Raw genomic sequence first — 61,086 nt, 5'->3', positions numbered from 1 at the left:
GTGCATTCCCTGAGGCAGCAAAGCAGCCCAAACCATGATGCTCCCCCACACACAACACTGTGGAGAAAAAAGGCACAGCACACCAACATCAAAACGTCATCCCAACTGTAAAGTATTTACAGTTGGGATGACGTTTTGATGTTGGTGTGCTGTGCCTTTTTTCTCCACAGTGTTGTGTGTTCCTTCCAAACAACTCAACTGTAGTTTCATCTGTCCACAAAATATTTTGCCAGTAGCGCTGTGGATCGTCCTGGTGTACTTTTGTAAACTTCAGATGTGCATGAATTCTTTTTTTTTGGACAGCTGTGGCTGCTTCCATGGTTCCTTCCATGAACACCATTCTTGTTTAGTGTTTTACGTATCGTTGACCCGTCAGGGATGTTAGCATGTTCCAGAGATTTCTATAAGTCTTTAGCTGAAACTAGGATTCTTCTTAACCTCATTGAGCATTCTGCGCTGTGCTATTGCAGTCATCTTTGCAGGACGGCCACCCCTAAGGAGAGTAGCAACAGTGCTGAACTTTCACCATTTATAGACAATTTGTCTTACCGTGGACTGATGAACGTCAAGGCTTTTAGAGATACTTTTGTAACCCTTTCCAGCTTTATGCAAGTCAACAATTCTTAATCTTAGGTCTTCTGAGATCTTTTTTATTATTATATTTTTTTTACTACAACTACTAGGGCTTTTTCTCAATGGTCCTAATGGAAGGTACCACTCCACCATGATCAACGAGGGTCCTGACGGAAGGCACCACCCCACCATGATCAACGCGGGTCCTGATGGAAGGCACCACTCCACCATGATAAACGCGGGTCCTGATGGAAGGCACTGAGATCTCTTTTGTTCGAGATCACTTCTGAGATCTCTTGTTTGAGGCATGGTTCACATCAGGCAATGCTTCTTGTGAATAGCAAACTTTGTGAGTGTTTTTTTTTATAGGGCAAGGCAGCTCTAACCAACATCTCCAATCTCGTCTCATTGATTGGGCTCCAGGTTAGCTGACTCCTGACTGCAATAGCTTTTTGAGAAGTCATTAGCCTAGGGGTTCATATTTTTTCCAACTTACACTGTGAATGTTTAAATGATGTATTCAATATAGACAAGAAAATACAATCATTTGTGTGTTATTAGTTTAAGCACACAGTTTGTCTATTATTAAGATCAGATCAAATTTGATTACTAATTTATGCCGAAATCCAAGTAATTCCAAATGGTTCACATACTTTTTCTTGCCACTGTATGTTGTTGACTGTAAGTGTTTTGCTCTACATTCATAAATTGTCAAGTCTGCACTAGATCAGTGAATAAAAATGAGATTTGTGAATAAAATTTAAATGCTCCTTATTCTAGAAACAATGTAAATGCTCCATTTCCTTCTAAACATGAGGACCAAGGCACACTTCATAAAGTTAAAATGTTTAAATTACGGTGGCATGTTCAATAGAACAAAATCGTAAAAACTTCTGACGTGTTTTGGCACAAGTTTTGTCAGGTACCGTAGTTTTTAAGATTTTCTATTGAACATGCTCTGTATGAGGGCCTTGGTCCTCCTTGTTCTTTATGTCAAATTAACCCCTTAACCAAAGAGCGCCTTCAACGTACAAAGATCTAGTAATGCTCCTTCTTGATGTAGTGATGCATTAAAGCAAAACTAGCATTGGCAACACGGTGGCACTCTTTCTACTGTTGAAATTACTGTTTGCTACAGTATTTGTATTTTTATGGATCCCATTAGCGCAGCTACTCTTCCTGGGCTCCAGCAAAATTAAGGCAGTTCATAGAATTTTAAAAGCAAAACAATGCATTCACAGATTTCACAACACACTGTGCGCCCTTAAGCCCCTACTCCACCACTACCACCCCACACTTGTGCATATTTTTGAGTCTGTTGTATGTCTTGGCATTGCGATTATTTCAACCCGCATGACATTTTGAGTCTGTTCACAATGGTTCTATGAAATTGATGTGTAAACTGCTGACAACTCTTACTGTAAGTCCAACACCATGACTGACAGGGTCTGTGCAGTAGTGCTTTGCTGTAGAAAGAGAAAGAGGAGTTTACTGCCCTAGAAAAACAGGGAGTAGTTACGCTGGGTGAATAGGGAATATTTAATTGATACTGGAGCTGGGAGTTGTAGTAAGCAACAAGAGCCATATTTTACAGCCTTGTCATGTTCGCTGGCTTATTGTTTTTGATTAAAAACTGTTTAGCACTCGCTCTAGCTGGCATTCAAAAATTCTTAGGAATTAGGAAAACACACGTCGCATCTAAGACTGGATCTGAGCAGTATGTTGTGTATTCTAGCCCAAAGTTATAGTTTAAACTTCCGCCTAAACTAACCCTTAAGCCAGTTTTTTACTGATTAGTTTGTATTGTTATGGAGGGAAATGAATAACCCTAGAACGGAAAAAGAAATAGACCTAGCATTCTCTTCCATCTTCTGTTTTTAGTGATCGATTAGTTATTCAGAGAAGGGAATAACCCTGGAATGGAAAATAAATAGGCCTTAGCATTCTTCTCTTCTATAATTAGATTAAAATAGTTGAGGTAATCCTCTCACAGGCTACGTCCCAAATGACACCCTTGTCCATACATAGTGTTTTACTTTTGATCAGAGCCTTATGGGCCCTGGTTGAAAGTAGTGCACTATATAAGGAATAGAGTACCATTTGGGACACAGAACAATGTGACTGCTAAGGGATGCTGAAAGAGCTCTTGGAACTTTCAAGGCTGTGATGTGATTGGGAGATCTGTGTGCCTGCTGAGAATTCTGGGTTTTCTGTGTGGTTTGCAAAGCTTGAGCGTTGACTGGAAAGTGGAAAGAAAAGAAATCAAGGCATAGTCTCCTATTTCACATGTTTATTTTAGTACAATTTGGGGGTTTGTGGCAGTCCGTGTTTTATTTTAATAAAAGTTGCTTATTTGATGGGCTACTTTTTGTTCAACACCCCACACAGTAGGCCTACTTGCATTATAATTTATCGCACCTAGGCCATTTATGCACCTGTTTAATTAAAACGTAAAAGCCTACATGGCATATAATTCTAAAAATGCATCGTTGTTGGCGTTTTCTTTTACCTGTATGGTATGTTTCATGGTCAGAGGACAATATTTGGAGACAAGTGTATGAAAACCTCATGTAGGCTACTTGCTCAACTCAACACGGCAAGTTTCACCAACCTAATGCACCTGTCTCGAGAGCTGTCATCATACCTCTCTACCTGCTGGTCGCGTTCACACGACTAAGATCCCGCCACTTCACTCTTCCTCAAACACGATTGGCCAGTGGGCTGAGTGAGTGATGCCATTGTGGAGCACCTGGAAATCAGTCATCGGCTGGGCTCTAGCCTACTGTAGAGCGCTAACCAAACGTTAGCAATGCGGACGGCGAAACGGGAAATAATATACTTTTTTTTTTTTTTTTTAAATACATTTTATAACCTGATGTGTTGGGGGCTTCTGTAGGGCTTTAAGACCGCGCGCGCCTTCATTTTATGACAATTATTTTGGTCTGGAATCGAGAGAAACGGGATATATCCTGAGCTGGGGCCCATAGTGTCAGGATAGTTCCTGAGAAAACGCTTACCCACATCCGTGTGCCTCAGCCCCAGTGTTATGAAATAGGATAAATAAAATAATGAATGCTTGATTTGAAGCTTATTTCGCCACCAACTATTTTTCTAGGTCTCTATCCCCCTCCCATTATCACGGCCTGTCTGCGGACTTGCTATGGTGGACTCCAACGCGACGAGGAAGACTTTTGTAGTCCCGGACATAAAACCTTTGGATCTGTATGATTGTACCAGGGCAAAAATATGCGCAAGTGTGGGATGGCTCTTGGCTATATCTTACGGCAATGCAGGTATGTGGCCTAGGCTATTGTAGCCAAACGTTTATAATGTGTTGTTCTATGTTTTTCCTACATCCCCTCCCTCCTATGTAATCCAGCATTGTTCCCTGACTGTCAGTGTAATGAAAAGCGTGTGCGTGAAGGTGAACTGACTGCGCGCTGTGTAAACTCAGCGATTTTGGCCACACAAAGAGTAATAGCCTATAGTACATGAGGTGGGACAGCGCGTGTGTGGTATGTAGTCCTATTCAGCACCCCATTTAACCCGAATAGCGGTCCTTCCTCAGATTCCCATGTGTTATACCTGAATATTGTATAACTTCGAAAATATATCCTTACAACATCCTAAAAACAGACGCACTGTTTTGTTTGGATCACAGCAGCCTATTTGATCTACAGTAGTTGATGCCGATTTAAGATCCAGCTCGCTGCTTGCCAAATTCGACTGGTGCATTGAGGCCCCCGCTAGCGAATGGTGATGAGGCATCGGTTTTGACAGCTTGCCTAATTTCAATCACAAATAATGTATCGAACCAATTTCATTTTGGCTGGCGAACAACTCAGGGACTGGGCTGTAAAATATCCTGACCTGAACCGAGTGTTCACCACTGACAAACGCATAGGCTATTGTCAGGTCAACTGCTGAACAAATAACGTGAGATTTTAATAATGTATCTAAATATAATATAACAGGAGGTATAGAGGAGGGTCTATTTCTCTATAATAATGGTAGTAGACTGGGAGCGTGGAGGCTGAAACCACCCGTGCGATTTCGATGACGCGCATACACACCCACTTAAAGACAATCCTTTTGTTGGATTTACGCCTACTACACAATTTAAACGAAACCCGTTTTAGTTTCATTATGTTTTATATAAACCCTCCCCTGAACAAAAATATAAACGCAACAATTTCAACGATTACAGTTACAGTTCATATAAGGAAATCAGTCAATTGAAATAAATTCATTAGGCCCTAATATATGGATTTCACATGACTGGGCAGGGGCGTGGGCCTGGGAGGGCATATGGAGTACTCTCTCTTACTATACATAAGCTCTCTTATTGGTCAAACCTAGCCACAGCCCAGGACACTTGATTAATGCATAAGGCATAGTCCTGCTACACAAGACATTTTACTACACATAGTAAACCGTGAAGAACCAGGCCCATCTTGGTCAAAAATGTGTCATGTTCTGCAATCTGTGGCCTTGGGTACAAGGTTGAGGCTCCTGCTGCACTGTTCTGTTTGTCTTTGTGCCTCCTCTTCATGCATCAACAGCCAGCCTGCTCAACCAACCAGCCACGCCCTCCCACCCTCTGGTCAAAGTCACACACACGCACTCTTGGGTGTTCCCCAATGCTGGAAGGGGAGCCTGAGTGAAACAGTTTGGGAACCCCTGATTTAACCTGCTGATTGGTAGAAAGGCTCCTCTGGCTCACTTTTCACGCAATGGCTGCTCAAGTTTGTATATGTGTGTGTCTGCAAGCAGCTGAGGTTTGACGAGTTCATAATCCCCGACGTACCCTGACTGAATTAATGCCAATAAGCGCACACACACACTAAGATGTCTCTAGTTTTGTCGGACATCAAGCAAACTATTGATATCTGTTCTCTCTGTAAAAATCGAATAATAGCTAAATTAGTTTGTGTACAGAGGGGTCATATCATACGAGAGAGAGAGCAACTCACTGGAATGGGTGAACAGATAGAGTATGGGGTTTTGTCTTTCAAATCTATGTCAAACTCAATGTGACTTCCCTGGTTAAATATGGAATGAATGAAAAATATTGATTAGCCTACTTCTGCTTTCCTCTCTCTCTCAGAATTCCTAAGATAAAACAGAGATCCCAGTGAACAAAGGTTATAAAAACATATCTTGTTTGTTCAGTGCGCTTGAAACCTGTCGCTGCTTTATAGCTCTGTAATTCTGCCTTACTAGAGCTGGGGCCTGTTCATAATTATGACTCATGTTCTTCTCCTCATCACTGTGTCTTGGGTTGGGTGTGAGACTGAGTCAATAGGTGTGGAGGATCTAGCGCTGCATCCTGACTCTCTACCCTTCTGCCCTAAGTGTGCACTTGCCTCTAGCTAGCACATGCTTACACCATGTAAATGCAGGGTTGTGTTCAGTGAGGTTGAAAATGTTTTCAAACACAATAAAACAAAGTGCTACTACCTGAACTTGGCCAAACAGACCGATTTTCATTTTTCGTTGCAAAACATTTTGCTACGGTGTGCCCTACTGAACCTAACCTTGGTCTATGATGGGAAGGGTATTCATGTTAAAGCTTAGGATGTCATTATGCTGTGGCTCTGTGGGCACTTATAGGTCAGTAGGTGATCCCTGTTGTGCTCTGTTCTGGGATGGCCCCTGGTCCACCATAGTCCCTCTCTCTTTCTGTCTCTGTCTGAGGTAACTGTTGCACACAGATGGTAGAATCAGGACCACCTACCTACCTGTTTTACAGATCCTTCATGAGCTATACAAAATCAGGTTATAGCATTTATCTAAAGCGACTTACTGAACTACTGACATTCACACTATACAGTGCATTCGGAAAGTATTCAGACACTTTGACTTTTTCCACACTTTGTTACAGCCTTCTTCTAAAATGGCCTAGAAAAATGTTTTCTTCTCAATCTACACACAATACTCCATAATGACAAAGCAAATAATGGTTTTTATAAATTTGCAAATTTATAAAAAATAAACTATCACATTTCCATAAGTATTCAGACCCTTTACTCAGTACTTTGTTGAAGCACCCTTGGCAGCAATTACAGACTCGAGTCTTATTTGGTATGACCCTACAAGCTTGGCACACCTGTATTTGGGGAGTTTCTCTCATTCTTCTCTGCAGATCCTCTCAAGCTCTGTCAGGTTGGAAGGGGACCATCACTGCACAACTATTTTCAAGTCTCTCCAGAGATGTTCGATTGGGTTCAAGTCCGGGCTCTGGCTGAGGTACTCAAGGACATTGAGAGACTTGTCCAGAAGCCATTCCTGCGTTGTCTTGGCTGTGTGTTTAGGGTCATTGTCCTGTTGGAAGGTGAACCTTCGCCCCAGTCTGAGGTCCTGATCATCAAAGATCTCTCTGTACTTTGCTCTGTTCATCTTTGCCTCCATCCTCACTAGTCTCTCAGTCCCTGTCGTTGAAAAACATCCCCACAGCATGATGGCACATGATGGCACCTTAGGGTGAAAAAGCAGGCTGTCATGTGCCTTTTACTGAGGAGTGGCTTCCGTCTGGCCACTCTACCATAAAGGCCTGATTGGTGGAGTGCTGAAGACATGGTTGTCCTTCTGGAAGGCTCTCCAATCTCCACAGAGGAACTCTGGAGCTCTGTTAGAGTGACCATCGGGTTCTTGGTCAACTCCCTGATCAATGCCCTTCTCACCCGATTGCTCAGTTTGGCCAGGCGGCCAAGAGTCTTGCTAGTTCCAAACTTCTTCCATTTTAAGAGTGATGGAAGCTACTGTGTTCTTGGGGACCTTCAATGCTGAATACTTTTTTTGGGTACCTTTCCCCAGATCTGTGCCTCGACACAATCCTGTCTCGAACCTCATTGCTTGATTATTGCTCTGACATGCACTGTCAACTGTAGAACCTTATATAGATGGGTGTGTGCCTTTCCAAATCATGTCCAATCAATTGAATTTACCACAGGTGGACGCCAATCAAGTTGTAGAAACATCCCAAGGATGATCAATGCAACTGAGCTCAGTTTTGAGTCTCATAGCAAAGGGTCTGAATACTTATGTAAGTAAGGCATTTCTGAATGCACTGTATGTGTGTCTCATAACTGATGCTTTCAAAGCTTGGTGGATGTATATCAAAATTGTTATATTCAAACCCCAAATGTAAAATTTCCTTCCCAGTGATAGTCTTTGAATGTAACATTTTTATTTAAATGTATTCCTTAACCAGGGATGTCACATTGAGCTTGACGTAGAGCATGGCGCCTGCAATGCCAGGATAGTGGGTTTGATTCCCGGGACCACCTGTGCATAAAATAACTAAACTCATGACTGTAAGTCCCTTTGGATAAAAGCGTCTGTTAAATGGCATATTATCTTTTTCAGTACGCCGTAGTTTTAACAATTGACAAGAATGCTGTTTACCCATGATGTCGGAAGTGTGTTTAGTTAACCACAACCTGTAGACATCAAGGCCCTGAGGCCTGGAATTATTTCGAAGGGTGTTTCAGGCGATCAACCTGAACCAGAGAGGGGTCATGTGGAACATTAGCCTAGGCCACAGGATAACAACATGTTCACCATTAGTCTTAAAACAAGGCTTGTCTTTGTCCTAAAAACAGAGCATTTAATCAGCCTGCTAGGTCTCTCCCACTGTATGATGAAGGTTTTGATATCCCTCCATAGCATGTTCACAGGAATATCACCACAACAACGGATCAACAATTGTCGACAACAACATGTTGATTCATGTTATATAAATTATTTTGATATGTTCAAGGATAATCGTTGTAAGTACATCTTACGAATTTGGAAGTTTTCACTTAAAGCAGACATCTTACCATGTGCTTCCTCCCTCCATCCCTCTCAGTGCTTACCTTGCACAGTTGAGCATATAAGAGTTCTTTCTGAAACACGTGTTCCTGAGGGTTCTTCGCAAGCCAGCCTGAGTACACCGGGCCCTGACCCTAATCAGAAAATGTATTGGCCTCTCTGTTTCTGGCAGCTGCTTCGCTCAGCCTTTAATTAAAATAAAGTGGTCTTAATGTGTAACGCTGGGTATGGATATCAATGTCCTGGTGACATTGTTATCCTCCATTTACTACTGACTCATTACCCTATTCCTGCTTTCCACTCGCTCTTTTTTTGTCTCTCATATTCAATTTCCTTTCTGTGTCCTAAGCATTTTTTTCTAACAAAGTGTGAATGGTTGTGTTGTGTTACTTGAAAGAGAGCAGGTGTGCTGCAGACCTTTTTAAAACTGCGGTTCCCAATACCTGAAATCCCATTTGCAAAATGTCTATTACTAGCCATTGCTGCTGATGTGTGTGACACAGACTGGCCATTCATTTTTCTGGACCGTCCCACAGGGAAATTATGCTTGTATCGACGGCATCCATCTTGCTTTGCATCCTACTTTGCATTATGCTTTTTTTTCCCTTCCACGTCCTATAGTGACTGCTTTGTGGAACTGCATGGAAAAGCCTCAACATTATTATTCCTTGTGCGGTGTCTGAAAATTCCTTGTGTGTTCCATGCGGTATCTTATGTTGCATTTCAATAGTCTAGCAACTTGGCGGGTCAATGTGTTTCCTTCCATCAGTCCAGTTATTTTGATTCAGAGTGGATGAGAGAAAGGAGATGAGAAGGTCAACTGCTTTAGACTATTGAGATGCTCCCGTAGTTTAACCTCCCTCACTTGGTCAGTCAGTTTGCCTGAAATGTTTAAACACAATGGAACATTCACACACCCCAATGTAATCTTTCTCTGTTTGACACACTAGTATTCTACACCAGGGTTGTGTTCAGTTGGGAGAAAACCTTTTGAGAAACAGAGTGGTACTTCATGACTTGTCCCATAAGAGCGCAGATCGTTTTGTTTTCTGTTGCAAAACATTAGTTGTGAAGTCAGTGAAAGTACAGAAAGCTGGAGAGAGGTATATGGAATGTTGTTTTTGGGAAAAGTATCCCATGCTATTGTGTGCCCTAAATATAACCATTAACTTAATTCAAGGAACCGTAATGATAAAACGACAACATGGTCGGGTGACTCCCTTTATCCTTCAATCTTCTCTGATCTTCTCATGAGTCGGAGTTCACCACTGAGAGAGCCATGTGATGTCCCTTTAAGTCTCCTTTCAGATACTAACCTAACTGTTCCTTTTTAATTGGTTTCAGCCGTCCAACTGTTTACTGTGGTGTTTGAAAATGGGTCTGTGTGTAGGCTACGTTTACTGTCCACGAATAGGCCTAATGGGCCATGTGGGTCTCATCTAGGGCTGTGGCAGTCATGACATTTTGTCAGCCGATGATTGTCAAGGAAATAACTGCTGGTAATTGACCGTTAATTAACAAACACATTTTAGAATTTCCTGGCTTCCACACACAGCCTACAAGCCACTAATGCACACATTTGGAACATCTACATTTAAACAGTTTAATAAATCCATATAATATAGCCTACACCATCACAATGAATCCATTAATTTTAGACCTGTGTAAAGAAACATGATATGAAGAAAATGTAGTCTATTTCAGAAGAACAGAATAGCATACGCTGAGTTGTCCTTATGTTAGGCCTTGATCTTGCTATGCCATATGGCTGTTAATTAACACTAGTTCATTTAGCAGTCAAGATTTTCTTTGAATACCGTGCTATTAATTTATATAATTTATTTCATATAAGAAAAAATGAAGAATACAATTGAACATAGCTTAAGAAAATAGAAAGGATTTTTTCTCCAAACTATTTGAGGGAGTGCGCACATGTGGCTATTCTGTGTTGAGCAGTTAACAAAGAAACAGACCTATGCTTAATTTAGAGTTATTTATGTAACTTTAGTTGTGATCCAAAGGTTGGGCTATATGTTTTGATTTTTAATACCTTCTAAGTCTGCATGATGCGACTCTAATGATGATTTGCATGAAAAAGTTGCATGAAAGTCATGAGCTCTGCTTTATTTGCGCAGGCTGTACACACTTCATCAGTCTCTCATTCACAATTTCACAAGTACTTGATTATGCCTCGAATTTCCCAGCTGCATCCCCTTTGTGTGGCTGTAATACCCCCTAAAAAAATCCTGCATATGTCCTTATCCAATTCCGAGGCATACATTTAAGATATTGGAAGAACTGTCCACATTTACTTTTCGTCAGCCAACAAGATGAGTAGGCCTAACAAACAGCAAAAACACTAGCCTATCAACTTTTGTACTATGGGGGATAGTAGATTGACATAGCAGCGTATGTCAATCTACTATCCACCATGGTACAAAAGTTGACCTATTCTGTGCGAGAAAGTAATATTCCAAACATATTCTGGGACAGTTGTGGGATGCGATAGATCCCAAATTAATACTACCACTAGCATCCCAAAAACGTTTACAACTTTTTTAAGCAATTAGGCTGATGCAACAGATCAGAATGTTTAGCTTAAAATGTTGATACACTATTAGGCTATTTCTTCACATAAGCGCAGCAATGCGCACACGGCAGTAGGCTATAAGGGTGAATGTTCCATAATGCAATCAATTAGCAGGAAAACACCCTTCTCAAAAGGTACCGCAAATGTGATTATGCATGTTATGCTTTTATTCTAAAGGTGCATTTTTATGGTGAAAATTATTTTCCCCAAACTTGAAACCATGCCAGTTAAGCTCTACACCTGTTGTAAAGCAGATGAATGTGCTTAATTTTAAGAAGTTATTTGGCCACTTTTTAGTTGTGATACAAACCTTAATAAAACATATAGGCCAATGGGCTAGGCTACATGAGGTGTGCGACTATGATTTGAAAAAGGTGCAAAAAAATAGGCATTGTGCTGTTTCTTGCCTCGCTGGGCATCATTCATAAGTGATAATATATCATTCACAAGTGATAGGCTAATGTTGTCACCAATCAGACTGTTCCTGATTTAATCTTGTCTTTACATATATTATTTAGTATATGTGAAATTTGTTTTGATTTAGAATGGACCATTATCATGCACCTGTCTCGAAACAGGCAGGGGGAAGAAAATACATGACATCTATGCACTTAAATAGCGAATGGAGGACGCTTTTCCCGTGATTCATTTTCATGCCAGCCAGGCTTTACTCCTGTTGTAAAGAGAAGCAATGTGCTTAATATTAGGAAAGATAAGAAATAAATATAGTAGGCCTAGCCTATAGAAACCTGATGGGGATCCTCCTATTTTTAATAGAGGCCATCACTCTATTTTCTCTCGCAATTGCGTAGCTTATAGAAATGTTGCGCAACATGAGCTCATGGGCTATCATGAAGTGTTTGATTAGATTTTCGATTACATTTGCATTGATGTCAAAATGATTAGAGGGATAATAGAGTGCTGAGTACCAGGCAGTTAGCAAGTTCAGTAGGCTACGCATGACCATCAGCAGCATCAGACCTTGGAGAAGCCTAATTATCGTGATTTAAACGGTCTCGTGGAATTTGACTACAGTCATGACTCGTGACCGCCGGTGTGGCGGTAATAGGGTCACCGTAACAGCCCTAGTCTTTAAAAAAAAATTGCTAGTTACAGTCTTGTCATATGGCTGCAAATCCCATACGGACTTGGGAGAGGCAAAGGTCGAGAGCCGTGCGTCCTCCGAAACACAACCCAACCAATCCGCTCTGCTTCTTGACACAATGCCCGCTTAGCCCGGAAGCCAGCCGCACCAATGTGTCAGAGGAAACACCGTACACCTGGCGTTTGTGTCAGCGTGCATCGCGCCTAACCCGGATGAGGCTGGGCCAATTGTGCGCCGCCCCATAGGTCTCCCGGTCGCGGCCGGCAGCGACAGAGCCTGGACTCGAACCAGGATCTCTAGCTAGCACTGCGGTGCAGTGCCTTAGACCACTGCGCCCCTCGGGAGGCAGAACTAGTCTCATCCACTCTGAATACCACTAAACCAGTTTGTTAAGAAGGTGTGTCGGACGTAGGTTTTCAGATTCGTGTGTGTGTGTGTGTGTGTGTGTGTGTGTGTGTGTGTGTGTGGGTGGTCCGGCCGTGTTTACTGAAAACCAGTCCAAGCGCTTTCTCTCCAAGTAGTGTTTACTTTGTGCTCTTCAACATCTTCCTGGACTGTGCTTCACATTATGTGCTTTGCGAAAAGGACTTGTTTCCTACATGGTGCTGTGTGCTCCATTGAGGTGGAAACCGTGTGTCTGCCCTAAATGGCACCCTATTCTCCTTATAATGCCCTACTTTTGACCAGAGCTAGTCAAAAGTAGTGCATTATAAAGGGAATATGGTGCCATTTGGGATGTAGCCAGTGTTTTGGTTTGCCCCTTCACAAGGTTCAGGTTACTTTCTTGTCTTAGCTGCTCTGGAAGAAATGTGCCACAAAGCATAGGTTTCCATCAACTCTGTCCAGAAGTCGCCTTAAAGATAATTTCCCACAGACTACCTTCAGCTAAAAATAAAACACCGGGGTCGTGTTTATCGGGGCACACAATGGAAAATGAAATTGAGCTTCTCTTAATTGATAGGCCAAGGTAGTCCGTTTTCTGCCATTGATGCCTAATGAACACAACCCTGGTTATCTATCAATACCAGAGGGCTCTGTCTGGTAATTGTCATATGTTAACCGCTAAGGCTAACCTCTAGGCATGGATGTTGTGTAATTTCACTCCTCTTGACACAGACTGATAATGTGGTTCCATACTGTCCGCATCCAAAATGGCCCAGGTGGTGCACTATATAGGGAATAGGGTGCCATTGGGGACGTAACCACGGACGGACTGACTGACATGTGGGGTTTGAAATGGAATGCACCACAGTATCGTTCCCGTGGGGGGAGAATGACACTGTCACCATGAGACCTGAACTGCCGAAAGAACATTTAGACAGGGAAATGGAGGGAGGAGTTGATACTAGCCCCCAGAAAATGTCAAATTGTAACCAGTGTATCGTGCCTATATCTGTAACCTTATGACTCCTGCAGGCCCTATGATTGGCTGGATTTGCTGTGAAAAACACAACACCGAGACGCACGCCACACGCACACACAAATGCACGACAAGCGCACACAAACGCACATACATGTACCCTGCTCAGCTCATTCACTCAGATGATTGTAGTTGCTTAGGCAGATGCCTAGCATTGCCTATCCATATCTAACTATGCCCATAGTACTATCAAGGTAACCAAACGCTATACCTTCACTATACACTGCATGTACAAAACATTAGGAACACCTTCTTAATATTGAGTTTCACCTCCCTTTGCCCTCAGAACAGCCTCAATTTGTCAGGGCGTGGACTCTACAAGGTGTCGAAAGCATTCCACAGGGATGATGGCCCATGTTGACTTCAATGCTTTCCAAAGTTGTGTCAAGTTGGCTGGATGTCCTTTGGGTTTGGACCATTTTTGATACGCACAGGAAAAATCCCAGCAGCGTCGGAGTTCTAGACACACTCAAACTGGTGCGCTTGGCACCTACTAACATACCTCGTTCAAAGGCACTTAATGGCACACATACACAATCCATGTCTCTTGGCTTAAAAATGCTGTGACATCAGTAAAGGATCATAGACTGACCAGGTGAATCCAGGTGACAGCTATGTCATAGAAAGAGCTAGTGTTCCTAATGTTTTGTATAATTGATGAGGAAACACCTACTTCTTTGTTTCTATTAGATACCTAGAGATTAACAGAATGTGTGTTTATTTGACAATAGGACTTTAAACTGTGTTTTGTCAATGATCTTGTTAGGACTTTGAACGGCGGGTTTCGTTGATGTTTTGTGTAACCTATATCCACAATACCCTGCTGAGAGATTGTGGTTGCATCTGAAATGGCACACTATTCCTTTTAAAGTGCTCTGGTATTAACCTCTCTTGGGTAAACCTCTCTCTTTCATCTCCGGATGAAAAGCATGCCCAAAGTAAACTGCCTGTTACTCAGGCCCAGATGCTAGGATATGCATATAATTGGTATATTTGGATAGAAAACACTCTAAAGTTTCTAAAACTGTTAAAAGAATGTCTGTGAGTATAATAGAACTGATATGGCAGGCGAAACCCAGAGGACAAACCATCCAGGGGAGAAAAGAGATTGAGGTCATAGGATTTTCCATTTGTTTTCTATGGGATACCCTTATTATTAGGAACCTGGTTGCAGTTCCTATGGCTTCCACTAGCTGTCAACAGTCTTTAGAAATTGTTCCATGTTTTTCTTTTGAGAAATGAAGAAGTAGTGCTATTCATTGTAAGTATCACTCCAGGTGGACTCGACTGTTTTGATAGGCGTGAACTATAGGGCGCTTCACGTTGTCATTATCCGGTATTGGAAACAGATTATTCCGTCTTAAATTTGATAGATTATTTACGTTTTAGGGTACCTGAGGTTGGATTAGGAACGTTGTTTGAAATGTTTGGACCAAGTTTACAGGTAATTTATTAGATACTTTGTAGGCATGTTGGGCGAGTTCAAACTGGCATATTTCTCAATCAAACGCGCCAAATAAATGGACATTTTTGGGACATAAGGACATTATTGAACAAAAGGACCATTTGTGATGTTTCTGGGACATTTTGGAGTGCCAACAGAAGAAGATCTTCAAAGGTAAGGCATGAATTATATCGCTATTTCTGACTTTTGTGGCACACCTGCCTGGTTGAAATATTATTTTCATGTGTTTGTATGCGGGGCGCTGTCCTCCAGATAATCTCATGGTTTGCTTTCGCCGTAAAGCCTTTTTGAAATCTGACACAGCGTTCTGGATTAACAAGAAGTTAAGCTTTATTTTGATGTATAACACACACACACACACACACACACATATATATATATATATATATATATATATATATATATATATATATATATTACTGCTCAAAAAAATAAAGGGAACACTTAAACAACACAATGTAACTCCAAGTCAATCACACTTCTGTGAAATCAAACTGTCCACTTAGGAAGCAACAATGATTGACAAAAAATGTCACATGCTGTTGTGCAAATGGAATAGACAACAGGTGGAAATTATAGGCAATTAGCAAGACACCCCCAATAAAGGAGTGGTTTGGCAGGTGGTGACCACAGACCACTTCTCAGTTCTTATGCTTCCTGGCTGATGTTTTGGTCACTTTTAAATGCTGGCGGTGCTTTCACTCTAGTGGTAGCATGAGACGGAGTCTACTACCCACACAAGTGGCTCAGGTAGTGCAGCTCATCCAGGATGGCACATCAATGCGAGCTGTGGCAAGAAGGTTTGCTGTGTCTGTCAGCGTAGTGTCCAGAGCATGGAGGCGCTGCCAGGAGACAGGCCAGTACATCAGGAGACGTGGAGGAGGCCGTAGGAGGGCAACAACCCAGCAGCAGGACCGCTACCTCCGCCTTTGTGCAAGGAGGAGCACTGCCAGAGCCCTGCAAAATGACCTCCAGCAGGCCACAAATGTGCATGTGTCTGCTCAAACGGTCAGAAACAGACTCCATGAGGGTGGTATGAGGGCCCGACGTCCGCAGGTGGGGGTTGTGCTTACAGCCCAACACCGTGCAGGACGTTTGGCATTTGCCAGAGAACACCAAGATTGGCAAATTCGCCACTGGCGCCCTGTCTTTTCACAGATGAAGCAGGTTCACACTGAGCACATGTGACAGAGCCTGGAGACTCCGTGGAGAACGTTCTGCTGCCCGCAACATCCTCCAGCATGACCGGTTTGGCGGTGGGTCAGTCATGGTGTGGGGTGGCATTTCTTTGGGGGGCCGCACAGCCCTCCATGTGCTCGCCAGAGGTAGCCTGACTGCCATTAGGTACCGAGATGAGATCCTCAGACCCCTTGTGAGACCATATGCTGGTGGGGTTGGCCCTGGGTTCCTCCTAATGCAAATAATGCTAGACCTCATGTGGCTGTAGTGTGTCAGCAGTTCCTGCAAGAGGAAGGCATTGATGCTATGGACTGGCCCGCCCGTTCCCCAGACCTGAATCCAATTGAGCACATCTGGGACATCATGTCTCGCTCCATCCACCAACGCCACGTTGCACCACAGACTGTCCAGGAGTTGGCGGATGCTTTAGTTCAGGTCTGGGAGGAGATCCCTCAGGAGACCATCCGCCACCTCATCAGGAGCATGCCCAGGCATTGTAGGGAGGTCATACAGGCCCGTGGAGGCCACACACACTACTGAGCCTCATTTTGACTTGTTTTCCGAGGTGGAATTGAGGTACTGTAATGGTGGTACAGGTGCGATGCTTAACCATCTGAAAGCGACGCAACGTGAAACCCAAAACGTTGCATGCAGCAGCACAGCTGCATTGTGAATTCACATGTATATTGGATGCAGTCTGGGTAACTTTTTTGTATTTTCATCCTCAGTGGAAACACGTTCTATTGATGCGCTTGTTTTGCCTATTAATAGTGTACTCGTCTCCCACAACATGATTATTTCACTCACTGTTTTTGTCCCTCTTCTCCGTCCGTAGAGCATGTTCCAGTGGAGTTGCGGGAGCCCTTCTACTGTGACCAGTATGAACAGGAGCACCTGAAGCCCCCCGTCACACGCCTCCTGCTCTCCTCTGAACTCTACTGCCGCACCTACGGTCTGCTGCAGGGGGACCAGGGGGGGTCAGGGGCCCCAAAAGACAACGCCAACCTGCTGCAGCTCCTCGCCAACAGGGGCATGGCCCCCAAAGATCAAGACGTCCCCGTGTCTGATGTGGACCTCCGGCATATACCAATCAAAATGGTAAGAGGTGGGTGTGGCATATGGGGCATATGGCGTGTTGACATGGTTTAGTCCATTGTGATTTTGGGTAATCTTGGCGCCCAGAACCAAGTCTCGTGTTATGTTTTGTCTGACATGTGAGACTATGGTTCGAGTTATGGAAATATGTAAAAGGAGGAGGATTTCTGTTTTACTGTTGGCCACCAGTCTCCCAGTATTAGTAATGCCCCTGGGATGGGATTGGGCTGACTGCCACAACACACAGGTTCAATTGAGGGAAGATCGAAGCTGCACTGGAAACTGCCACTGGATCGGTCCTGGTGTCACAATAATCCATCCAGCAGTGATCGATCTGGGCATACGGTCTGCCTCATAGGGACACACACAGGCATTGTCTGGTCACCCTCAGCCATGACTGCTGGCCATGGGGGAGTGGGGATGTTAAAGCTGTGGAGGTGATTGGGGTGTGGGACTTGTTTATGCTTTGATTCCACGGATTAGACGACATTAAAAAATACCCCCTTTCTGGAACCATTCCCTGGTCCTTCCCAACCCCCCCACCTTCACCCAAGCCGATCTCCTGAAGATGAGTGGATCCAGCTGTGAGGACCAGGGGGACGTCAGAGCAACTCCAGGGGGGATTCAGTCTTAATTCTGGGGGTAGCATGGTAGGGGTGGGACTGGGAGGGAGGGCTTGGAGGCCTGGAGAAGGTAGTGTTTACTAGACAATCAGTGGCTTTGACTAGACCTTAGATTAGTTCAAAAGGCAAACTGCGCAGCACCAGTGAAACCAGAGCTCCCTGTAGCTGGCTGTCAATGCAGCTTCTGAAGCAAGAGGAACTGGTTTGTCATCTCTAGCCATTCACAATAAATCTTTCGTTCTCATTCACTCACCACGTTTCTGTCCACTGTATTTATGCCAGTAAAGTCATACCGAATAAATAAAAAAAATTCACGACAGCTGTGATGGAAACAGGAATCTTCGGTACAATTTTATAAATGCCAACCGATACTTTGTTCATTTGACATGGTGGGATTTGTTTGTGTCAATAAAATGTGTTATGTGAGAAACAGCGGTGGAAACACCTTTATGTGCAAATAGTGATATAATTTTACGTTTACATTTTAGTCATTTAGCAGACGCTCTTATCCAGAACGACTTACAGTAGTGAATACATACATTTCATACATTTTTTTTCTCCGTACTGGTCCCCCGTGGGAAATGAACCCACAACCCTGGTTTGGCAAACACCATGCTCTACCAACATCATATCGAAGTAAACATGGAGTCACACTGATATGGTGTGTGGTCCTCCCACTACGACTCGGGAAACCATGCAGTTTATTAGACTACAGATGCAATACAGAGCCTTCAGAAAGTGTTTACACACCATGATTTTTCCACATTTTGTTGTGTTACAGCCTGAATTTAAAATAGATTAATATGAGATTTTGTGTCACTGGCCTACACACAATACTCCATAATGTCGAAGTGGAAATATGTTTTTAGATATTAAATGTTTTTTACAAGTTAATTACTAAAGCTGAATTGTCTTGAGTAAATAACGGGGTGGCAAGTAGCATAGTGGTTAGAGCGTTGGACTAGTAACCGGATCGAATCCCCGAGCTGACAAGGTAAAAATCTGTTGTTCTGCCCCTGGTCAAGGCAGTTAACCCACTGTTCCTAGGCCGTCATCGAAAATAAGAATTTGTTCTTAAAACTGACTTGCCTAGTTAAATAAAGATTAAGAAAATGTATAAGTATTCATTCTCTCGTTGACACAGGTGTGAGTGTCGACAAGGACAAGGCTGGAGATCACTCTGTCATGCTGATTGAGTTCGAATAACAGACTGGAAGCTTTAAAAGGAGGGTGGTGCTTGGAATCATTGTTATTCCTCTGTCAACCATGGTTACCTGCAAGGAAACACGTGCCGTCATCATTGCTTTGCACAAAAAGGGCTTCACAGGCAAGGATATTGCTGCCAGGAAGATTGTACCCAAATCAACCATTTATCGGATCATCAAGAACTTCAAGGAGAGCGGTTCAATTGTTGTGAAAAAGGCTTCAGGGCGGCCAAGAAAGTCCAAGCGCCAGGACCGTCTCCTAAAGTTGATTCAGCTGCGGGATCGGGGCACCACATTTTACATTACATTTTAGTCATTTAGCAGACGCTCTTATCCAGAGCGACTTACAGTAGTGAATACATACATTTCATTTTCATTTCATGCATTTTTTTTTTGTACTGGCGACCCGTGGGAATCGAACCCACAACCCTGGCGTTGCACACACCATGCTCTACCAACTGAGCCACAGGGAAGGCTTTACAGAGCTTGCTCAGGAATGGCAGAAGGCAGGTGTGAGTGCAAGACTTTTGGAGGATGGCCTGGTGTCAAGAAGGGCAGCAAAGAAGCTGCTTCTCTCCAGGAAAAACATCAGGGACAGACTGATATTCTGCAAAGGGGACAGGGATTGGACTGCTGAGGACTGGGGTAAAGTCATTTTCTCTGATGAATCCCCTTTCCGATTGTTTGGGGCATCCGGAAAAAAGCTTGTCCAGAGAAGACAAGGTGAGCGCTACCATCTGTCCTGTGTCATGCCAACAGTAAAGCATCCTGAGACCATTCATGTGTGGGGTTGCTTCTCAGCCAAGGGAGTGGGCTCACTCACAATTTTGCCTAAGAACACAGCCATGAATAAAGAATGGTACCAACACATTCTCCGAGAGCAACTTCTCCCAACCATCCAGGAACAGTTTGGTGACGAACAATGCCTTTTCCAGCATGATGGAGCACCTTGCCATAAGGCAAAAGTGATAACTAAGTGGCTCAGGGAACAAAACATCGATATTTTGGGTCCATGGCCAGGAAACTCCCCAGACCTTAATCTCATTAAGAACTTGTGGTCAATCAAGAGGCAGGTGGACAAACAAAAACCCACAAATTCTGACAAACTCCAAGCATTGATTATGCAATAATGGGCTGCCAACAGTCAGGATGTGGCCCAGAAGTTAATTGACAGCATGCCAGGGCGGATTGCAGAGGTCTTGAAAAAGAAGGGTCAACACTGCAAATATTGACTCTTTGCATCAACTTCATGTAATTGTCAATAAAAGCCTTTGACACTTATGAAATGCTTGTAATTATACTTCAGTAACATAGTAACATCTGACAAAATTATCTTAAGACACTGAAGCAGCAAACTTTGTGAATTAATATTTGTCATTCTCAAAACCTTTGGCCACAACTGTACATTAATAGTGTTTAACATAATTTTTGAATGACTACCTCCTCTCTGTACCCCACACATACAATTATCTGTAAGGTCCATCAGCTGAGCAGTGAATTTCAACTACAAAGACTGGGGAGGTTTTCCAATGCCTTGCAAAGAAGGGCACCTACTGGTAGAAGGGTATAAAAAATATCAGCCATTGAATATCCCTTTTGAGCATGGTGAAGTTATTAATTACACTTTGGATGGTGAATCAATACACCCAGTCACTACAAAGATACAGGCGTTCTTCCTAACTCAGTTGCTGGAGAGGAACAAAACCACTCAGGGATTTCACCATGAGGCCAATGGTGACATTAAAACTGTTTTTAATGGCTGTGATAGGATAACATTGAGGGATGGATCAACATTGTAGTTACTCCACAATAGGAGTAAATGACAGAGTGAAAAGATGGAAGCCTGTACATGCATCCTGTTTGCAAAAAGGCACAAACAATGCCAAAGAAATGTGCTTCATGTCCTGAATACAAAGACTTGTTGGATTTTCCCCAAACATAACACTGGGTACCACTCTTAATATTTTCAAGTATGGTCGTGGCTTCATCATGTTATGGGTATGCTTGTCATCGGTAAGGACTACAGAGTTTTTAGGATGATAAAAATAAACCGAATAGAGCTAAGCACAGGCAAAATCCTAAAGGAGAACGTGTTCAGTCTGCTTTCCAACAGACACTGGGAGACAAATTCACAATAACCTAAAACACAAGGCCAAATATTTGGGTTGCTTACCAAAACGACATTGAATGTTCCTGAGTGGCCTAGTTACAGTTTTGACATAAAATGTCGATCTACAACCAACTTGACAATGCTTGAAGTATTTTTAAAAGAATAATGTGCAAATATTGTACAATCCAGGTGTGCAAAGCTCGTAGACTTACCCAGAAATACTCACAGATGTAATCATGCCAAAGGGGATTCTAACATGTATTGACTCAGGGGTGTGAATATTTATGTAAATTAGATATCTCTGTGTCTTTATGGACTATTGTGTGTAGATGGGTCCAAAAAAAAATGTAATCCATTTTTAATTCAGGCTGTAACTTTCTGAAGGTAAGTTATGATGAACTTCACAGGGTGGTGAAAGTGCAAGGTGATGAGCTTGATGATCGATGCTTGACTGCTGTTTGACATACAAATATTCTGACTCTTATCCATAATAATCTCATCATATAGACTAGTCTACCCGCACTGTAACTACGAGCTGTTGGCTGGAGTGCACATGCCAAGACCTGATTGCGCACATTTGCTATTTAACTCAACTGTTTTTGTTAAAAAAAACTTTGTGGTAGAGTTGAAAATGCAATGGAAACATATTGAAATGTTATTCGGTACATGAAAATTTAAGTGAAAAATAAAAGTGTGCACTACGTCATCATGCACTGCTTTTTATGCGCAACAAGTCTTTATGCAGATTTTAGAATATTTGCAAGAAAATCTGTAGCCAATTGGATGGAAATCTAGCTATTGCCTGTTTCTGTCCGTCTGTTTCTCTCTCTCTCTTGCATTGTTATGTGGTCATTGAAGCTTGATCATGTCTGTTCCGTCTGAGAACCATATTCCCATTCAATTGGCCAAATGATCTCTCTCAACAGCCAATTAGAAGAAGGGGAACCCGCATGGTTCCGGAGGCCTGAGCATGTTCAAATAGGAACAGATGTATTACGGCTTAATTTCTCTGAATTCACAGTGACCCAATTTAACGAGTCTGTGTAACATTACTGTCTTTAACTAATTAAATATTATACCTTCTCGATTAAAAAATATATATCTTAATGAGATATAGAAGATTTTGTAAACAATTAATGGAATTCCAACTTGCGTTGAACCTCAGCTCTTCAGCACTATAGACATCATTGAATTCTTATTATACATCATGGAAGTGCTGTAGTCAAAGGCTACATTTTGCCTGCATGAGCATACTTTGACATTCTGCAAATGTTTACAGTGTGGCTTTAACAATATTACCCCCCCTATACTGTATATAATCTTCACTACAACATCTATGTTCTCACCCCCAGCCAGCCCAACTCCTCTAGCAGACACCAGCCCAACCGACACCGGCTCTGTGATTTGAATGCCCTGAAGTCTGTTTCTGGAGAACCTGTGTAGCTGTTGGCAGGCGTGTTTCCCTCGTAGTCAGTCAGGTGAAAAGTAGAGTGTCCATTACCCCTGCCTCCGCCTCTCTCTAACTCCACCTCTTTCTCTGCTTCTCTGCCTGGTGCCTTTGCCTCTCTGCTTCTACCTCTACCTCTCTGCCTGTGCCCCTGTTTCTGCCACTAACTCTCCCTGGTGCCTCTAACAGGGGAGCTACACTGGGCTGTCGAGTCACTTTATGAAGTGTTCTCGGCTGTGGGCAATTCTTGAAAATAGAACCAGCATAATGTTATGCTGAGCAGCACACGCCTCTTTGCGAAACTGCCTGGAGCTCTCTACCTGTTGGCCAGGGCACCTGGTGGTGTCACTGTCTGCAGGTCCTTGTACTAATTGGACCAGTGGTGTGTGAGGGGAGAAGTGTGCTGTGCTCTCTCATCCAGACCTAGGTTCAAATAGTATTGACTTTCTTTCAAACACTTAAGCTGCGATCAATTGAGCTTGCCTGGCTGGCACAGTGGAACCGATGGAATAGTGGAGGTGAGAGTTGTTCTCCAGTGTGCTGTGCGTGCTGTCTTTGCTCAGCTAGTACTGTCTGTGCTGTGTTCTGTGGTCAGCTAGTACAGTGTGTGCTGTGTTCTGTGCTCAGCTGCTGCTGTCTCAGCTCCGTGCTGGTGATGATGTTGCTGCCATGCCGCCAGACCTGGGAGGCTGCCTCAGCCTCAGCTGGCCAAGAGCTGATAGTGACACTCACTGCTTGGCTGTCACTGTTAGGCTGCTGCTACTGCTGCTACTCAACTTGCACTTGTAGTGCTCTCTGAGCTTGAGCTTTGGGACAGTGCTGCTGTCTGAGCTGGGCCACCGCTGCCTGGCTCTGTCAGGGGGGAAAGTGGGTCATGCCACACGCACGCACAGCATTAAGAGGATGGAGCAATGTGGGCCTTGGCCAGTAAACAGCTTTGAAGCAACAGAAAATCTGCTGCTGTAGTGTGCTGCTTTATATTAAAGCTTATCTGTGTCATACACGCATGCATGCGTCACGCACACGCAAAGCATGTTTACACAGCAACCAAAGAGCACACACACGTAATCAGTATTGTTTCCGTCTCTCTCCTTGCCCCTAACCTGGGCTCGAACCAGGGACCCTGTGAACACATCTACAACTGCCTCCCATGACACATCGTTACCTATCGCTCCACAGAAGCCGCAGCCCTTGCAGAGCAAGGGAAACACTTCAAGGTCTCAGAGCAAGTAACGTCACCAATTTGAAACGCTACTAGCGCGCACTGCTAACTAGCTAGACATTTCACACCAGACACACGCGCGCACACACACAGCAAGGGTAAACAGAATATATTATTGTTTACTTACAGATAACATCTGTATTGCCTTTTTAAGCTGTTTCACTGTGTGATATTGACCACTCTTCTCTCTGGTTATGTCCCAAATACCAAATAGAACCCTATTTCCTATGGGCCCTGGTCACAGTAGTGCACTATGAAAGGAATAGGGTGTCATTTGGGAGGTAGCCTCTTTTCAATAACCTCACAGCTTACATCATCAGCTCTAAATGAAGCTTGGGCAAAAAAAGCTACATTTAAATAGATATTCTAAATAGGATACTTTCTCTAGCGCGCCCCACCCTCGAACGGCACTGTCACTGAAGCCTTCTAGATCAGCCAGTCTTGCTATACTACACCTGGTCTTGGGCCTGTGTCCAAAATGGCACCCTATTCTCATCAAACTCAACTCTGGAACTCAAAGCCAGTTCCACTTCGTTTTTTTTATTGTTCCCCTCTAGTCAGGGACTGATTTTTAGACCGGGGACACCAGGTGGGTGCAATTCATTATCCGGTAGAACAGAAAACCAGCAGGCTCTGGACCCTGTAGGGTAGGAGTTGAATACCTCCGCTCTATATAGTGCACTACTTTTGACCTGCTCTGACTCACACCACACACACAGTATATATTATATATCATCGTCAGGGGTGTATTCAGTGAGCTGAAACATTTCAGAATGTTGCAGATAGAAATATACTGAATAGAGCTGATGTGATTCCCAACTCTACCTGACAGACAATCCTATCTGAGCGTTCTGTAACGTTGCACCCTCCTGAACAGACCCCGGATATCATTGTGCACCGTGATATTGATGATGCATTACTAATAGCCATACTCTGTATTTCATATGTAGTTGCTGTGTATCAGTCAGACAAGTGTTTTTAAATGGAATCCTTGTTTATGTTACATTTTACGTTTTGGTAATTTAGCAGACACTCTTATCCAGAGTGACTTACAGTTAGTGAAGTTCATTCAAATGTTATGTAGCCTACATATGACAAAGGCATGAAATGTACTTTGGGGGAGCAGTGGGGGTGGTCACAGGATAGCCCTGTTCCAGAAATCCCTGCCTGTGTCTGGTTGGTTTTGGTTAGTGAGTCGCTGACACGTTGATTTAAGTCATACTGCTGGGTACGCAAGTTTTCGCTCAAGATAGCATCCGTCTAGAGCTCAGTAGGTATTAGAAGTGGCACAGGCTGTTTACCAAATGGCACCCTATTTAGTGTACTACTTTTGACCAGGCCTCAGTAGTGCACCCATAGGGCTCTGGTCAAAAGATGTGCTCTATATAGGAGATAGGGTGCGATTTGGGACAAAGACGGAATGCTGCTGAACATCATTTGGCCCGTCACGGGACCTCCTAGGCCTGCCAAGGGGAGAAAGAACATTTTAGTTGTTCTTTTCTTTTGTTTGTTACAGAGAAGAGTCAACAAAGGAAAGCTGCCAGGGATCGCAACATTGATCTTGTAATGTGTTTTTTGTTGGGGGGGGGGGGGGGCGCGCGACAGTGTTTTCCAGATGGGAGGGTTGTAAAAAGCTGGAACAGCACAGATTGTTGTGGTTTTGCTGCTGCTTCAGTATTTAGTATCTAACTTGACATGTCAATATTCAGAGAGGCATGTGCTGTCGGAGGGGTGCCGGGTAGCGCACCAGCTCCACCCAACCCTGCCGCGCTGCACCCCCGACTGATCCCCACACCGACCCCAAGAGCACTCCCCACCCACCAACCCCACATATCCCCCAGACCTGGCTGGCTGTCTGATCCTTCTGTTTGTCCCTCTGTCTAACCCTGGATTTCATGGGGGCTGTGGCTGGGGCGGAGGGGTTGTGAGGGTTAAGTCATATTTCAGATATAATCAGATTTAATCTCCTTTGGTGTTTGTTTTCCTCTTGTTGTTGTTATTGACATGGATGATCGTCGCAGTATTCCCAAAGCAGCAATTAATGACTTCCTTATAGACAGGTTAATATATAGCTTAATATTATATTATTTAATTATTGGAGGATATGTTATGTCCGGTCCGCTCAGGAGGATTCTGAGCAGTGACCCGGTGTTAAGCCGGTGAGGGAGTAGAGCACCACCGCCACGCCCAGGATTGTGGGTGCTGAGGAGCATTGTGGGTCAGATTGTTGGTTGTTAATGGTGATTTGGCTGGCAGAGTGTGCCCTATGTTCCAGGTTTGCACCTCTCTCTCCTTTCTCATTAAGGTGAACTTGTGATTTGGCTTAGCGAGCTTCGCAGGGTCAGGACGGGAAATATGAGACCCCAACCCCTCACCTCTTCCTCTTTACTCTGCTCTCATTCCACGCTTTTGTTGTGAATGACCCTGTAGTCTACTCTCTCCTGAATGATCACTGTATTACACCACAGTGAAATAGTCCCAGCCCCACCAGTTCAGGACTTATTCTCACTGAATAGAGTTATCTGGACAAAATGTTGATTTACCTAATATGTACATGCACTTTTCAATTCACATTAGCTACGGGAATATCACGAGCCGAGAGGGTTTGGTTGACTTTCTTGCTTACGCAACAATTCGCAAGCATGTGCAGACAATTTAAAGGGTTTATTTTGTCTTCTGTACACTCAATTACATTTTTGTTTCAAGACAAAATCACAGAGTCACTGCTAGCCAAAGCTAAAATGTCTTCATCAAGTAACATTAGACTATCAAAATGAATGATTACCCCTCTAATACGAATATAAAAGTACAGTAGGCCTACCTTACAAAATTACAACAAACCATGCTTCATTTGCATAAATATCATGCAAATCATTAGGCTACATGTGGTAAAAGAAAATTGAGATTGAAAACATTGGAATAATTCACTGGGGAGTTGTTGAGCTGTTTTATATGGAAGCCCATTCCTGCCACCCAAAAATAAAATGCATATAGATCTTACATATAGGTTATGTTTCTTCATTTGTAGCATTGTGTGGCGATTTCAATCTATCCATGTTGCAGAGATCAGCACAGCAGGTCCTCCGGCAAACCCGTGGCAACCTGGTATTTGCCCTAGCACTTTTAATTAGGTTTAATACAAAATATTGACACAAAGTGTTGAAAAAAAGAGGGACAAAATAATGTTTTATTTTTCATTTATTCTCCTCTTTATTTGTTTGACATGATTTTAATGTTTTCATTCTCCAGGAGTTTTTCCATTTAGTTTTTTTAAACGATATGATCTGATAAGAAAAAATCTGGTCCTATCATAGTTGTATTTTTTTTTTTTACAGCTGTCATACCCATAGTTTTACCTGGTTAGGTTAGAATACCAGACTAAGAACAACTCTGGGCCCAGGAAAACAATTCCCCCCACTCTGGGACCTGTCGTGCCACCTCCGAAATCACCACACAATGTACAAATGAAACAACATTTATTCTATTTGTATGATCTATCTCAAAAATGATGACTTGTGCAAGTCAAACTACATATCTCAACATTTTGTAGACATATACTTTTTTTTATGGTGGTGGGAATGGGCGCCCATAGTTTTATGTGGCTCAGCAGGCAGCAGCTACTGCGACAATTTCAGAATGGAACAGGCAATTTAAGGTAAAAACGAAGTAATATATTTAATGTAAACTCAAATATAAGGAAAATTTCAGCCGTTTCAAAAACATTGCTCTGCTATTACCATTTTATACTGTTGGAGTGTTGAGCGCAACGAGACAATTGTTTACACTGCCCTGCTAAGAGGGGGGGAACTGTCAAGCGTGACCTTCGGAGGTAGCGCTCGAGACGTGATAAGTATTGTCGCTTGAATTGATACCTCTCGAATGTCCCTTTGCTATCGTCAATGTGAAACCGGCCTCCGTTCTTCCTCCTCCCATTCTCTCACACTCTCACAGTCCTTCTCTCTTTCTCTCTCTGTCCAAAATACCACACTCTGACTCTCTAATTTTAACATGAATGTTATGTTAATGGTCCTTTTGTTTGTGAACTGTGTCTGAGTCTCTTTCGATGCTTTACTGCATTTCCCTCTACTTTTTGTGTTATAAATTGAACTCTTGAAAAGGCAGCCAATGCAGCTACATGATGGCAAATGGCTCGGCTCCACATCCATTCCAGTCACTCATCAGTGTCAGGGACTGGTGTTCTGACTGAATAAGTGTGACTGAATCTCTCTCCCCATTAGAGAGAGCTGCTGGCTGGAAATGGCATCCCATCCCCCCTCAGACAGCCCAGCTCAACCCAGACTATGCAGACATCATGACAGCTTTATCCCCATGCTACCCTGAGTGCTCTCAGCCCTTGTCTTTCCTCTCTCTCCCTGGCCCTGCACTGACTGTGCAGGGCCAGATTGCCCCTCAGCCCCTGTCTCTCCCCTCAGCCCCTGTCTCTCCCCTCAGCCCCTGTCTCCGTCTCTTCCCTCAGCCAGTCTCCCCTTGCACTACACTGCAGACAAGACGTATACATCAAACAGACATGTCTTGGCTCACAGATAAGCTAATAGTGTGACTCAGCCTCCATTGAGCACAACACACATTTTTACATTTTAGTCATTTAACAGACGCTCTTATCCAGAGCGACTTACAGTAGTGAATACATACATTTCATATATATTTTATTTTGTTGTACTGGCCCCCCGTTGGAATCGAACCCACAACCTTGGTGTTGCACTTTGAGATATCAGCTGATGTAAGAAGGGCTATATAAATACATTTGATTTGACTAGCATCTCAAAGCACTTTATGATGACAAAAGTGAGTGCTACGGGGCGGTAGTCATTTAGTACAGTTATCTTTGCCTTCTTGGGTACAGGAACAATGGTAGCCATCTTGATGCATATGGGGACAGCAGACTGGGATAGGGATTGATTGAATATGTCCGTGAACACACCAGCCAGCTGGTCTGCACATGTTCTGAGGATGCGGCTAGGGATGCCGTCTGGGCCAGCAGCCTTGTGAGGGTTAACGTGTTTAAATGTTTTACTCACGTCAGCCACTGAGATGGAGAGAGGGTGGCCGCAGTCTTTGTTAGCGAGCCGCGACGGTGGCACTGTAGTATCCTCAAAGCGGGCAAAGAAGGTGTTTAGTTTGTCTGGAAGCGTGACGTCGGTATCCGTGACTTGGCTGTTTTTGTAGTCCATGATTTCCTGTAGACCCTGCAGGCCCTCTCGTGTCTGAGCTGTTGAATTGCAACTCCACCTTTTCCTTGTACCGGCATTTCGCTTGTTTGATTGCCTTGCGGAGGGAACAACTACACTGTTTATATTCAGCCATATCACCAGACCTCTTTCCATGGTTAAATGCGGTGGATCGCGCTTTCAGTTTTTCACAAATGCCGCCATCCATCCACTGTTTCTGGTTAGGGTAGGTTTTAACAGTCACAGTGGGAACGACATCTCCAATGCACTTATTTATAAACGCACTCATCGAGGAAGCGTATAGATCAATGTCGTTCTCTGTGGCTGACTGGAACATATTCCAGTCCGTGTGATCAAAATAATCTTGGAGCGTGGCTTCCGATTGGTCAGACCAGCGTTGAATGGTTCTCGTCACTGGTACGTCCTATTTGAGTTTCTGCCCATAAGCAAGGACTAGCAAGATGGCGTCGTGGTCGGATTATCTGAATTGAGGATGGCTTTGTATGCTTCGCGGAAGTTAGAGGAGCAGTGGTTGAGAGTATTAGCCCTTCGTGTCATGCAATCAATATGTTGATAAAATGTAGGTAACATTGATCTCAAATTTGCTTTGTTAAAATCCCCAGCTACAATAAATGCAGCCTCCGGGTATATAGTTTACATAGTCGAGTGAAGTTCCTTGAGGGCCGTCTTGGTGTTCGCTTGAGGGGGGGGGGGGGGTGTACACAGCTGTGACTATAACTGACGAGAATTCTCTTGGTAGATAGAATAGCCTGCATTTGATTGTAAGAAGTGCTAGGTCGGGTGAGCAGAAGGACTTGAGTTCCTGTGTGTTGTTATGATCACACCATGAGTTGTTCATCATAAAGCATGCACCCCTGCCCTTCCTGTTCCCGGTGGCTGGACCGATTCCGATTAACATATCCCGAGAGAGCCATGTTTCTGTGAAACAGTGAATGTTACAATATCTGATGTCTCTCTGGAAGGCAACCCTTGCTCAAATTTCGTCTACCTTGTTGTCAAGAGACTGGACATTGGCGAGTAGTATACACTAAAATGTTTATTAAAGAACACTTGTGGGGGCAGGACTAAAGCTGGTAAACCAGACTAAATGCTGTGCTTTCCAGGCTAGACTAACACTGCCTGGCTGTCTGCACACTGAGCTGTGTGTTTCTTTCTGTGTCTGACTCTGCCCTGCTGTCTGTTTTTTGGTCTGTCTCTATCTGTCCTTGAGACCTACTGAAAACCCTAAGAGCACTTATTTAAATCCAACCCTCTAGACTCACTAACTTACACTCTCCTTCGCCTGCCCTGATTTGATTAGGTCAGAGCATTGTGTTTCTGTGAACAGTTCTAGACTTTACCACAGATGGAACGATGAGACATATTTCACCAGATGTATAAATGTGAAGCATCCCCTTAATGTTTCCACTCACTACCAAATATGGTAGTGAGAGGAAGCCCACTGGCCAACTGTGAGAGAAGATGGAATGAGATGGTTTTTGGGGGGACATTCTGCACATTTTCTTATCGATGAAACATTTGATTTCAATACAGTTTTCTGTTCCCAAAACTAGAATTTGTTATGAAAAGAGTTTTGTAGACTTTACCCTTTGCAAAGGTTTTTAAAAATCTTGTTGTTTAGAAGGAGTACAAAGGCGAAAAGAGTTATTGCGCACTTCAGAGTAGGTGTTCCCTTACGGAAATATGCAGATGTCTGCTAGAACGCACCAATAGGATCTCGCTAACTCATGCTTGGCTCTGCCCACCTCCTTGCTTGTTCTGGTCAATATGACTCATTTGTTCCCATTGGAAATGACAGGTTGTCATCTATCTTGGTTTAGTTATACAAATCTTTGACTTTACTAACTGGGTCAAAGGCTGTTCTAGTAACCGGTGGCGAGCAGTGGAGGTTACATGTACCTCTATAGGCCGACTTCTCAGAACCTGTTGTGTGTGCGTCTGTGTCCCTGAAAGATTTATTAAGAACACTTATGGGAGCAGCAAACAGTAAGCAGGCATTACCTTATTGCTTCAGTTTGTTTTTGTCCAATTTGAATGTTCATAAATACTCTTACCTCAATCCTCCTCAGCCCCACTGGTAAATGCCTAGAGGCAGAGATCAGTGTTTCCCCTAGTTTTTATAATGTTAAGGGAAACACTGTATGAGAGGAAGCATTTACATTATACTGTGTGTTTACGGACGTATTCAATCAATCCTTACCGCAGTCTGCTGTTCCCACATGCTTCAAGAGGGCCACCATTGTTCCTGTTCCCAAGAATGCTAAGGTAACTGAGCGAAATGACTATCGCACCGTAGCACTCACTTCCGTCATCATGAAGTGCTTTGAGAGACTAGTCAAGGACCATATCACCTCCACCCTACCTGACACCCTAGACCCACTCCAATTTGCTTACCGCCCCAGTTCCAATAGGTCCACAGACGACGCAATCACGCTGCACATTGCCCTAACCCATCTGGACAAGAGGAATACCTATGTAAGAATGCTGTTCAATGACTACAGCTCAGCATTTAACACCATAGTACCCTACAAACTGTGCAACTGGGTCCTGGACTTCCTGACGGGCCGCCCCCAGGCGGTGAGGGTAGGAAACATCTCCACCCCGCTGATCCTCAACACTGGGGCCCCACAAGGGTGCCTTCTCAGCCCTCTCCTGTACTCCCTGTTCACCCATGACTGCGTGGCCATGCACACCTCCAGCTCAATCATCAAGTTTGCAGACGACACTACAGTGGTAGGCTTGATTACCAACAATGATGAGACGGCCTACAGGGAGGAGGTGAGGGCCCTCAGAGTGTGGTGTCAGGAAAATAACCCCACTCAATGTCAACAAAACAAAGGAGATGATCGTGGACTTCAGGAAACAGCAGAGGGAGCACCCCCCAATCCGCATTGAGGGACAGCAGTGGAGGTGGAACGTTTTTTAAGTTCCTCGGCATACACATCACGGACAAACTGAAATGGTCCACCCACACAGACAGTGTGGTGAAGAAGGCGCAGCAGCGCCTCAACCTCAGGAGGCTGAAGACATTTGGCTTGTCACCAAAAACACTCAAACTTTTACAGATGCACAATCGAGAGCCTCCTGTCGAGCTGTATCACCGCCTGGTACGGCAACTGCTCTGCCCACAACCGTAAGGCTCTCCAGAGGGTAGTGAGGTCTGCACAACGCATCACCGGGGGCAATCTACCTGCCCTCCAGGACACCTACACCAACCGATGTCACAGGAAGGACAAAAAGATCATCAAGGACAACAACCACCCGAGCCACTGCCTGTTCACCCCGCTATCACCCAGAAGGCGAGGTGAGTACAGGTGCATCAAAGCTTCTATCTCAAGGCCATTAGACTGTTAAACAGCCATCACTAACATTGAGTGGCTGATGCCAACATACTGACTCAAATCTCTAGCCACTTTAATAATTAAAAATTGGATGTAATAAATGTATCACTAGCCACTTTAAACAATGCCACTTTATATAATGTTTAGATACATACCCTACATTACTCATCTCATATGTATATACTGTACTCTATACCATCTACTACATCTTGCCTAAGCCGTTCGGCCATCGCTCATCCATATATTTTTATGTACATATTCTTATTCATTCCTTTACACTTGTGTGTGTGTGTGTATAAGGTAGTTGTTGTGAAATTGTTAGATTACTTGTTAGCTATTGCTGCATGGTCGGAACTAGAAGCACAAGCATTTCGCTACACTCGCATTAAGATCTGATAACCATGTGTATGTGACAAATACAATTTTATTTGTATGTTCAAGTCACAGTGTGCAGGTGTAGACATAGAGCATTGCCCAAACTGGCAGCCTTTTGAAGGCCCTCTGGTCAATTTCCCCCCAAAATCAGCAGTTTTTCCTAATGTCAGTCACTTATAGTCAGTCAATTAGCCTATGTCAGTTAAACATTTTTTGACTGCTAAATTAGTTTAGCGGCCAGCTACGTAAACTTGTTATCGTGGTTGAATTACCGGGTGGGGGGCCCCCAATTGATTTTGTTAGTCTCATTCAGATATCATAAACTCAGCAAAAAAAGAAACGTCCTCTCACTGTCAACTGCGTTTATTTTCAGCAAACTTAACATGTGTAAATATTTGTATGAACATAACAAGATTCAACAACTGAGACATAAACTGAACAAGTGCCATAGACATGTGACTAACCGAAATGGAATAATGTGTCCCTGAACAAAGGGGGGGTCAAAATCAAAAGTAACAGTCAGTATCTGGTGTGGCCACCAGCTACATTAAGTACTGCAGTGCATTTCCTTCTCATGGACTGCACCAGATTTGCCAATTCTTGCTGTTGGATGTTACCCCACTTTTCCACCAAGGCACCTGCAAGTTCCCGGACATTTATGGGGGGAATGGCCCTAGCCCTCACCCTCCGATCCAACAGGTCCCAGACGTGCTCAATGGGATCCGGGCTCTTAGCTGGCCATGGCAGAACACTGACATTACTGTCTTGCAGGAAATCGCGCACAGAACGAGCCGTATGTCATGCTGGAGGGTCATGTCAGGATGAGCCTGCAGGAAGGGTACCACGTGAGGGAGCAGGATGTCTTCCCTGTAACGCACCGCGTTGAGTTTGCCTGCGATGACAACAAGCTCAGTCCGATGATACTGTGACACACTGCCCCAGACATGACGGACCCTACATCTCCAAATTGATCCCGCTCCAGAGTACAGGCCTCGGTGTAACGCTCATTCCTTTGACGATAAACGCGAATCCGACCATCACCCCTGGTGAGAGACAACCACAACAAGCTCAGTCCGATGATGCTGTGAAGAGCACTTTTTGCCAGTCCCGTCTGGTCCAGTGACGGTGGGTTTGTGCCCACCGTTGTTGCCGGTGATGTCTGGTGAGGACCTGCCTTTACAACAGGCCTTCAAGCCCTCAATCCAGCCTCTCTCAGCCTATTGCGGACAGTCTGATTACTGATGGAGGGATTGTGCGTTCCTGGTGTAACTCAGGCAGTTGTTGTTGCCATCCTGTACCTGTCCCGCAGATGTTATTTTCGAATGTCCCGATCCTGTGCAGGTGTTGTTACACGTGGTCTGCCACTGCGCGGAAGCTGTCAATCCTGTCTCCCTGTAGCGCTGTCTTGGCGTCTCACAGTACGGACATTGCAATTTATTGCCCTGGCCACATCTGCAGTCCTCATGCCTCCTTGCAGCATGCCTAAGGCATGTTCACGCAGATGAGCAGGGACCCTGGGCATCTTCCTTTTGGTGTTTTTCAGAGTCAGTAGAAAGGCCTCTTTAGTGTCCTAAATCTTCATAACTGTGACCTTAATTGCCTACCATCTGTAAGCTGTTAGTGTCTAAACGACCGTTCCACAGGTTTATGCTCATTAATTGTTTATGGTTCATTGAACAAGCATGGGAGTCAGTGTTTAAACCCTTTACAATGAAGATCTGTGAAGTTATTTGGATTTTTACGAATTATCTTTGAAAGACCGGTTCCTGAAAAAGGGCAGTTTCTTTTTTTGCTGAGTTTATAAAAAAACTGCAAACATTTCTCTCCACCCTGTTGCAAAATGAGTAGAATTGCATTGAGAGTGTTATAAAATTGCAAAATCTTCTCTCCCCATGGCAAAATGTGTAGAATTTTTAGCAAACTTGCTTTAAAACTGCAACATTTTCACTACACCCCATGGAAAAATGTGTAGAATTGCACCCCTTATGAGTTCAGACTTTTTTGGACCCTGACCCAATCAAAGTTGCCCATCCCTGACCTAGCCCCATGGTAAGCATGGAGGGAGGCAGCAGTAGACCGATAACGAGCTAACCCTCTTATGGGCGCTATAAGGTAGCTCTCCTCTGAGTGAGCTGATCATGTCGTTGGTGTGTTTTAATGGGCTCTTGCCATGAGAGTGCAATGTAATTGGTTTGGCCATGATAACTAAAGGTACTAATAGGTTTGGCTATGAGAAAAGGTACTGGGGCTCTAGCTAGCTTTTGAGAAACGGAACTATCATGATTTTGGGCTATGAGAGAAGGAGAGGAAGAGAAGCAATGCACCCTGCACTGGGGGTTGGTTGAAAGTACCCCAGTTTCAGTTAGGGATGTGTCAAGGGAAGCTATTGTTGTGCCCTTTTTCATGTTGTGTAATTTGATACATTATATTGTATGGTTGTGTTGGTGTGAACAGGGTTTTGAGTGTATAGTTTTGCTCTCTCTCACACACACACACACACACACACACACACACACACACACACACACACACACACACACACACACACTGTGCCACAGGATTCCTGGGGTTTGTGCTGCTCCCTCACTGAGCCATCCCTAGTGAGTTGATTACAGAACAACACTGTACAGAACCAAACTTTATCCTGCAACTTGTCATCCATGAGTCATGCTGCCATATCTCATAGCAGAGAGGAGAAAGAGGGAGAAACACACACACACGCAATGATTAGAAGGAGGAGGAAGAAAGAGAAAGTATACAGTGAAGGGGCAGAGAGGAGAAAGTACACAGAGTAAAAAGGGCTGTTATCGTGATAGCACAGATGTTCCAAAGTTCACTCAGACAAGCTCTCACTTCTTCTTTCAATTTTTCTCTCTCTTCTTTACTCCTCTCCTCTCATCACTACCACACTTTCTGCTGACTCAGAGCTGGGGTTCTTGGAGTCCCCTAGTGGCTGGATGTGGTTTTTGACCGGAGCACATTGCAGCCTGGTGTGATCTCATCTCACTAGCTCTGCCACATTAACATGGACCATGCTTTCTCAGAGCAGTCTGAGTCTGTGTCCCAAATGGCACCATATTCCCTACATAGTGCACCATTGTTACATTAGCCATAATGCTGTAATAAATGTCATCTGAGTTTGGTCGGCCAGCCAATCCCGCAGCTACCTCCCCTGACTGTTCCAATGCTGACAGTTTCCTGTTCTCTTTGCTGTGATTGGTGCAGAGTGCCCACCTGGCGGTGATGGATGCCCTGATGTCGTTGGGCGCCATGGAGATGGTGAGCGCAGTGAGGATGTCCGGTGCGGCGGCGGGGGAGGAGCTTCTGGATGGAGTTGGAGGAGCCAGCTGGGAGAACACCCTGCTCTACTGGGTGAACGGGGTAAGGACAAGGAAGACTCACTCTCTGTCTCTCTCGTTCTCTCTCTCGCTCTCTGTCACTGAGTCATGATTTCATAACCCAATTTATATGTGAGTACAAAATATACATACTTATAACATGTGGCTTTCCACCATCCCATTTCCCCCCCAGTTGAATCAGAGGCTGAGAGAGAAAACAGAGGGTGCGCAGGGTGACCCATCTCAGGACGGCACAGAGCCACAGCCTGTTCAGCCTTCAGTAAGTATTACACTACACATGTACTACACATGTACTACACAGTGTCTGTGTCAAAAATGGCACCCAGGGATCACGTGACTTTTGAACGAGATGGCCGCATGAACTAAGAGCTCCGCACAAGTAGTTTCCAATTCTTAATCTTACCTCCACTTCAAGTTAAAACTCCTTTAGCTTTAGTCAAAAAGTCATGGCGGCTACAAAAGATGACACTACAGGTGACATTTTTACCCGGACTCGAGCATTAGCGGCGGAAAAAGCCTCCAAGAAGCAGCTAGCTTCAGGAAAAGCTAGCGCCATTAGCCAGGAGCAAGAGGACCCGTCCCCCCCAAGGCCCAGCAAATGCCAACCTCGCACTCTGTCGAAGACATCATTTCTGAGCTGAGATCCCAACATACAGAACTCAACAGATGGCATTAACTCTCAGCTCAGTGCGATAGGGGGCAAGGTGACAACCCTGGAAAATGCTTTGCCTGACATCAATAATAAGATTGCCTCATCCAGGCGCCCTGCGTTGATGGTTGAGGGGTGAATCCTATCCATGGAAAACTCACTGACAGACTCCATGGAAACAATAGCATATGTTAAAAAGAAAAAAGAGCATCTGGAAAAGATAACAGAGGACCTGGAAAACAGGGGCGAAGGAATAATTGTGTTCTATTAAATCTGGGCGAAAAAGAAGAGGGAAACATGCCACTGATCCGCTACCTGCAAGACAAACTTCCCGAGTGGCTCCACCTGTCCACTGACAGGCCCATAGAACTCGAGAGAGCTCACTGAGCACTGAGGCCCCCACCAGCAGCCAGACAACCACCGCGCCCAATCACCATAAGTTTCCTGAGATTCACCGACAAGGAACGAGTCGTACAGGCGGAGAAAATCAACACCATTACAGTGGGAAACGCCAAACTCACTTTACACCAGGACCTGTCAGCTGGAATACTCCGAAAGCGGCGAGAGTTTTTCAAGTTGAAGAAATACTCCATTGACCGAGGCATCTTAAGGGATTCAAATACCCAAACGAGCTCAGGATTCTTTACCAAGGATCCCTGCGACACTTCAAAACTCTCGAAGAGGCAAAATGTTTTTTGAACGACAATCCTGGTCACTGAGAAATGGACCAATGACTAAAAGCGATTACTGTTATTACTAAAGGAGGTAAAACAACTTATAGCCGCCATCCAAAGAACCACCCACCCGCTAAATGTCATATTATAGCCATCTAATTTATATTTATTTTATTTTAGCTGAGAGGGATAGGCTTTATAGCCTACTAACGTTTCAGCCTACTTTTATTTCCCTTTTTTTTATTATTTTTGTAGTTATCATTTTCACGTAGGCCTCCACCATTTATAGGCTGTCGATTACGACACATTTACAGACCTAACGAGTGTCAACCTAACAATGTGTCAATTTTATGCCTATGGCCTTATCTTGTTGATATGACGTTTTAATAAAAACGAACAACTTATCATATAGATCCCTCTTAAGGATTTGCCCCAACATTTCTGTTTTATTTGGTCCAAACAATTAGCCCTATGTCCTTTGGGGGAGGTATATGTAGGCTGGGCTATTGATTTTATTTTCTCCCTCTTTTTCAATGTGGTCTGGACGGGGGCTACGTTGTCACTTACTCAATGCGGGGCGGAGAGGATGAGGCATTTCTTTGGTGGGGAGGGGGAGACGTTGTGCGTTGCTAACTGTTCCCGTTTTTTCTTTTTTTTTCGGAACGCAGAATTGAGACTGAGCGTGGGGGTAATAGATCCAGCGGGATATGTCGAGTTGTTTGTGAACTCGGCTGGGGTGTTCAGAGATGTACACCATCTTTTATGTACACCATTTATTTTTATTTTATGTGATCGCAACTGTAACTATTATCCACCTTTACCCAGAGATGACTTGCACTAGAGTTCGATTACTGTTCGATGACGTAGACTAGTACCTTAAATCTGTTGACATGGAACTGCCATGGTCTAGGTCATGCAATAAAACGGAAAAAGATACTATGTGCTCTAAAAAAGGAAAAACAGACATTGCTCTATTACAAGAGATACACCTCTGTGGTGCCGAACATGCCAAACTCCGCAGAGCTTGGCTGGGACAGGTGTATTTCTCATCTTTCAAATCAAACAGTAGAGGTACAGCCATACTTATCCATAAGAATGTTCCATTCATAATTGACAAAAACATATCTGATCCAGAGGGGAGATTTATTTTCATAACTGGGTCACAGTAATTGGTAGCCCATACAATCTTAAACATATACGCCCCTAACACAGATACTCCTGCTTTCATGTCGAAAATGGTAACCCTGTTTAATGAGCATTGTGTTTCCTTTGGAGTGCTGGCTGGAGATTTTAATTGTACCCTCAACCCAACCCTGGATAAATAAATCTCAAGTCCACTCCACAAATCCTAGATCTGCAAAGATGTTGAACTCTCTTACTAAAGACATGGGACTGATAGATATCTGGAGAGAGACTAATAGCTCATCTATGGACTATACATACTACTCTGTCCGTATAACACCTACTCCCGTATAGATTACATTTTTATCCCAAAGATTTTCATAAATTCAGCCACGTGTACAATTGGACCCATAGCACTTTCAGATCACGCCTTTGTCCACCTCCGCTTTGACCTCTGCAAAAACATTCCGAGGTCAAAGAGCTGGAAATTCAACACCTCCATGTTATCAAACGAAGCGTTCCATACATTGGTAACTACATGGATAGACAACTACACACAAGACAACAGACTCTCCTGTTTCTCCGGCCACAATGTGGGACACTGCCAAAGCCACACTGAGGTCATGTAATTGCATATGCTTCCTCTAAGAATAAAGCAATGGAAGCACACAGGCTAGATCTTGAGAGGGAGCTGGAACGCTGTGAAAAAGTACATAAACAATCCCCAGACAGCACCTCCTGGAGTCAACTTAAAGCAGCCAAAGCCAAACTGAACTTGGACTATACTCGGGAGATAAAAAAAAAAGAAAAAAAAAAAGGTTTTCTTTACTAAACAGAAATACCATGAGTATAGCAATAGGCCGAGTAGATTGCTTGCTTACCAATTTAAAAAAGAGCAGTCAGAGCGTACGATCATGGCTATCCGAACGGCAGAGGACGAGGTCACATATGACCCAAAAAAGATAAATGTAACTTTTCATGATTTTTACTACAAACTATATACTTCTGAGAGAAAACATACGGCGGCAGAACTCCATTCCTTCCTAGAGTGAATCTCGCTACCTATCAGAGACTGACCAAGAAGATCTCAACTCCCCCTTCACTCCTGAGGAGGTCCTGGAGGAAATTATCTCCATGCCACCTAATAAGTCCCCAGGCCCAGATGGATTCCCCAGAGTTCTACAAAGCTTTTTGGCCCCAGCTTAGCCCTATTTTCATGCAAATGCTGGATGATTTTTGCAAAAATTGAGCTCTCCCAGACTCTAGGCAAACAGCTCGCATTAGTGTTGCTCAAAAAAGACAAGCACCCTCTATCCTGCTCGTCCTTCCAGCCCATAAGCTTGTTGGATTTCGATGACAAAATAATTACCAAATTGCTCGCCACTCTTCTTCCCAAAATAATAAAAGCGGACCAAACTGGATTTATTAGAGACCGGTACTCTTCTGATATCATTCGCCATCTTTTTGATATTATTTATTGATCAAGTAAACGCTGGCTTCACTGGATGCTGAGGAGGCATTCGACAGGATAGAGTGGAGCTTTCTGTTCTCAATCTTAGAAAAGTTAAATATGGGCCCAAACTTTATTAAATGGATTAAGTCCCTATACTCTCGTCCAAATGCCATGGTGACCACTAACGGACTGAACTCTGACCGATTCCCTTTGGGATGGGGCACAAGACAAGGGTGCTCGCTGTCCCCCCTGCTCTACTTGTTGGGGGCTGAGCCTCTGACAGAGTTGATAAGGAGCAATCCAAGTATTATGGGTGTTTCTGCAGGCGGCCTGCAGCACAAGATTTCGCTCTACGCAGAGGATGCCTTGCTCTACATACCCAACCCTGAGAAATCCCTCCCTCCCATTTTAGACACAATTGCTCAGTATGGCAAGTTTTCAGGATATAAGATAAATTTGAACAAATCCACTGTTTGCCCTCTCAATTTTACACTTACCAGCTCTATGAAGACACTCTGTCCGTTCCGATGGAAGACACAGGGGTTTCAATACCTTGATCTTCAAAACACCAAATCTGAATAGCCTTTTCAAGGAAAATTATCTTCCACTCCTGGATCGAATCAAGAACGATCTCCAAACCTGAATCTCTCTCCCAATTAGCTTAGTCGGAAGAATTAATGTCATCCGTATGAACATCCTCCCTAGATTGAACTATTTATTTCAGATGCTCCCATGCTATCTCCCAGTTTCCTTTTTCAAAACAACTAACCAAAGCATCACCAAATTTATATGGGGCAATAAAAATCCTAGGATCAAGTTTTCCACTCTATTGAAACCTGAATCTAAGGGTGGTCTTGCCCTTCCCTCCCTTCAATTGTACTACTGGTCTGCCCAAATCCGCAACATGCTAACATGGATCACAAACAGACAAGTCTCAACGTGGATTCAGAGAAGCCCAATCCTGTGGTTTATTGCCCCTAAACTCAATTATATTCAATTGTATTCACATATGAATATTGCAATTAATAACTTGTGAAGTGGGCAACATAGCCAAAACCTTTAATTTACAGCACCCTTCCAGCGTGGAGTGACTGTAAGAAGTACCTGTGCATTTCTTCCCAAATATGTTCTCACTCGCCTATAGTATGCAACCCAGACTTGCCAAAAGCCCTGAGTCATGCCAACTTAAATCCTTGGGTGATTAGGGAAATGAGCAGATACATGTTGTGTAAGGTGCTGTAAAATCGAATTACTTGCTTGTCGTCTCAGCTAAGCCTGGAAATGGCTAATAAGAACCTTGATAGTGCTGCGGCAAGTTTTTAATAAAAAAAAAAAAAAACATTTAAATATTTTTTTATTATTGTTATTTTATTTATTTTTTAAGTCTGTCACATCTGTGAATGTGTTTTGTTGGTTGATGGAAAAACAAGAACTTAACTTTTTAAATTGAAAAAACAAAAAAATGTCCTGTGAACAAGCATGCTTTATACAGTGTGCTTGTAAGATATGTATATTTTATTGTGAACATTAAGTTTATAGTCTCCTACGCACACACTATACATGCAATCTCCCTAGTACCCTGGTGCTTATACAGGTAACTACCAAAATAAAGGAAACACGGTGTTGGGCCACCACAAACCGCCAAAACAGCTTCAATGCGCCTTGGCATAGATCCTAGAAGTTTGGAGGGATGCGACACCATTCTTTCATGAGAAATTCCATAATTTTGAGTTTTGTTGATGGTGGTGGAAAACGCTGTCTCAGGCACCACTCCAGAAACTCCCATAAGTGTTCAATTGGGTTGAGATCTGGTCACTGAGACGCACACACACACACACACACACACACACACACACACACACACACCCTTTAAACCCCCTATTCTCCTTAGAGACCCCTTTTTCAAAGTAACTGAGATCTCTTCTAGCCATGATAGCCAGAATAACTGGTTGTATGATTTTTAGGATATATATATATATATATGCCTAAAAATCATACAACCAATACATCATATATATATATATATATATATATATATACCCTCTTCAAAACTGTTTTTTTTCTAACTATCCTACTAAAGTAGCCTTAATACCGACACTGTTCTCTCCTCCTGTCTTCTCCTCCCCCACTTTCCTCTCTTTCTCCGACCTCCTTTCCTTCACTCTTTCCTCCTCTCTGACAGTGTCCCACTCACTGGTACTGGAAACTTGTTCCTGTAAGTTCCTCCTCTTTCTTCTCTGTTGTGTCATTTCTTGTCTTTCTCTCCATCTTCATATTTTCTCTATTAGATTTTCAAATTAAAGGTCTGTTCTGTTATTCTCTCTCTGCCTCTCCCCCTGTTGGAACAATATAATAATGCAGGCATACTGCTTGTCTGTACATTTCCTTGGGCTGATGTCACAGGGGGTGGCAGAGAAGGGTAGGGTGTTGTTGGATGTAAATCACATGTAATCCACTCAGGGCTCTGGAAATGTGAAAAAACGTTAATTCTAGAAACCATTCCCTCTGGTCGACTCTGTCTTAAAAAGGACCTTGTGTGAGGGAGGTTTCAGTTTCTAGCCACCAGCCAGTCATTGTTTTGAGTCCCAAATGGCACCGAATTCCCTATTTGATGGATTACTTTTAGCCAGGGCCCATAGAGTATGAAGTAATGAGCTTATGGTGTAGGCCTTTTACGTGAGGTGAAACAAGTAGATGTGACAGATTCCCAATTCTAACATGGCTGTAAAACAGCTATGACTATCTGATTGGGACAATTGTGTAACATTACACTCTCCTGAACAGACCCCAGTTATTAGTCTGCTGATAGCGTTGACACTGTGCTGGCTGTGTTCAGTTCAGTCATTGTCTAATACCTGAATAGTCTCACCTTCGTCAGGTTGGGTTAAATATCTTCCACCGATGACTCTCTCTCCTGGCCACTGACAAAGCCCTCGCTGTCTCTGGACTCATTCTAGGGTTGCATCCAAAATGGCACCCTATTCCCTTTTGAACAGGGCCCTAGTCAAGAGTAGTGCACTATATAGGGAGTAGGGTGCCATTTTGGACGCAGCCATTCTCTCTCTCCCCATGGCTTCTGGTGTCTGGCTGACTGGTTGGCTGCACCTTTCTCTTCTCCACTTCCATGGCATGTTATCTGTTCTCTCTCCACCTCCATCCCTTTTATTCTCTATTTTCTCTAGGAGCACATTGTTGGTCACGTTATCCTCGAGTCTGATGGGTGGTGTTTGTATGTGTGTGTACTGTTTGCGCTGTATGTCCACCTGTGTTTCTTAAGAACATTGGCCTTGAACGAGCTCTCCAAATGAAAACATCAAAGGTATTGCATTGAACTCGCATTGAACTGTACAGCCTGGACATCTCCCTAACTCTCCCATACTCACTCAATGATGTCCCTCTTTTCTCTCCTCTCTCACACACCCCATCTAAGATCCGCTACAGAAAAGATAAGACGCTGCCTAAACAGAAGCCTACGTTTCCGGTGGTGACTGAAGTCAAAGACCTCTCCAACGGTTGTGCCATCGCTGCTGTTGTACACTACTACTGTCCCGGCCTGTTGCGACTAGAGGGTACGTACATAAATAAAACCACATGATAAAAATGAACTTGACAGTATTTGATATGCAAATACAAATTAAAAACACTGGACTAGTGTACAGTTGTCTAATATAATATAGCACATGCCTGGGGGTTTGTCTAAAAAGCCTAGCTTACTATGTCACACAAGGTTCCAATTAGGTTTAAACCACACTACCTTTAATACAGTAACATACTGTGTACAGTGTATCATAACACTTACTGTACTACCCTCTCATTGTCCTGTGTTAGATGTTTAGACTCCATGACCTGACTAGCTGCTCATTGTACCGTTCCTGTGTTAAATTGGTGTCGCAATATGGCTTCCCTGTGCCCTAGCCCATCCAACCTGTATGTGTGACTTTCGGAGGGGTTGGGATAAAGCGGAAGTCGAATTTCCATTTGTCACCCGTGGATAATAAAGTAATCCTTGTTTTCTTCTTCAGATGTGTGTATGAAGGAGTCCATGGCGGTGGCAGACAGCCTGCACAACCTGCAGCTGATCCGAGAGTTCTGTGACAGCTGTCTGAAGAGCTGCTGCCCCCTGGTGTTGGAGGACCTGCTCTACACCCCACAGGTGCTCCAGGTACTACACCCCCACCTTATTGTGGGCCCATATAGCCACATCTACATCATCCCTTTTCCTGGAGAGTGACCTTCCTGTAGCTTTTCGCTTCAACCCCAGTTGTAACTAACCTGATTTAATTTGGCTTATTATTAGGTGTGCTAGACTAGGGTTGTAGTACAAACCTACAGGATGGTAGTGCTCCAGAACTCTGATCTACACTTGTCTTGCCCTCAGAGCCATGTATTTAGAAATGTATGGCTAAATATATGTCACTGCCTATACTGTCTTATACAGAGAGTGTTTGGCCAACTGGGGCTGGATGCTATTTTTGTAATAAAACTATTAGAGCATATAACTTTATTGATACCCAGGAATGATTTGTTATGGAGATAGAAACGGCATTACAGGGGCCCTTTAACTGTTTCTCTGGTATGTTCAGGTCAACATGATGAGTTTCCTAGCAGAGCTGCTGGGTTGGTTTGAGGTACGGAGGCCAGAGTTTGTTCAGCCACTGAACACCACTGGTAAGTGTTTTGATGGGCCATGTTCAGGAGGATGCTATGTTACAAAACATTCAAATCAAATCAGTTTATTTGTCACGTGCGCTGAATACAACACCTTACAGTGAAATGCTTACTTACAGGCTCTAACCAATAGTGCAAAAAAGGTATTAGGTGAGTAAAGAAATAAAACAATAGTAAAAAGACAGGCTATATACAGTAGCGAGGCTACATACGGACACCGGTTAGTCAGGCTGATTGAGGTAGTATTTGCATGTAGATATGGTTAAAGTGACTATGCATATATGATAAACAGAGAGTAGCAGTAGCATAAAAGAGGGGTTGGCGAGTGGTGGGTGGGACACAATGCGGTTAGCCAATGTGCGGGAGCACTGGTTGGTCGGCCCAATTAAGGTAGTATGTACATGAATGTATAGTTAAACTATGCATATGATAAACGGAGAGTAGCAGCAGTGTAAAAAGAGGGTTTAGGAGGGGGGCACACAATGCAAATAGTCCGGGTAGCCATTTGATTACCTGTTCAGGAGTCTTATGGCTTGGGGGTAAAAACTGTTGAGAAGCCTTTTTGTCCTAGACTTGGCACTCCGGTACCGCTTGCCATGCGGTAGTAGAGAGAACAGACTATGACTGGGGTGGCTGGGTTCTTTGACACATAGAAATGTGTCCTATAGAACAGATGGTCTGTCAAGTTGAATAGGGAATTATGTCAGCTCTAGTTATTACATTTCTATCTGCAATATTCAAAGCGTTTCGCCTCACTGAATACACCCCGAGGCCTATATTCATAAAGCGACTCTGAGTAGGAGTGCTGATCTTGGATCAGGTCCTCTCTGTCCATATAATCTTATTCATTGTGATGATAAAGGCAAAACTGATCCTATATCAAGCACTTCTACTTTTAAGATGCTTGATACATTCAAGCCCAGGTCTTATATGTGATTCCTGCGTAGGCCTAAATGGCAGTGTCGATATTTGACTAATGAGACCGTTTGTTTTATTCCAGATGCTTCTGCACCACTCAAGCCAACCAGTTTGAGCAATAACAGGTACAGCAGCTCGCACAGTCTTAATCACTAACATTACCACTAATATAGAAAATATAAAGTCATCTATTTCAGGAATGGTATCTTTAGAGTGAAAGTTTATTGTGAGAGCTGGTGAGTGAGTAGATTCCCAATGTATTTATTACATATGGCAAATGAACTTGAACTTGAAACTTGAATCAAATTTTTGTCTGTATTTAAGCGGCTCTCCTTCCATCTTCAAGAAGCCATTCCTGCCCATCTCCTCACCAGTGTCTGCGCCAGGTGAGAGCAGGGCAACGCCATCCCATCATTTAGGTCTGTCACACTTCTGTTCTCTGCAGAACATCCGGGTTCAAATAGTATTTGTTTTATTTACAACAAAACAACATAATTATACATAGTACATATAATACAAAACTGATTGATTGATGAGCTTGCCTGGCACAATGAAAGCAATGGAATAGTCCCGAAAGCGCAAACCCCGTTCATCTGAGACCACAGGCAGGCATGCTCAGTCAATTGCTCCTCTAAGTATTTGAGGGAGAACAGTTAAGTTTACACCCAGGTCTGGTGAGGATGCCATTGTATCTTTTGTAACTGTGTGGTCTGCATGTGTTTATCAGTGGGTCCATATAAAGCTTTTTCTGTTAGTTTTTTTGTGCTTTTTTGTTGTTGTTGGTGTTTGTGCATCTTTGCATGCTCTGACGTGTGTGTGTGTGTGTGTGTGTGTGTGTGTGTGTGTGTGTGTGTGTGTGAATGTGTACAGGATCTCTGACTCAGTCTGCCTCCATGTCTCATGTAGAGGGAGCTGGGAGAACATGGACCAAGAAGCCTTTCAGGTAGGCCCCATCTCACTGTCGTTCTCTCGCTCTCGCTCGCTCTCGCTCTCTGTTAGCTTCATATTTCAGTTGTATCTCAATACAGAGGTTGGGGTCAATTCTATTTCTATTAAGTCAATTCAGGAAGTAAACTCTCTCTTCCTGTTTCCCTCCATCTCTGTCCAGTCGTCCCCTGTCCTCAGCCGTGTCATTTAGCATTCCCTTCGGCCTGGACAGCGACGTGGACGTCGTGATGGGCGGAGCCATCACCCGCTCGGTCAGCTCTGACAACGTGGCCCCCGGCCAGACTGTGACCCGCGTGCCCTACACCCCCCCAGAGGACCTTAGCCACCTGCTCAGCAAGCCCCCCGCCACCCCCGGCTCCCACAGAGGCTCCTGGGCCACCCAGAGCTCCTCTGTGGTGCCCGTGCTGCTGAAGCAGAACGACCTGGGAGAGAGGGATGGGGACGGGGGGGGGGAGCTGCCCACCATCGAGGAGGCCCTGCAGATCATCCACAACGAGGGCAAGATGGAGCCCCGGCTCCACCCTGACGGGGCAGCCGACGGATTCTTCCTGCACTCGCCCGATGACCCGGCCAGCGCCAGACACAACGGCCGCGCCACTCACCCCTCCCAACCGCCTAACCCCATACCCCTCAGCTGCTCCGCCCCGTCCCGCTCTGGGATGATGTACCTCCCCATGGGGGGCAAGACGCAGGCACCCAGGGAGCAGCCCTCCTCCTCCCGTACCCGACACACCTCGGAGGGCTCGCGGGACGACGACTCGGTGCTGAGAGACGGGAGCATGGACTCTGACGCCTCTGAGGACCTCCTTCTCCTCCCCAATGTCCAGTCCACGCCTGCTGTCCACACCAGAGGCCGTGGAGGGGACGACGATGCGCCGGACAGTGGCGTGAGGATGACCAGCTTTGCTGAGCTCAAGAAGAAACCGTCTACAGTGGGCGAATCACATAAAAGCGGCGGCGCCAGCCGCAGCGAACCCGTCGCCCCGGCAGCAACGGCTCCGATGACCAGCTGGGTGGCCCAGCCCCAGAAGTCGACAGAGGAGAGCCCCAGTAAGCGCCCTGGACTGACCACCGAGATGTCCGAGCTGGGAGCCCGGCTGGATGAGAAGAGGAAGGCCATCGAGGCCCAGAAGAAACGTATTGAGGCCATCTTTGCCAAGCACCGCCAGAGACTGGGCAAGAGCGCCTTCCTGCAGTTAAAGAAGGAGCAGGGAGAGGGGGAGAGAGAGGAGGAGGGCGGCCAAGTCAGCGCCTCCTCCACAGCGGAGGACCTCAGGGGGCTGACGTTAGAGGAAAGGCTGGCTCGCGTGGAGGACGAGGAGCAACAGGAGGCGCAGCAGCAAGAGAACCGGCGCCCCTCAGTGGAGCAGGAGGGGAACGTCAAACCTTCATCATTCCTGGACAACAAGCAGGCCTCCTTACCCATAAGGGAGAAGGGTGCAGGGGCGGCAGGGCCAGGAGGAGAGCAGGTTGGGGTGGTAGGGCATCAGCCAGCGCCCTTGGGGGATTACAACAACGCCGTGTCAAAGCTGAACGCGGCACTAAGTTCCCTGCAGAGCGACATGCAGCGCCTCTCCGAACAACAGAACCAACTCATCAGGAAGAAGCCCGTCGCTCCCGCCAGCAACAAGTCCTGGGTGATCCTGTCTAGTCTCAAATCCTCGGCCCCTCCCTCGACCCGCATGTCCCGCGCGTCCACCCCCCGTGACCCCGCCTCTGCCTCCTCTTCCCCCTCATCATCCCGCCGCAACGCCCCCGGTCCCGCCAGAACATCCAAGTCGCCCCAGGTCCAGCGCCGGGCCCAGTCGGTGCCTCCCAAGAGCCCCAAGCACCAGGCCACCCACTACCACCACGCCCGCCCCCAGGACCTCAAAGTGCTGGGCCTGTCGCGCGTGCTCACCCCGCCGCAGAATGTGGACACTATCCCCCACCTACGCCGCGCCTCCCCCTGGCAGTGCCGGGACCAGAACTCTTCCACCTTCAACATCAGCTCTGCCCCCAGCCCTTCCTCCGCCCCAACCCCCACCCCCCGAGCCCTGTCACTGGCCCTGGATGACAACATGTCGGACGCCGGCTCAAACGAGGACCAGAGCATCTTCATCATCGACCTGGATACCACCACATCTCAGGCCTCGGGGAGAAAGGAGCATGTGGGTTGTGGGAGCTCGGGGGCGCCCTCAGAGTGCTCGTTTGAGAGTGATGTTCCGGCGGCGGGGGTGTTTAATGGCAAGCGCAGCAGCCTGATCAAGATTTCTCTATCGGCCTTGCGCGGGTACGAGGATGACCTGAGTGTCATGGACGACTCCATGAGCGACGTGACCGAACCCGAGATGAAGGGAGGGGTCGGCTTCTTCTTTAAGGTTAGTCGGACTATGTGTGTGTGTGTGTTTGTTTGTGTTTAAGCCTGACTAATCCTGTATCTGTATGTGTGCGTTTGTGTCCGCCATCAGGATGACAAGGTGCGGCCGGAGGACGAAATGGCCCAGAGGAAAGCAGCCCTGATGGAGAAACAGCAGAAGAGGGCGGAGGAGATGAAGAGACGCAGACTGGAGCAGGAGGAGAAGAGCGAGAAAGAGCATGCGATGTGCGTTGTGTTTTCAAGCCACTTACAGTACTGCATTGTCCAATAGTCGACTCTCTGAATCAACTAGATGGAGCTGCTTATGTTTCTTGATTTGATTGATTAATTGGTTACCCCCCCTCTCTCTATACCTGTAGCCGACCTGAGTGGTTTAACATCGAGGGCTGGGGAGACAAGAGTGGCGGTGGTGAGGACCAGCCCCGGACCCCCGGTACCCCCTCTTCGGATAGCACGACCCAGCGGAGAGACACCTTCACCAGGCAGGAGTACGAGCGGCGGCAGCAGCTGAAGATCATGGAGGATCTGGACAAGGTGTTGCGGCAGAAGCCCACCACGGTGCGTGGCGTGAAGAAGCAGAGACCCAGGACCATGTTCCGGGATGACTCTGTGCTTTCCCGCAGCCCCACCAAGGGATTAATGGGTAGATATAAACTCCCTGCCAGCACTCCCATTGCTGAGTCATTCCTGGGCCGTTCATTGTCGTTTTTTTGTTTTGTTGCTGCGTATCTCAGAAGATTGCGATGTCATATTAATGTTTTTTTTCTGTGTGTTTGTGTTTCTCTCTCTCTCTCTCTCACTCTCTCTCACTCTCTCTCACTCTCTCTCACTCTCTCTCACTCTCTCTCACTCTCTCTCTCTCTCTCTCTCTCTCTCACTCTCTCTCACTCTCTCTCTCTCTCTCACTCTCTCACTCTCTCACTCACTAGGCTCCAAACTCAACAAGGTCTATTCCCACTCTTCCATGAACCTGTCCTCAATGGCTAACGACACTGGCAACAGCGGGACACTGACAGTCAGGAAATCTCCCAGGTAACTAACTGTCAATCATAACAAGTTGTATTTTACTGCACTGCTATGGTAACTGTACCACACAGGTAGCTATGGTTAACCATAACGAGTTGTATTTCCCCCCCCACAGGGACCTGTAGCTGCCCGACTATGCTCCCGTCCTCACTATTGGCCTGTTTTTTTTAAACAAATGTGTGATTCAGTGTCTCTGTTTTATGTACCAGTATATAGATTGTTTTGTTGTTATGCTTCACAACAAATTTCCTCTCCTCCCTACAGCCGATCTCACTCCCCCTCAAGGCTGATGTCACCAGGACGAATGGCCAATCAGAACGGAGAGAAGGACTGGGAGAATGCCTCCACGGCCTCGTCTCCCGCCTCCATTCCAGAATACACCGGTACGTTTACCTTACGTTACTGCTTACTGTTAACCATCACTCGGGGTCCATGACTGTGACATACCCTCTTCCAATATTCCTGTTCCAATAATAGCCACACTAGCATTCATCAATAATCTTACTTAATCCAGAACTAAAGTCTTGTGTAATTGGCCAGATGCTCGATTAAGAAAGAGAACCGGAACGAAGAGCTCTCTCTTTGAATGTTCCCTCCTCGTCCGAATATTGAAGACCTGCAAAATCGTGATTTGTCCAAAGTACCAGAACTAATGCTGCTCGTTATCTCACGCATCCCTTTGTATCATGACAGATCTACGCTACCATTTATGTTTACGATAGATTACTTTATCATAAGTGGAATGCTAGTGTGGATATGGGAACAGAGCCTATACTGAGAATACGATGTCATCATAAGTGTCTGTTTGAACCAATCCACCACATATTAATAGAAAGCCCATATTGGAACATACTTGGTCTTTGATATATGGCATGTTATTTGTATTGATTGTGTTTTGGTGTTGATTTGTGTTGGCTTCCAGGGCCCAAGCTGTACAAGGAGCCCAGCTTCAAGTCCAACAAGTTCATCATCCACAACGCCATCTCCCGCTGCTGCCTTGCCGGCAAGGTCAACCAACCGCAGAAAAACAAGATTGTAGAGGTCAGAAATCTTTAAATCAACAACTCCCCTTAGAACCTTTTAAATCAATGTGTGCATCCCAAATGGCACCGCCATAATCCATTATAGTGCACTTAGGGAATAGGGGTGCCATTTGGGATGCAATCAACCCCTGTTAGAGCCCTATAAATCAACAACCTTGCTAACCCCCTCTCCGCTCCGCTGGCTGGACTGGCTGTCAGAGTCTACCTGGTTGGAGCCTCCCCACTGCCACTGTTCATATCCCGTTTACCTCCTCTCTCTCAATTCAATTCAAAGGGCTTTATTGGCATGGGAAACATATGTTTACAAAAGTGAAATAAACAATAAAAGGTGAACAGTAAATATTACAGTTCCAAAATAATAAAGACATTTCAAATGTCATTATGTCTATATACAGTGCTGTAACGATGTGCAAATAGTCAAAGTACAAAAGGGAAGGTAAGTAAACATCAATATTGGTTGTATTTCCAATGATATTTGTTCTTCATTGGTTGCACTTTTCTTGTGGCAACAGTTCACACATCTTGCTGCTGTGATTGCACACTCCACCCAATAGATATGGGAGTTTATCAAAATTGGATTTGTTTTCGTATTCTTTGTGGGTCTGTGTAGTCTGAGGGAAATATGTCTCTCTAATATGGTCATACATTTGGCAGGAGGTTAGGAAGTGCAGCTCAGTTTCCACCTAATTTTGTGGGCAGTATGCACATAGCCTGTCTTCTTTTGAGAACCAGGTCAGCCTACGGCAACCTTTCTCAATAGCAAGGCTATGCTTACTGAGTCTGTACATAGTCAAAGCTTTCCTTCATTTTGGTCAGTCACAGTAGTCAGGGCCAAATGGCATTGTAGTTTGCTCATCTTTTTTGTTCATTCTTTCCAATATGTCAAGTAATAATTTTTTGGTTTTCTCTGGGTCTAATTATGTTGCTGTCCTGGGGCTCTGTTTGTGAACAGAGCCCCAGGACCAGCTTGCTTTGGGGACTTTTTCTCTCTGCCTCTCTCTCTCTCAATTCAATTCAATTCAATTCAATGCTTTATTGGCATGGGAAACATATGTTAACATTGGCAAAGCGCTCTCACTCTAATGTGTATTTGTATTGAATTTGTTGAATTGTCATTGTTAAAGTGTTTTTAACATTGTTTTATCTTCCCATCTCCTTCTATGGTTCAGGAGATGGAGAAGTGCCAGGCCAACCACTTCCTCATCCTCTTCCGTGACTCCAGCTGTCAGTTCCGGGCCATCTACACCATGAACCCAGAGACCGAGGAGATGGTGCGCCTAACGGGCATCGGGCCTCGTGTCATCAGCCCTGCCATGGTGGAGTCCATCTACAAGTATAGTTCGGACCGCAAACAGTTCACCACCATCCCATCCAAGACCATGTCCATGAGCGTCGATGCCTTCACCATCCCCGGGCACCTGTGGCAGAGCAAGCGCCCGGGGACCCCCAAGAAGCTGGGGACCCCCAAATAATAATGACAACATCTCAATGATGGAGGTGGTGATGGGCGGGGGGAGGAAGGAGGTGGACATATCTAAATCAGGGGCCCCTCTACCCCCAGTCAACCCCCTCCTTTCTCTTATATTGGTTTGGTCCAGTGTTGGCTGTAGATTTGGAGACTGCTTTAGCTCAGTAGGCTGGTCAGTTAGACCGCCGGAGGGATCTGAAAGGAATAAATGACACTGGTGCCTATACAAACCGCCTGTCCAACCGGATGGTCTCTGCCCCTTTAAGACCAACCTGGGTCGTATTCACTGGGAAGCAAACGGACCAAAACAGGGAGGGACTACCTGAATGTGTCCAATGAGAAACGCTTGTTTTTCGTTGCAAAATGTTTTGCTGCGGTGTGCACTAATGAATATGACCCTTATCAGCTCTGTGTATGGGGGACATTGGTACATGTCATGTGACAAGGGGGCAAGCTACAGATAATCACTACTATTAAAGCCATTCATAGGGCTCTGTCTGTCACACACTACACCACGTAGGGGCCTCTGATTCACCCCCCCCCCCCAGCCTGATCTACCTAGATTGTAAAATAATAATAATAATGTTGTGATAGGACTGGAATGAACAAGGCTTCTTCCCACTGTACTGGACCTATCACCCCCAGGGCCTGGCTCCCCCAGCCTCCTACTGCCTTCCCTTCTCCCCCTGACCCTACCTGCCTTCCCACTGCCTCCCCTTTACTAACCCCGTCCACAGTCATCCATTGTGACCTTAAACACTCGGTGGGGAGCGTGAGAGAGTACATCTCACACACTGCCGCAGCTCTCTGAACAGAACATGGCGGGGAACAGACCTGCAATCTCTCTTTTCATTTCATCTGACCTTTCTTTCTCCTCCTGTCCGCTGCTTTTCCGTGCAGATGGGACAGAAGAACCCAAGCTGAAAGAAATCCAACTTAGCAAACTGCTCTCTCATGAATGTAGGGCGCACGAACCACTCTGCTCCCCCAGTTTTCATTCGCCAGTCAAGTACTGGGAGGTACTGTATTGCCGAGGGCTCTAGCACTCTTGACTGGCTGCCATGCCTGTCAGTCAGAGCGGTATAAAGGCCTCCGCCCGTCTCCAACTGTGCTTCAGCTGTAGACATCTGGATGTTTTTTTACACCACTACTTTTGACATGTGCTGAGTGAATCGCTTCAGCCTTCGCAAGCAGAAATGAGAACTCAACTCTTTTTTTTTTTTTTACTTGCTTTATTTCCTATTTCAGTACGAGAGGAGGAATGAAAATAGCGTAATACCGTTGTACATGATTATCTTGATTAATAATATTGGAAAAAATGAAGGACTTTATACTCTGTTTAGCATTACCCTGGATTCACATTGTGTGGAGAGAAAAAAAGAAACGAAAATGAATGACAATTTAATATGTATGAATGTTGTTTATCGCTAATTACTTTCATTTTGACAATGATTTGTACAAACAAGTTGAACTATTTATAAGCTAACCTGCTGCTTTACCATTAGTGAGGTGTGTGTGTGTTTGAGAGAAGAGCGTGCAAGTGAGTGAAAGAACGAGTAGAAAAACTGTCTAACAGACACTTAGCGGACTCTCCACATTCTGAGAAATAAACCGAGAAGGACAAAAATGAACAAGACGTGTCATTTGAGATCACACACACAGTATATGTTACCTGTGAATGAAGGATAATCAGGACTGTATCAGCCCTAATTTGGTCCCTCTGCAGGTTATGGTGTGGTACTATATGCAGTTTTGGGTAAGCCGAGACCCCATAGGGGACACAAACGGTGTTTCTGGTGTAATGTTTTTTTCCATTAAAGTGATGATTCACGTTCATTTCATAGAAGTCATGTCCTGTATGTTGTCTTTTCATTTTGCTCTGTTACCACCGTGTCAATGTGGGCCGAGTATTTGTGTTCCTCTCAAATTGTTCTTGATTACAGATCTATCCCAGGTAACTGGACCAGGCTAATACAATCCTTTTAAAAATCACCATTACCCCTTTAAGTTTCTGTCATGCTCATCCTTAGTGTTTCTGGACCCACCTTAAATTAACAACTTTAAAAGCTTAACAAAGCCTTCATGAACCAATTATAGGGCGACATACAGTAGGTGCTTCACAAATAATTTAGAAGCCTAATTGTACTATATAAAAAAAAATCTAACCTTTAGCGCTTATCCAAATGTGACAGATCTTATTTCACATATACAGAATGGTCTTTGCTAATAAATGATTTCTAAAGCATCTACCGTATGGAAGCCTTAGTGTTTATGAAAGCTTCATAAAACCTTTTAAAGTTACATTGCCTATCAGTTCCACATTTTTAAAGTTTGAGAGAATTTCTTGCCTTTTCGGTCTCTTTTTCCCCTCACTTCATTTTGATTTTTAGTTTAAGTCCGTACTATCACTGTCAGCATTAGCAGAATTGCACTGTGACTAAGAAGAGTGTTTTGCTAAATGCCATGTGTTTAACAAACTCGTACCCTCTATGGCCCATGTCAACAAAAAAATGTGTGTGAAAATGGTTGAGCGCATTCTTGCTTGCACACACACACACGCGAGGATTCCACTTTTCACAATTCTTGTTTATAGGGGCGTCATGCACCCCAAAAATCTGAGGGGGAACAAAGTGAGGATGGCTGGCAGGTGGTTCGGAGGTGGACTAGGTCCCCCGTCTGGAAGTTGGCGAATTTAGCATTTTTCAAACACCTGAAACAGCTTTTTCCTGCAATCTAGAACCATAATCATTATGCTTAATTAACACATATACCTCTTGAGCAGTCTGTATCCTCCTGAGTGTTTGTTCTTTTAATGAAACGAAATATACTCAAATCTGGGTACAAGATTAAAGGAATGTGAATCTTATTCAGTACATTTAGTAATTGCTTGCCTTTCTAAAGTCTACCAACCTTGCCAGCAGGCACGCCAGCTAACATAGACAAGCTAGCTACTAACTTGATTGATAGCCTGAAATGGCTTCTTGGTAGCTAGTTGGGAGATGGCTAGCCCAGATTGGGAACCTATAACCAACTTCATAAAATTGCGAGTAGAAAGTGGCGAGTAGTATTACAGAGAAGGAACAACCAAAAATTCATAAAATGTACAGGACATTTCTGCTTGTATATTTCAAACAGGTCTTGTGGTAAAGGGATGACATACCTTTCTCCAGATTTTATCTGACATAAAAATAATACACAGCATTAATTGTCTTGTCAAATGATATATGTCGTCTGCATAATGGGTGTACAGGAGAAGAGGAGGGAGCATATGGCAGTGTTTTGGTTCCTACTCCCATCTGAATGAATACTGACTAACTCGGGGTTTCAAACAAATGATCAATTGGAGATGTGTTTAAATAATTTAATACTTATCTGAATAACCGGTAATGATTACTTGGGAGGAAACACACAAAGTAGATGGATGTTGTTACTAACCACAGGTCCTGGATCAGATGTTAATGTCTTATCCCCTTAATGGTTGTGGTGGGGTCATCTGGGCCCAGCTTTTCAAAAATGGATTTCAGCTATCGGATAGGAGTAAATGCATAGAGAGAATATATAGAACAGGTGTCCCCATTCAAGTCAATGATTTATTCATTCTATTTCTATGCATTTAATCCTATCCGATAGGTGAAATCCAGATAACTTTTGAAAAACTGGGCCCTGATCTTAGATCTGTGCTTAGGGACTATGTTTCCCTTTGATTACAGTCTTGGTGGACATATAACAGGCTCATTGGCAGTTGATCAAGTCCTGGGCATCAGGGTGATGTTCAGTATGCAGAAAATGTTTTGAAATGCAGTGAAACAGGGAGGTAATACCTAGATTTGTTCTGTTTGCTCTTCGTTGCAAAATGTTTTACTATGATGTGCCCTATTGAACAGACACCTGGGTCGTGTTCATCATGCTACACCTTGGCAAAAACGTTTTACAATGGAATACAAAAACATGTTTTTTTATTGGACAAGTCCAGATAGTCTCACCCAGGTGAAGGAGAGGGAGCCCATCAGCCTAGTCCAGCAGGCAGCCTTCCAGCAGGTAGTTGTTCAGCTGTGCATAGAAATCAGCATCTCTGTGATTGGAACAGTGTTGTGCGTCCCAAATGGCACCCTATTCACTATATAGTGCACTACTTTTGATCAGAGCTCTATGGGGCCTGGTTAAAAGTTGTACACCATGTATGGAATAGGTTGCTTTGGGACAGGCCCAGGGTGTTGTTCAACTGTGTTTAGCGTTCAGCATCTGTTAGCAGTGCAAGGCGATATTCAGCTGTGTTTAGCATGCAGCATCTGTGAGCAATGAGTTGCAGGGCAGATCGCCCAGTAGGTGGCGCTGGTACAGATACTCCTCCACCTGCAGGCTGATGCTGCGAACCTTAGGAAACCGTAGCAGCAGTTGGCCAAACTTGTCGGAGTGACCCGGGTAGGTGTGGTCCATCAGGGTGCGGTTCACCTTTTCCTGGGTCAGCTCCTTCTGCCGGCGGTCCTGCACCGACTTCACGTCTGCAGGGTCGAAAAGGACAGGTAGAGACAGTTAGTGCATAGCTAGTTGAACACCTATAAACCATCTGTAGGGGACTACCAAAACTGACTTCACGTCTGCAGTGTGGAAAAGACAGTCAAATATTCAAACTGTCTCTGCCTATCTTACGAAGTGTCTATGAGATTGTCTAATACAAAAATATATCAAGTTGTCAGTTTCCAGTGGAGATTCCTTGGCTGAGAATCAGTCAACCAGGGACCAAAACTAGAACCAGTGACCTACAGCAGAGGTACTTCAGAGCAAAGTAACATTCAGTAGGACCGGAGGACTCACTCACCAGGGTTGAGGAGGACCAGGTATTTGAGACTCACAAACTCCTGTGTGTCCAGGTGGAGGGCCTTGAGTTTGACCACCAGGTCCTGAGACATTGACACCAGACTGGTCAGAGTGACCCCTGCCTGGGTCAGGACGTTCGACACCTCAATCTGCATCATAGAGACAGGACTATTTAGGACCTTATTGGACTTCCAGACTTGACAGCTTCCAGACTATTCAAAACTTTAAAACATTTTACGACTTTCAGACTAACTTTTAGACTATCCAGAGTTTTATGTGTTTGTATGACCTTTTTTTCTCTCTCCACATTTAAACTGAACAAAAATATAAACGCAACCTGCAACAATTTCAACGATTTTACTGGTGGTGTTGGTGTTCATATAAGGAAATCGGCCAATTGAAATAAATAAATTAGGCCCTAATCTATGGATTTCACATGACTGAAAATACAGGTATGCACCTGTTGGTCACAGATACCTTTAAAAAAAGGTAGGGCGTGGATCAGAAAACCAGTCATTATCTGGTGACCACCATTTGCCTAATGCAGCACGACACATCTCCTTCGCATAGAGTTGATCAGACTGATGATTGTGGCCTGTGGAATGTTGTCCCACTCCTCTTCAATGGCTGTGTGAATTTTCTGGGTATTGGTGGGAACACGCTGTCATATACATTGATGCAGAGCATCCCAAACATGTTCAATGGGTGACATGTCTGGTGAGTATGCAGGACATGGAAGAACTAGGACATTTTCAGCTTCCAGGAACTGTGTACAGATCCTTACGACATGGGGCCTTGCATTATCATGCCGAAACATGAGCTGATGGCGGCAGATGAATGGTACAACAATGTGCCTCAGGATCTCATCACGGTATCTCTATGCATTCAAATTGCCATCAATAAAATGCAATTGTGTTTGTTGTCCGTAGCTTATGCGTGCCCATACCATAACCTCACAGCCACCATGGGGGACTCTGTTCACAGGCCGGCTGGACGTACTGACAAATTCTCTAAAGCGACATTGGAGGTGGCTTATGGTAGAGAAATTAACATTTAATTATCGGGCAACAGCTCTGGTGGAATCTTCTGTAGCCAGCATGCCAATTGCACGCTCTTTCAAAACTTCCAGTGCGGAGAGAGTGTGTGGAGAGAGCGGGGTGACATGGGAGAACTTGGGAAGGTTGAACACCAGGCTGACTGCAGAATTCTGGATAAGTTGCAGGAGTTTGATAGCACAAGCGGGGAGCCCAGCCAACAGTGAGTTGCAGTAGTCCAGATGGGAGATGACAAGTCCCTGGATTAGGACCTGCGTCTCTTCCTGTTTGAGGTAGGGTCATACCCTACGGATGTTGTAGAGCAGGTATTCCCAAACTGGGGTACGCGTACCCCCAGGGGTATGCGCAATGCTGTCGGGGGTACGCCAAATAAAAATGTAATGCACATTAAAAAAACAAAAATAACGTTAAAAAAATACAAATAATTTCTTCACATTTTCAAACAGTCTATTTATATTTTCAAATGGGGCTATACGGTGCTATCCAGCGGGGCTATTTTTCTCGCCTGAGTAGCCTCGTTTCACTGCCAAAAATAAAATTACATGGCGGGCCTGGCACAGCTCCTGGTATATGTCTGTTACATTTATGGGGGGTTAATTAAGGAAGACATCCTCTTCTGCAAACAACTGGAAACCAGGACAACAGGAGAGGATATTTTTAAAGTACTGGACAGCTTTGTGACATCAAATGGGCTTTGGTGGTCAAGATGTGTTGGTATCTGTGCTGTTGGCGCAAAATACATGACAGGGAGACATAGTGGAGTGGTAACGCGCGTACAAGCAGTTGCTCCCGACGCCCCTTGGATACTCTGCAGCATCCACTGAGAGGCTCTTGCTGCCAAGGAAATGCCTGATAGCTTGAAAGACGTTTTGGACACTTCAGTTAAAATAGTTAACTTTGTTAAAGCAAGGCCCCTGAACTCTCGTGTATTTTCTGCTTTATGCAATGATATGGGCAGCGACCATGTAACACTTTTACAACATACAGAACTGAGCTGGTTATCAACAGACAAAGTATTGACACATTTTTGTGAATTGAGAGATGAGCTTAGAGTTTTCTTTACTGACCATCATTTTCATTTGTCTGACCGCTTGCATGATGACGAGATTCTCACATGATGTCCTATCTGGGTGATGTTTTTTCTCGCCTGAATGATCTGAATCTAGGATTACAGAGACTCTCCGCAACTATATTAATGTGCGGGACAAAATTGAGGCTATGATTAAGAAGTTGGAGCTCTTTTCTGTCTGCATTAACAAGGACAACATACAGGTCTTTCCATCATTGTATGATTTTTTGTGTGCAAATGAACTCAAGCTTATGGCCTCTTTTGACCTCACCCTTTCTCAGTCCCCTCCCACTCACAAGGCAGGCAGTACGCTTGACCTCATCTTTACTAGAGGCTGTTCGCCTACTAATCTCACTGCAACCCCCCTCCTAGTCTCTGATCAGTACTTTGTTTCCTTTTCTGTCTCCCTTTCCTCCAACCCTAGCCACTCAGCCCCTACTCAGATGGTAATGCACTATTGCAATTTTTGCTCTCTCTCTCCCACCACTCTCTCCTCTTCTGTCCTATCATCTCTCCCTTCTGCTAAATCCTTCTCCCTCCTGTCTCCTGATTCTGATTCTTCAACCAAATGGAAGTAAGTAGTTATGTAGGCCAAATATAAGTAGTTATAATGTCATAACGAGTCAACCAAAACATTTACAATTGAGAGGAATATGTTAGTTAATGTAGAGACAAACGATTGTGCATATTATTTTGTCATAAAGTTTATTTACAAAAATCACTAATTAGCAAGTTAGCTGACTAGCTAACATTAGCCAGCTAGGTAGCTAGTGTTATGACAGAATTAATTTATAATTCGTGTTGTTTGTTTTAGGGACTCCTGAGAACCAGCAAACCAGGCTGTCGTCTTGTGAAATAGTGGATGTAAAGAATCTAGCTAGCTAAAGCATTTACTGCAAATTGAATGTACAATTGTGTAAGCTTGCCTTGCAATGCAGCTGAAGTAACATAGCTAGCTAACTATTTACTTGCTTATTGTGTAGTGGATAAAAATAACTGTATGGCTATGGATGTGTAGCTAGTTACAGTATGCAGCCGATCTGTGTATGGACCCTAAAACGTTTGGTATGAATATTAGTTCAGAACCTATCTATGAACCTCAGCTATTATAGTTGTTGTATCAACTTCAAGTCTGAATGGCATTAATGAAGCCTATGTATAGAGTAGAATATAATAACTTTATTGTACCAAGGATGCAAGTCTTATATACATGTACTGTAGTTATTACCACGCATGAGATTCCCACATTGTAGTCTGTACATTGAATATATTCACTGATCATGTACTCTTCCTTGGCAAACAAAGGTGCGGTTCAGGTATGAATCTCTGAGACATTCTTTTTCAGTCACTCCATTATTTGAATGATGCTATGTCTTCATGTATGTATTACAATTATACACTTCAACAGTGTTTACCACTCCTGCTCCTGGGACATCAATGATTACACATTGTAACTATGCAATAGACTAGAAACATGATTTAAGTAAAGGCTGATTTACAAATCAAATTCATATATACAGAAAAAATACTTTCCAAATGCACAGTATAAGTGACTGTGTTGAGCTTCACAATCAATTTTAGATACTTTGGATGATTTGGACATGGTGTGTGAAAAATGCCAATATCGGTCCCACAATTTGTGCTCATTTACAAGTTGAAGCCTCATAAGGACAACAGGACAT

The 61,086-nt window shown here is 44.4% G+C and overlaps 2 protein-coding genes across 6 annotated transcripts; one reads left to right on the top strand and one right to left on the bottom strand.

The window, feature by feature from the left end:
- Nucleotides 1-552: 552 nt before the first annotated feature.
- LOC115183059 (calmodulin-regulated spectrin-associated protein 3-like) lies at nt 553-54,312 on the top strand. Of its 5 annotated transcripts, none has more exons than XM_029744418.1 (18): nt 553-3,866; nt 16,983-17,245; nt 36,001-36,156; nt 36,307-36,393; nt 42,215-42,247; nt 43,463-43,601; nt 44,055-44,194; nt 44,616-44,700; nt 45,701-45,743; nt 45,943-46,037; nt 46,489-46,561; nt 46,727-48,926; nt 49,017-49,150; nt 49,285-49,568; nt 49,855-49,957; nt 50,216-50,334; nt 50,874-50,992; nt 52,164-54,312. In XM_029744418.1, exons 1-18 carry the CDS (start codon nt 3,734-3,736, stop codon nt 52,464-52,466), a joined length of 4,509 nt encoding a protein of 1,502 aa, XP_029600278.1. In that variant the 5' UTR covers nt 553-3,733; the 3' UTR covers nt 52,467-54,312. The 5 variants fall into 5 exon arrangements, with proteins under 5 accessions (XP_029600278.1, XP_029600279.1, XP_029600282.1 ...); XM_029744419.1 differs by having other exon boundaries at nt 44,055-44,185; nt 52,164-52,466; XM_029744422.1 differs by having other exon boundaries at nt 45,943-46,004; nt 46,525-46,561; nt 52,164-52,466.
- Nucleotides 54,313-56,737: 2,425 nt separating this feature from the next.
- Nucleotides 56,738-57,435, bottom strand: LOC115183053 (nuclear receptor subfamily 5 group A member 2-like). The gene is made up of 2 exons (XM_029744406.1): nt 57,282-57,435; nt 56,738-56,964 (listed from the first exon to the last, which is right to left on the bottom strand). Exons 1-2 carry the CDS (start codon nt 57,433-57,435, stop codon nt 56,738-56,740), a joined length of 381 nt encoding a protein of 126 aa, XP_029600266.1.
- Nucleotides 57,436-61,086: the final 3,651 nt, after the last annotated feature.

Source organism: Salmo trutta, unplaced genomic scaffold (assembly GCF_901001165.1).
Source record: "Salmo trutta unplaced genomic scaffold, fSalTru1.1, whole genome shotgun sequence".
Classification (NCBI taxonomy): Eukaryota; Metazoa; Chordata; class Actinopteri; order Salmoniformes; family Salmonidae; genus Salmo; species Salmo trutta.
This window is presented reverse-complemented; position numbering and strand designations above follow the sequence as displayed.

Excerpts from the sequence above, each read along its gene's own strand:
- LOC115183059 (XM_029744418.1), top strand. The coding sequence starts at position 3,734 with ATGGTGGACTCCAACGCGACGAGGAAGACTTTTGTAGTCCCGGACATA. Across the intron at positions 36,394-42,214 it reads CACAGCCTGTTCAGCCTTCA|TGTCCCACTCACTGGTACTG; the intron begins GTAAGTATTACA and ends CCTCTCTGACAG. Across the intron at positions 43,602-44,054 it reads CGGCCTGTTGCGACTAGAGG|ATGTGTGTATGAAGGAGTCC; the intron begins GTACGTACATAA and ends TTTCTTCTTCAG.
- LOC115183053 (XM_029744406.1), bottom strand. The coding sequence starts at position 57,435 with ATGCAGATTGAGGTGTCGAACGTCCTGACCCAGGCAGGGGTCACTCTG. Across the intron at positions 56,965-57,281 it reads CCTGGTCCTCCTCAACCCTG|ACGTGAAGTCGGTGCAGGAC; the intron begins GTGAGTGAGTCC and ends TCGACCCTGCAG.